This window comes from Solanum pennellii, chromosome 1, assembly GCF_001406875.1.
Source record: "Solanum pennellii chromosome 1, SPENNV200".
Classification (NCBI taxonomy): domain Eukaryota; kingdom Viridiplantae; phylum Streptophyta; class Magnoliopsida; order Solanales; family Solanaceae; genus Solanum; species Solanum pennellii.
Window position 1 is genome coordinate 24,782,333 of NC_028637.1, and position 72,089 is coordinate 24,854,421.

Consider the following 72,089-nt stretch of genomic DNA (forward strand, 5'->3'; position numbering starts at 1 on the left):
TTGTTATCATTCGACTGGATTTCTTTTGAGAAAAGAAGGTGGGCCGAGTCAGGAGATTATCTTGTTGGGCTAGTGGTATATTTTAATTGGGTTAAGAGTTTGCTTGAATAAGGTTTTAGAGAATTGAGCCTTGGTGAATGTAATGAATTGAATGGAATTTCTTTTTGGGGTAAAAATTTGGTTCCGATTTTGGGTCCTGCAAATGGTTGAAGAAATTGGCTACAATTGTCATAATAACCAATTGGATTCTAATAAGAGTTTAGACTGTGTATTTGATCAACACTTAAAACAAAAATGATTTTTATATATTAAATAAATCTTCTTAATCTTAACGAAATTAAATAATTAATTTAACAAACTAAAGATTTCGGGATAGCAAACCACTGATTTAGGCAAAATTAACTTAATAAAATGTATACGTAAAACTAAAATGTTTGAAATGATTTTCAAAATAATAATTAATAATAATTATTATAATAATAATAAAATCAATAATTATATGCGTAATTATATAAGAACATATAATATTTAAACATTATAAATAAGTTATAAATTATTTAAAATAACTTGCACAAATTTTTATATTTTTCTTGAAATTATTTAAATTGTTTGAATTTGAAGAAGCTCAAAACGATGCATTTATATCGTAGAGGTCCAAAATTGGGTGTCAACAATTGTCCTTAATTTTACTTGGATTGATGCAAGAAATTCGAGGAAAATGAAATTGACTAATCCAATTTTGACCAATCACAGCTTCATCTTTTCCGAAAAATGGATTTGATAAGGACATTAAGAATTACGGCCGAACCCCGGGAAATTCAAAACCACATCTCATCTCAGGCTATATGAGAAATCAGACCGTTTGTAATTCGATAAGCTTGATTCAATGCAGGAATTTGAAAGAATCCAAAGTCATCCTAATACCAAATTATGAAGGAACCGGAATGCTTGAGAATAAGATTTAAGATTAAATGTTGAACATATCCAAGTTTTCCTCATTGAACCCGCCTATATATCCTTATACTCAAGAAATAAAGTTTTTTATAGTTTGACTCTATTGGTTGAAAAGGAAATCTATTATGCTAGATAATTCTTGGGTTATGGACAAGTGAATAATTAAGTCGAGTATGAAAAAAAGACTTGTAATCTCTTAGGCATGAATGTGTCATGCTTCACACCCATAAGTAAGAACTTACACAAACATAATTTCCAAAGCTCTTGTTTATTATCACTAGGATTAGAAAACGGCTTCTGATGAAAAACAAAATTTCCGGATGCAAAAGTGAAACTGACATACCCAAAGAAAAACCACATGCCTTCTGATAGGGGTGTGGTTTAATCTTAGTGAAAGTCTCTCCTCTACTCGCGTCCAAAGAGTTTGACATTCCTCTTTGGACTATGTCCCTATTCGCTGCTAAGAAAAAGTCTCACGTTGTGCTGCATCCTTTTTTCATGTTGTCCGCACTTGTGGTTTTGTCTGGAGAATTCATCTTCTTTGATACTCTTGATAAATACTGAAATAAACTCATTATCATAAAATGTGATTCAAATAGGAGATAATGTCTTTTACTGTGTTGACACTTAATTGCTCTCCTTCAACATTTGACGTCAACTCCCTTGGGTTTGACGTAAACCAAATAAATCTATGTGTTATGTTTCAAATATAATCTTCAGTGAACTCTTATTTGATGTCAAAATGAATAAACTTTGATGCAGTGTGTATATATTTCTCTTGATGTCGTCTTCAATGATTCTCTTGGTGTTTACTTTTGCCAAATGAAAGGATGCAATTGATTTGATTCCTTATGATGGGTAAATATTTCTCTTGTGATGCACGATTTTCTTCTTTTTCCATGCATTATTTCTTACCCGCGATGCATGTATTCCTCTCCTGTTATGCATGGCTTTTATTGAGATGCATGAATTCCTTCTTTTGTGATGCATGATTTTTTTCGTGATGCATGAATTTCTTCTCTTGCAATACATGACTTTCCTGAGATGTATGAATTTCTTTTTCTTGTTATGCATGACTTCCTTTTCACGATGCATGAATCTCTTTCTCTGGCGATGCACGACTTCCTTTTTGTGATGCATGAATCTTTCTCTTGCAATGCATGGCTTCCTTCTGTGATATATGAATTTTTCTCTTTCTATCATGACTTCCTTTCCGCGATGCATGAATCTTTCTCTTTCAATGCATGACTTCATTTCATCCATGCATGAATCTATCTCTTTCTATGCATGAATTCGTTTGCATGATGCATGAATTACTTTTTATTGCTATGCATGACTTCCGTGATGCATGGATGGTTCTCTTGCTATGCATGACTTCCTTCTTGCGATGCATGAATTTTCTCTTGAAATGCTTCTTTTCTCTTGCAATGCTTGACTTATTTTCCGCAATGCATGAATTCCTTCCTCTTGATGCTATCCTTGGTATCAAATGAAGATAGTTCATCAATCAAGCAACATGGTGATCTTCTAGATAGTGATATCGTCATAATAAACAATAGGGTAAAATGACCCTCCAAGTAGTGTATCATCTAAATCGACAATATGAATGAAATGACCCTCTGGGTAGTCTAATATTTCAATCGACAATACAAATAAAATGAACCTTTGGGTAGTAATATTATCATATCTTATAATATGATGCAGATAATGTCCTTAACGAAAAATTGTAAAATGTCTTTCTTGAGATTTTCATTTGATTCATCTTTGAACATAGTTGGACATTCATTATAGACTTAATGTCATCGAGAATTGAATGGAATAATGTTATTCATGTTCTCAAGTCTTCGATATAAGCTGCATAAAATATTTCCTGCACCCACAGAATAATTGTAAATTTTGGGGAGATCTTCACCCTCTTGACTTCTTCATATTCATCTAACGGAGAATATACTTATTGTGAGGTGAATCTATAAATATACATCCAAAGAAAAATATTTTGTTTTAAAAATGAATTGATCTGTGTCGATCTCTTCGGTTGTCTACTGCTTGTCCTGCTATATTCGGCCGATTTCTCCAATCTTTCCCCTCTTGATAGGTAAGACAAAATATTGTATGCCAAAAATGAATAAAACGTAAAGGGAAAGTTTTAAGAAATATAGATTTTCAAAAAGTAGTATTTAGGAAAGGTCACTACGAAATATCATGTCACGTCAGGTCTAGCGAACTTCTTAGAGTATGATGTTTGGAGGTTGATTATTTTCTGGAAAGCACTCAAAGTTTCTCAGGACCGAAGATGAGATCATGTTGAAATTTTGGGTCATCCTTAAATCTTTTGTCCCAGTTAACCGTCTTGTCTTATCTTTAATTGTCAGTGAGTACATCACAGATTTATTGAGATCTTCTAAAAAAATTTATTCCAGTTACAACTTCTCAAAGTAACTTCAATCGGCTAGTTGAGGAAAATCATCTTCTCAAGAATTTTTTAGTCCCTATCAAAATCTTTGTCCCAGTTTTTTTAAAGCAACATAGAAATCTTACGCGAGTATGACCGAGATGTAGTGGCGCCTACGTATCCGGTTGAGGCAGGAAATCAAGTCAAACATAGTTCCCCCTCAAAGGTTAACAACAATAAGAAATTTACAAAGAAAAATGACTGAGGCCGACATTGGCCGCCTACATATCTCATTCTTGAGAATTCAGGTTGAACGTAGTTCAAACACAAAATGATACATCAAAAAGGGTAAATGGGTGACCGAGGCTGACATAGGCCGCATACATATCTCATTCTTTAGAATTGAGTTCTGACGTAGTTCATTACAAAGGGAATAAGGTTTTAAACAAAGCAAATACAAACAAAATAAATTACAAGGAAATGACAGGAATACAAACTGAAGCTTCACACATAATATCTCTAAACAACATCTGAGTTGATTGGTTTCGGTCATGCGGTGCCATCCACCTCCGACAAGACCAAAGCACCTCCAGATAATACCTTGCATACCATGTACGTCCTTCCCAATTCGGTGCAGATTTCACTTTGTACTCATCCTGATGAGGAAAAATGCGCTTCATGACCAACTGACCAAGTTCAAAAATTCTTGCTCTACTATCTTGTGAAAAGCACGAACCATTCTCTGTCGATATAGTTGAAAGTGAAAAACAAAAACCATTCTCTTTTCATCAATCAAGGTTAACTGATCAATCCGCTTATGGACCCACTCAACATTACTTAATTTAGCTTCTTGGATGATTATCAAGGAAGGTATCTCAACTTTAGCAGGTATGACTGCCTCTGTTTTATATACTAGTAAGGACAAAGTAGCTCCAATATATATTCTGACACTCGTTCGGTATCCTAACAAAGTAAGGCAACATCTCGTGCCCATCTCGGTGATTGTCAATCATTTTTCTCAAAATCTTCTTTATGTTCTTATTGGCTGCCTCTAAAACTCCATTTATGCGAGGATGATAAGCGGTTGAATTTCGGTGAAAATTTTATATTGCTAACATTTATTCCTCATCAATTGACTGTTGAGATTTTCACCATTATCAGTAATGATGGATTCTTGTACTCCAAACCTGCAGGTCAGATTATTGTGAACTAAATTAGCTACAATATTCTTGGTCCACGACTTGTATGAAGGTACTTCAACCCACTTGGTGAAGTATCCAGTGGCAACCAAAATGCAGTTGTGTATGTTAAAAGCGTACGACTCCATTGTACCAATGACATCCATGCCCCAAGCCATGAATGGCCAAGGTGAACTCATAGCATTGAGTCGTGAGGTGGCACTCGAATCAAATCACCATGCACTTGTTATTTCTGAAAGTTTTGCACAAACATGCAACAATCATGCTATGTCATCAAGAAATAACCGGATCGCAGGATCTCCCTTGCTAGAGTGAGTTCATTCATGTGCGTATTGCAGACTCCAACATATACTTGTTCTAGAATCTTTGCAGCTTCAGATGCATCCATATATCTGAGAAGACCTAAATCTTAAGTCCTCCTATAAAGGATTTCCCCACATAGAAAGAAGTTGAGGGTCATGTAGCGTATCGACTTATTCTGTTTGAACTTTGCATTCTAGGGATAAATTCCGATCTCTAAATACTTCTTTATATCAAAATACCATGGAAAACCGTCTGTTCTGCTTCAACATATGAACAATGGACTGAATGTACTTTCAGCTTTATATCTATAGGTTCAATATAATTAGTACCCAAATGTTTAATCATTGAAGTGATGGTGGCAAGAGCATCAACTAACTCATTCTGTGTTCTGGGAGTGTGTCTGAACTCAATATGACAGAATCGCTTGAACAATTTCTGTATATAATGAATGTATGGTGTAATCATTGGGTTCTTCAATGCCCATTCTCCTTGAGCCTGATGAACAAACAAATCTGACTCTCTAATAGCCAACAACTCATGGACATTAATGTCGATTGACATTTTCAACCCAAGAATAAATGCTTCATATTCTGTATTTTGTTCATGAAATTAAATAAGAGCTTGACCCCCATAGGATAGTGCTGACCAAATTCTGACACTAAAAACGATCCAATACCTCCTCCTTAGTGGGTTACCGCTCCGTTAAAGAATACTCTCAATTAGGATATGCTTCAGAAATATCTTTACCTGCAAGTGATACCTCTTCATCAGGAAAATAAGTCTTGAGTGGTTCGTACTCTTCATCAACATGATTTTCTACAAGGTGATCAGCCAAGGCTTGTGCTTTTATCGCATTCTGGGTCACAAACACAAAATCAAATTCACTCAAAAGCATTAGCGATTTACCCAACTTTCTGGTCGGCATTTCTTTCTGGAGATTATAATTCAACTGATCCATCCTAGAAATGCAGTATGTGGTATAAGAAGACAAATAATGTCTCAGCTTCTGAGCAATCCAAGTCTAAGCACAACATGTTCTCTCTAAAAGAGTATAACGAGCCTCTTATGGAGTGAATTTCTTGCTCAAATAACAAATAGCTCGCTCTTTCATCCCATTCTCATCGTGTTGACCAAGAACACACCCAAATATGTTATCTGATATAGACAAATATAGCAATAATGGACTCCGCAGAGGGACCAACACTACCGGATTAGACAAACAATTCTTGATGGCATCGAAAGCAGTCTGAAATTTTTCGTTGAACTTTGTCAAAGCATCCTTCTTCAGTAACTTGAAAATAGACCTACACACCACGGTGCTTTGAGTTATGAACCGACTAATGTAGTTCAACCTTCCAAAGAAACTTATCACTTCCTTGTTTGTACTTGGAGGCGGTAATTGCTTAATTGCCTTGATCTTGAAACGGACCAGTTCGATGCCTCTTCTGCTTACTATAAACCCCAGCAACTTTTCTGTTGGAATCCCAAAGCACATTTGGCGGGATTTAACTTCAAAATGTACCAACGCAGACGATCAAAGAACTTCCTTAAATGAGTCACGTGATTCGAACTCTCGCGGGACTTGATTATGACATCATCTATGTATACTTCAATCTCTTTGTGAATCATACCATAAAATATAGTCGTCATAGTCCTTATATAAGTAGCACCAACATTTTTTAGACTAAATTACATCACCCTATAACGATATACACCCTAAGGTGTAATAAAAGTTGCCTTTTCTACATCTTCTTCATCCATCTGGATTTTGTGATAACCCGCGTAACAATCCACAAATGACTGCATTTCATGCTTAGCATAGTTGTCAATTAGAATGTGAATGTTCGGCAACGGAAAATTATCCTTTTGGATTGCTTTGTTGAGGTCTCTATAATCGACACAAATTCAGATCTTCACATCTTTCTTGGCAATCAGAATAACATTGGCTAACTAGGTCGCATACTACATCACTTCCACAAATTGAGACTTGATTTTTTTGGTAATCTCTTCTTTAATCTTCAAACTCAACTCGGGCTTGAACTTCTTAGCCTTTTTATTTTACCGAACTGAAACCTATATTAATCGGCAATTTATAGGACACCACATTTATACTCAACCCTAGAATATCGTTGTAAACACATACAAATATATCAATGTATTCACAAAGCAAACGAGTCAGGTCCTTTGTTTGAGATTGTGTCAGATGGGCACTGATTTTGACCTCTTTAACACACTCCTCATCTCAAAAATTCACAGTTTCTTCGAAAATTGGCTTATGTTGACTCTCAAACTGCCAAAATTCCAGAGCGACATATTCTGGTACCTCATTTTCATCCTCATATTCTTCACCTTCGTCAGCACCTATCTCATTTTGTTCGTTTGGATCGTGACATAACATGACATTGGCAGGTTTTAAGTTAATAATACTGAAGTCATAAATAGACAGAGTTAGGAAAGTAAAATATAGTAAATAACCAAATAAACAAGTTTTCGATAAAAAAGACTTTTATTTAAATTAAAAGAAAATTCAAAAATTTGTCCATTCCAAAAGGACAGTTGGTTTTTTAAACATTACGAGGGAATTTCAAAATTCAAAAATTAAAGAAATTGTAAAATGGTGGGTCTCGGGTCTCTTCTAGACTACCATTGATTTTGAAAACAGGCATAAACAATGTCCTTTTTACCAAGATGTTTGGCGAATCAATATTGGTGTTGAGTTCCGGTTCTATAGTTGCTCCTTAGTCTCAGCATCATGGATACTAGATGTCTCAAGTTGTCCTCTATGACAACATCAATTTCTTAAAAAAGGCCCCAGAATCCTTCCCAAGGCCATCACGATATGTATGCTCTTGAACTGGAAATTACTCGTATTACAGAGGATTGGTCTGGACAATGCTTGATTACCACTCTTGTTCTTCATTTCCACTTTATCAATTCTAAAGACGTACCCCAAACTGAATCTTTCACCTTTAGCTAGAACATGAATAGGCTTGATAAATTTTTTGAAATTCCTTCCTAATCCATAACCTTGCTTGAATCCACTCTGGAGAATAACTGTAGTGAACATATTGTATATAGAGGGCATAGGGGGCTTTGGAGCCAAATCGTCACCAGTGAAATTTACCAGCTCCATCATGTAAAAATCTCAGCCTCGAGAGACTTTATCAATGATCGGCACATGCCCACTAGAGTGGCTTCTTTAACCGTGATTAACCAATTCTTGCTCCTTCCAGACAAAATTCAATAGCTGGTGAAGGGTAGAAGGCACACTCCCAACCGCGTGGATGAACGACATTCCCTATAGAAGGTTGTAGATTAGTGTTTATGTCCAACACTTGAAACTCCACATTGAACTCGGCAGGACCCATCTGAATAATCAAGTTCACGGCTCCCCAATGTGTGTCTTTACACCCCATCGAAGGCCTCACATTGAATTGGTTCGGTTGAAGCTTCCCCAAGTTAATTTTAGATGCCTTAGAGTGGATAGTGGGAAAATTTTGAGACTGGATCCATTATATACCAAGACACGGTTTATAACCCTTTCTCGACATACAAAGATGACATGCAAGGATTCGTTTTGCATCCTCCCTTTAAAGGGCAACTCTTCATCACAAAAGTTGATTCGATGCCCTCAAATAACTTGATGGATCATGGCCGCTACATTGTAAGTGCTTGTGCCTACAGGCACATACATGTCATCTAGAGCCTTCATAAGGGCTTGTATATCTAGCTGTGAACTCATTAGAGCCCACACAGAAATCTGAGTGGGGTTTTCTCCAAGATTCTTTAGCTTCGGTCTCACTTATCGGCCTCTTTGCTTGGTCTTTCTTTAGTCCCCCAATTACTAACTCTTCTGGCGTATAACATCTACCAGACCTAGCCATACCTTGATCAGAAGCGGTTTCAATCACTAACCTTGATCGGGTAGGAATTTCTACTGGCACGAAGGCAACATCATTCTCGAGTGACAGAATCACAAACTTCTTCTTCTCTTTGATGCTCAATGAGGCTACAACCTTTTCCAGTTTGTAATAGGTGATTAGAACTATCACGTTTGTCACGTACCAATCATCATCAGTCTCTATCATATCGATAGTGACGCCCGAATGATTCGGCAAAGGATTACTGTTGACATTGGGTGCGACCGAGTGGAGGGAGACCACCTTCTGTCGATCAAATCATGTATTTTATGCTAGAGGTTAATACAATCCTCAATATCATGTCTAATGTTGTTGGAGTGATATGCACACTTCTGATCAGGTTTGGAAAATCTGGTGCTAGTGCCCACCGTCTTGGGCCTGGATGGATATTTTCAGCTGCAATTAAATGCTCAAACAACTTTTTTTGGATTTCTATGAGTGGAATGAAAAATCTAGCCAAATTTTTCTAAAATATAGGACGAGGGGGATCATAGTATCCTTGCTGATGAGGAGTCAACTGATGATAATTTTTTATGTTAGAACGGAGAGCTTGATATCTAAGATAGGGATTAGTTTTGTAATTTGGTGATGGAGCTTAGTAGTTCGAGGGGGGTATTTTGGTAAACTGGAATTAGAGATAGATGTACTGGTGAGGCGCTCGACAACTTGAGTGCACATTGGCATAGTTAGGAGCGACACGTTGGTAATGATGAGATGGGGTTTGGTAAGTTGGAGAGGGATTTCTGTATATAGGGGTGGAGTTTGATAACTGGGTGGGGAGTATTTTGGGAAGTGTAAGGATGAGTATTTTGATAAATGTGGGGAGGGGTATTTTGGTAACTGGGAGAGGGACTATTTTGATAATAAACTTGTGCATAACAAGCGTGGTACAGACTCTGTGAAGGTCGACAACAACCTTGGTATGATGAGGATATTCTCGGGGTCTTCATCCACTCAATAGAGACAACTGAAACATCCTCTATTTTGTTTTTTAACAATCCCGAGGATCCGGGCAAAGCAGCAACATGGATAATCTTCCCGATTTTTAATACATCTTCGATAGTCTCCTACCTTTACTATCTCGGCATACTTTGCTCCAACGAGCAACATGATTATATTGTAATATTCGGGTTCCTGCACTCGCACGAACACTTCGACAATTTCCTTCTCAGACTTAGAAGGCCGAACTTAGCTTACTTCTATCGCCATCTGTACCAAAACTCTATGTAGCTTTCGTTGGATTTATGCTTCATTTTTTCTAAGGAATAACGATCAAGGACAATATCCACATTGTAAGTGAATCGTTCATTAAGGTCCTTACCTAGGGCATTCCAACTAAGTCGCTGCCTTTTCTCGTAGGATGTAAACAACTCCAGAGCCTCTCCGCTCAGACTTTTTCTAAAGAGTCGCATCAGTACAACCTCATCTCTCTCAACTCCCACGAGCTGGTAAAAATAGGCCCTTATATGTCCCAAACCCTATTCCTCCAAAAGTGTTGAATTTTGGCATCTTGAACCATTCAGGAGGTACATATTTGGATGAATTCATAGATCCTCATAGTTCAAAGTGCCGACCTCAAGAATATATTGCAACTCTTTCATCGCCTTCCGGATCTCCTATTTTATATCCACCTTCGCAGCCTCTTATTTTCACCTCCACTCTCTTTCCTGCTCTTCATAGTGGTTGATCTCTGATCCGTTCACGTTATGCTCATTTGGAAAGGAAATTTAGAAAGTGGCTTTTTTGGGTAAAAGTGGGGGCGACGGAGGGACTTGTGGCATTTTGGGTGGTTTGGTAGTTTTGAGGGAATATTTGGGTGTTAGTGTGTTGATTTTGGTGATGAAGTGATGTTTGGGAATTGAATGTTTTTGGGTTTTTTGGAGGTTGAGGGGATTGGTTATTGGCATTTTGAGGTGCAGGTGAATTTGAGGGTTGAGGTTTTGAGTAGGGGGTGGAGTCTTGTAGGATGCTGAGACGTACTGTGGATTTTGCATGGTTAAATCGATGACTGACGAAATTTCACCATGAATGGAAGGTGGGTTCTGAGTTTGTTCCATGTTTGATGAGCGAAAGTAGATCGAAGACCTTCAATCTACCGAAGCATTAACACAAAAACCCAGCGGAGGCAGATCTTGTCTCATCTGCATTTCAACCCTCATTTTTGCAATCTGCTACATCAATTGAATGATTAGTTCATTTTTATCTTCAATGGTAGGTTGAGCCACCACAACGTCGATCAGGCTGATTTCTTCATTGTTATCCCACATCGTTGCTTTTTCCTTGTCTGAACTTTGACCAGGAAATTAATTTGTGCGGCCTTTAGATCTTGTGAAGTAAGGATGATCAGTCAGCTTATCGACACACACCAGTTTCTAAGTACCTGTGGACGAAAAACAACTCAAAAGCAAATTTGCTAGTTTATGTTTAGAATACATAATCCAATATACCACAGAGAGAACAACTAAACACACAAAAGTTGTTTTGTTTGAGGACATGCTAACCCATTTTGACGAGGGATTCCATTCGTAGAGAAACCTAAGGAACCTTCCGATGTTGTGATTTGTAGCGTCATTATAACCACAAGGTTTCCAAATTTATACCCCCAACGGGATCGGGTGCTTCGTGATCATCTTGGGTAAAGGCTAAGACACCTTTCTAAACGAAATTCTTGATAGATTTCTAGCTAGCGTGAAATGGTCAATAAAACTGGGTGTTCTTAGTGACTAAATCGTTGGGATCCGACTAGTTATAGGTGAGGATGGTGTTCCAGCCCAACATGTGCCGAATTTTCCTAATGTCAATCAGATTGCATATTCTTGCCATAAGCTAGGCATATTCCTCTATAGTGTTCTCATTAGTTCGGATGGAAGGCACACATGTTTTTGGAGTTTTCATTCCCAAAGCCTAAAGTTATTCCCTCATGAGGCTTCAACATCTGTGAAGCCATAAAATGCTCGTACAAAAGAGCACATGGCAGACCCTTGCTCCCACGCTATGTGTCAGCTCATAAGCCGGGAGAGCGGTCCATTTGTCTCCTCCCTTTAAACGTCGTAGGAAATGTAGAAGATTTCCTCGTTGATATCTTCCTCAGTGAATCAAGATGAGTGTCTTTTGCACCACTGTTAGCTTCTTCACTGAAGACAGAGCATATCCGGCTAAAGTCTCGCAATTATGTCCTTGTTGAAAGCTCTACTTTCCCTCCGCATTGTCGATGCTTTTTCCCTCATGGAAGTAAATTCCGTCATCTCCTCCGCCAATTATTCGTCTAGTGTTGTACTTCTGGCTAGCACATTTGTAGTGGCTAAGTCTACTTCTGTTTCTTTCTTTCCTATTTCTTGCATCTTTTGTCAGAGCATCTCCAACTTCTCCCTCAAATCCTTCCCATATGTCTCGACTTTCTTCCTTTTCACCTTCTTAACTACCAAATCCTCATTTAGCATCCCAGTGTCGGCTTTGAATATTATCGTGGCAATTTTAACCTTGAGTCCTGTTTCTCTAAGTTCTCTAATTTCCAGCGTAATCTGTTGCATTTTCCTCTCCAATTTTTCTCTAGTAGGTTCCACCTCGGCGTTCTTACCCTTTTTCATAATTGTGATTTTAAAATTCTGAGATAAAAGAGTAATATTTAGGATTAGTATTATCAACATACTTTTTTGTTGAGAAACTCATGACTCAAAAAATTTGGTCAAACATCTTGTTATAGTAACTTGGATATATTTTTGGCAATTTTCGAAAAGGAGTGGGTTATAAACGACCTCATTCAAAGAAACATATCACAGAAATAGTTAAACCATACAAGTATATAGGAAATATCATGTCCTAAGAATGCTTGTCACCATTTTGTGCGAAGAGTAGGCCTAACGAATTGAACGATATATATGTCATTTTTAAACCAATTCAGTACCCCCGATAACATTAATATAAATCAAAATGTATGATAAACATAGTAACAGGGAAGTAGGTTCAGAAATAAATTACAAAACAAATTACAAATAGAGCGATCCCGCGGATGGGATAATGATAAACTTCAAGATTGCTCTAATCCTTTGCCAAGTCTGGTCCTTTTGGCGATCTGACATCTTCCCACATGGCATATCTGTTCGCCCATAGATGATCTCTTTTCAATCGAGCCCATCTTGATGTCTGAACCCCTTAATCGACTAAATCTACTATTCCGTGTTATCATCTAACTCTGACATGCATTTTCTGGCTATATGTATCTCTTTTTTTCAATTGAGATATGACTTTAACGTCCATAAAATGTCGGAGTTGATGCTCCAACTCATCCTTATCGAACCATTCTTGAAGTCGGTTAAGTTGAAGTTGATGTCTGGCACCAACATCTGCAATAATGTGAGGAACAGTCAGACTAGGCTCAGTAGTTCTCGTGACGGGTCTTCTTCAACCATTCCATGTAATCCTTAGAACATTCAGGGTGAAACCTATTCGGTACCGGCTCACCTTCTACTCTTTGAGACCTCCACAATTTGTATGTATCTTCCGCAAATGCGACTCCTCCATTTTCGTGATCTGTTTCAAATTTCTTCATGTCTACGATTTGGGGAAGCTCTTGCTTCCCTCCTAGTAGCCTTAGGACTCGACCGGGAGCAGTGCGGTCTAGTTCCTCTTAATCCAGCAAATACCAAGTAAGGAACCTTTTCCGTTAGAACCACCATATCCTTCGTCACCACTACACTGTCTATTGACCATTGTACATCCTCTTCTCTTAACCCCTGAAGTCTCATATACTTGAAGTCTTCTTCTCAGGTTCTGTTGCAATGGTTATGGTACATCCACCAGTCATGACCTTGAAGTTCATCTGACAGTCTTACGGGATGTGGTTCTTTCGGATTATTACTTTTGATCAGATGTTGCATCAGCCACCATTGAAGTATCAGATTGCATCCTTGAAATAAACGCTCTCCACTTTGATATTTATCAAAAATTCTCTAGATGTCGTCAAAGATCGTAGGCACCAAAGTGTAGTACTCGGTTGACGACTTATAGTCCACCACGTAGAAGATGGCATGAACAATCATTACTACACTTGGATGAATAGAGTAGTTTCCCTTGAGGAAACACCATTGTTCCAAGTAAGCGTATTGGAAAGGCAAGATGATGTGTCTCCTTCCATTTCTATTTCGAGACGAACTCTACTTTAAATTTCTCGCAGCCCTTGCACGTCCAAATCGATAATATAGCTTTCTAAAGGGATTGTTTTTGCCGAGAAGTTTGTCCATCCATTCAGCTTTAACAAGTTACAGTTTCTCTTTGATTTCGGTGAAATTCCATATTTTTTTATTTAGAAGATCTTTATCTGGTTGACGTTTCCTCTTGTTGCAATTGGCGATACTCTCATAGCTTATAAGGAATGCTTCAATAGTCGGCATCATTTCCACTTCCCCGAACAAGAATACCATGTTTTTACTGTTCCAAAACTCTACCATTATTCCAATAGGCTTGACAAAGCCTTCATTTCCAACAGCGACGGAGATAACCTGTGTTTTTGAACTGTCATTCTGAATGTATAGTTCATGAATCCGCACAACACTTTGAGATAAGTGTCGAGGACAATCACCATTCTTGTTCTTAGAGGCTCGCGTGTTGGATTAATACAACAATAAGAAAAACAAATATTACTTAAACCCCACCAACATAGACAATAAATTTAATAAAAACACATATACATCATTCAATTAACATGTACACATGATTGTCTATTTGTTAACAAATGGGCAAACTAGACACAGGGTGGGCTTCTAATGGGCCCAACACGCCATGGGTTTTGGGTCATCTTAGTTCAAATGCTCCTAAATTTTTCTCGGCTCTATGCTTGTTAACTAAGAGTGGCTTTGAAATACCTGGAATCCAAATGGACAACTTAGGTTGGAATTTACGACAACAATTGGACGAAGGACGGACCAATAAAATGTTCATCGTTCTGATAAATGGTTGACTATAAACAATTCCTCTTGCAGCTTCGCAAACCGTCCTTTAATATATTATACATATATATAGTAAAATGCCATGAAATTCAATGATAGTTATATAATTGAAAACATATTCAACACAGATATCATTTTTAACAATTAATAACAATTATTTAAACAATCAAATCTCATGGTTAGAAGTTAACTAAATCTCAAGTTGAGTCGCCATTTCTGTTTTACGAAAAAATATAATAAAAAGAAGAATGACTAAGTTCCAAAAAATCAATTAATCTTATGATTTAAGATAAATCAATTTTCCAAATTAACAGAGTCGTCACTTGATTTTTAGTAAAAAAATCAAGAAAAACTTATAATTATTTTTGAAAGATTTAAACAAATAAAATTAATTAAAAATGGTTCAAAGTTCAAATGTACATTCCGAGAAGGTGTTAGGCCCGCAGTATGCCCGCTAACTCGTGATTGACCAGCGATTTGACTAAAAGACTTTTCAAAAATTTTCTAAGTTAAGTAAATTCAAATTTTTATTTATTTACTCACTATCAATTCATTTTTAATTAATTATTTTTAAAGGTAAAGTAACTATATAAAGGGATAAACTTAAGTGTTGACAAAGACTGGGAAGTAAAATAAAGATCAAGTAAAATTTATATGCATACGTATATGTACATGAATTTCGAATATATAGAAAAATCAGAGGAATGAATATCATCGGGAATTAATTAAATAAAACCAAGGTCATATATATTGTTAGTTAAATATAATGATAAATAAATAAGAAGGAAAGGAAATATCAAATTTGGGCTTTTTGCCCACATTTTGCTGTTGTAAATTTTTAGGCCTTTGGGCCTGTTTTCCTTCCAAAATCCAGCATATACAGTGATCTTATACTTCCGTACATGGGGTGTATTTTAGTGATTTCCCCTGTATGTTGGATTGTATACTCTTTTTATACATCCTAATTTAGCTCCTCGAGCCCCTCGATCCCTTTCTTGAGACTTTGGAGGCTTGCATTAGCCTCTATTTCTCCCCCCGAATACCAAATCTTGACTCGATAAGACTCAAGGATATGCAAGAGTGGAGTCCAAGTGACTCTGATTGGTATCACATAAGAAAAAGAAAGTAAAAGAAAAGAAAGATTAGCAATCTATCTTGCAACAACTTAATCGATTGAAGAAATTGAGAATTTAAAATACAACACCCTAATTCTCCAAATGGTCAGTGCCTTTCTACACTTCGAGCACTGAAAATTACATTTTTTGATTTCAAACAGAAAAAAAGCAAAACTCTCAAGATAAACACATGGAACCCAACAGAGAAATATTAACCAATTATTTTAAGATGACAAATTCATATTATCTAGCAAGTCAAAACAGTAAAGTAAGGAACAATTTTTTTAGCGCAATCATAAAACACTCATATTAAAGGGATATAACTGTATTCAAGATAAAAACAATTTAGAGACAAGTCAATTATTTTTAGAAAGAACTTACTTGTAAAAAATATGAAGTGGGAACTTTCGTAATAAATAAAAAATCTAAGAATGACCAAAATAAAAACAATCGATAACAAACTACTGTGACAGTCACACTAAAACGGTACCTTAGAAAGAAAATGGGTGAATTTCACAATAAATTTGCAAGATCTTTATCTAATCACCATCATGGTCACATTTGATAAACAAACCAACAAAACTAATCTTGAATCTAGTAATATGGTCTATAGAATCTAAACTTAAAACTAAAGCAAAGGAGAACATACAACAACAAAAAAAAAAGAATTACAAACAGCTTGCTTATGAGACACAAACCATATTAGAAACTAGATTACGATTAGCAATAAACAACGTTGTCATAAGTTGAAACCGAGTTGCCAAAATGCATACAAATTCAAGTTACAATGACAGCTAAATGGTATATCAGTAACAAACAAGATAAATAATATTCATTTTTGGAGACCTATTGAGCACAAACATCAAAACTCGACCAACAAGCGATTCACAGCAAACATGACAGCCCAGCTTAAGGCTTAAGTGTAGATTTGAACAAATAATTTAGGCAAGATGTAGAAAACAGAATGATCAACCAAGAATTCCAAGACAAAAAAAATGGTAGCAAGCCATGACACTTCATATCCGTCTCAAGGTAGAATAAAGTCGAGAAAGAGACAACAGAGAAAACCTCATAACATGCTATTGTACGCTGAACTAAAAAGTAATTAAGGAGTAGATATTACCTTTTCTCTGGCATCTAACTGAAACCAACGAGCTATTAACGACTTGTGCACTGAAATGACGAATCCCAAAAAACTTGGAAGGACAAAACAAAGCGGACAAATGCTAAGACTGAGCTAATATCCAAATCTTTCTCTAATGTCTCATCTAATTGAAACAATTTTTTTTACAAAAATATTATCCAAACATCCCCTTCATTTTTTCTGTTTACAACTCTCTATGTCTATCACAAAAAATTTCTTTTCTCCCAAAGAAATTCCCCCGCTCACAGTGAAAAGATGAGGTAAATATGTGAAGATATTAGGGTTCAGAATTTGGGGAAAAGGAGAGAAATCGATAAGAACGAGGCCCACCCCCGAATCAAAACTCAAAATTCTTTCACCATTTTAGAGAAATAACCTTTTTTGAAAATTTAGCTCCATTCTAGAAGAGGAAAGAAAAATAGACGGATTTGATCGATCGATCGTCCTTGAAGGCTACGTGGATCCACACGAAAGCGCGAGGACCATTTCACATGTTCGAGATTAAAATCATTCTTTGTGATTGTTGTTGGGCGTTGTTTACGCGTTTGGGAAGATGGGGATGCATACCAGGTTGTTTAGAATTGTTGTTGACCTTGTCGCGTGTCATTAACTTGCGGCTTGATTTATTTTTAGAAAAGAAGGTGGGACGGGTTGGGAGATTATCTTGTTGGGCTATTGGTATATTTTAATTGGTTCTTGAGTTTGGTTGAATGAGAGAGAATTGGGCCTTGCTGAATGTACTGAATTGAATTTGTGTTTGGGCCAAAATTTTGGTCCCAATTTCGGGTCTTGCAAATGGTTGAAGAAATTGTCTAAACTTTCAATAATAAACAATTGGATTATGATAAAAATGTAGATGATGGATTTGATCAACACTTAAAAAAATGAATTTTTTATAAATGAATTAAAGATATTCTAAATCTTAATGAAATAAATTAATTAATTTAATAGACTGAAGATTTTGAGATAACAAACCACTAATTTAGGCAAAATTAACATAATAAAATGTTTAAGTAAAACTAAAATTTTTGAAATGATTTTCAAAATAATAATAATAATAACAATAAATAATAATAATAATAGATGTACTAATTATATACATAATTATGTAAAAACGTACATTATTTAAACATTATAATTAAGTTATAAACTATTTAAAATAACCTGCACAAAATTTTATATTTTTCCTTGAAATTATTTAAATTTAAAGATGCTCAAAACGATTAATTTATATCGTGGAAGTCCATAATTGGGTGTCAATAGTGGTTCTCTTTGATGATTGGCCACCTAATTGACTCAAACTTGGGCACATAGACCCCCTGACCCATAGTGAGTTGGAGATGGTCTTCCACCCAAAAACGTCTTGTCTTCCTTGGGCGGCCAACTTCATGTGTTTCTTCACCTTTTGATCCCGTTGCATACCACCCTTGCTAACATCTGAGATGTTATGATGCATTGTAGTGATTGAAGCGAGCTTAGTCTTCCTACTAAGTGCATCAGACACTATACCACCCCGTCTCGGCTTATACTCTTAGACGTAGTCAAACTCAGCTAGAAATTCTAGTCACCTAACTTACTTCAAGGTGATAATTTGTGACCGGGATAAGATAGTGGCCTCATTGTTGGTCTTAACCACGAAATTGGAGCCTAGTAAGTAGTGTCTCCACGTGCGTAGGCAATGTAAGATGACCTCTATCTCTTTCTCTTGCAACATATAGCGTCGTTCCATCTCATGCAATTTGCATCTTTCAAATGTTATTGGGTGTTTATCTTGAATCAATACTCCCCTGATGGAGAAATCTGACAATTCTTTATATACCTCGAAGTTCTTTCAGAAGTGGGAAAACGTCAAGACTAACTCTTATTACAAAAACCTTGAGGTTTTTCAGAACCATTTGCCACTCCTCGCTCAAAACCCATGACTTATTACTCTACAATGACTCATGAGCAGAACAACCTTAGAGGAGTAGCCACTTATGAATCTGTGATAATACTTCGCAAGTCCAAGTAAATATCTCTGACTTGATCACTTTTATGGTTTCCTCCCACTCATTGATCGCACATATCTTCGCTTCATCCATACGCAGTCCTTGGAAATTATTATCCCTAAGAAGTGTACCTCGTGCTGACCGAGCTCACATTACTCTTGCTTGATTTAGAGTTGGTTATCCAGTAATACTTGTAGAACCTTCTTCAAGTTATCCACGTGCTCCTCCAAGGTTTTCCAATATACGACGATATCATCTAAGTATAATACCATAAACTTATCCCATGTAGAGAATAAAGATTTTCTTCATCAGCTTAAAAAGGTGGTGGGTGCGTTGGTTAAGACGAAGGGCATCACCAACCACTCATATGCTCTAAATCTCATCATGTGCACCATATTTTTCTCATCCCCTTCCGCAATGCGAAGCTTGTAGTAACCTTTACGAAGATTCACCTTGGTAAAATACTTGGTATGTCCAAATCCATCTAATTAGCAATAAGCAGGATGTGGTACTTTTTTTTATCGTTACGTTGTTAAAAGATCGATAGTCTATGCATAGCCTCAATGACCCATCTTTATTTTTTTGAAACAAGATTGGTCACCATTAGGTGATTTGTGCGCGCGAATGTGACTGGCGTCAAGTAGTTGCTTCTCTAACTAGGGTGCATCCATGAGAGAGGGTGCATGTGTGGGTGGCTTGGTTCTAACCTCCAACTAGATCTTGTGATCTACATTTCACCCAGGAGGTAGCTTTTTTGGCAGCTCGTCCGACATCACATCTTTATTCTCTTTAAAAACCTTTAAATGGTGTCTATGAACGTCGGCTCTCCTTTTTTAGGTCCTTCATAATTCTCATAACCGACAATTGGTCATGTGCTTTCTTCTATGCCACATTGACTAGGGATACCATGCATGAACCTTCCCGCTCCATGACCATGAATCGTTGGATGTAGGGATCCATCATTGCATGACACTTTTGGAAGAATTCTTGCCCAAGAATGATATCAAATATATCTAAAGAAGATGTGGTAAATTTAGTCTTACCTTTCCACTTACCCAACATGAGGCTTACTCTTTGGGAAACTCCAAACATGGGAGTTGGGTGTGCATTTACCTTTCTTGATGCACATGTTGTTTGTATTGTAACTTATCCCCAACCTTGTTGTCGCGTTTTGTTCGTAATGTTCGCTTCGAAACCAAAGTCTATCATGGCATGATTTTGTAATCCATTGATGTAGATGTCTGCATATTGTGTGTTATAATTTTCAGACTTTTCCCTCTGCTTTGCAATATCCCCGCATAGCCCGACCATGGTTAGCTGCGATGTGCCCGCATCCTTCCATTTCTCTTATGAGTCCTTCTCTTTACGCTTGTAGGATTGAACCAAGGTTCTTTATTTTTGGGCACTTAGCATAACCACGCATTACACCACATATGTAGCAACCATCTTTTTTTGTAGTCTGCACCTTCCTATCCGTGTAGCTCTGGCGCCCAAACTGCTTGTTGTCCGACTAGAAAAAGTTGTGTTGTTTAGACTATGCAAGCTTCTCCTTACCTAGTCCATGATCTCCACCACCTTTAGCATGACTAGTCCTCACGTCATTCACCTTTTCCGTATCATGCATGTCATGCTTGAAGTTAGTCAAGGCTTCGGTTTTTATGATGGCCTCATCTATGGTCCCAACATACCGCCATTCCAACATCGTCTTAGCCCAATTTTCAATCTGCCAATGAAGTGGAACAAAATTTCTTCGTTCCTCAAGTGAGGAATTTGAACAGTGAGTGTAATGATCCCTTCACTTATGCGCGAATATTTCTTGTTTGCTTCAATTCTATGACTTTGTGTTTTGCCTCATAGATGACGTTGTTAGGGAGAAAGTCCTTCTATAGAACTTCTTGAAATTATGCCCAAGTGTTTATGGTGCACAACCCTTTCCTTATCTCTTTTTCCTTATGCCTCTACCATAACATGGCCATCTCAGAAAGATACAACACGACTGTGTTGATCTTGTTTTGTCGCTCTTTACCCGACTACACTTGATGTAATTACGGAAGGGACACAAGAAGTTCTCCACCTCTTGGGCATCACGGATGCCTTTGAATATGTATGACATGAGAGACTCGACGTTGACTTCTCTATCTCGGACATATAGCGTAGATCCTTCAGCTTTTATGCCCCACTTGATTGCTTTCTTCTCAACTCTCATGGCTTCAATCATACTTAACGCATCAATGAGTCGCCACTTCAAGAAAGTGATGGCATCCTTCAATGTTGGCAGCCCTCAAACCCCTTGTGGATTTATTTGTTTTCTTCATTGGTGAGGTCCTTTAGAGTCTTCAACTTACCATAAACATCATTCAAATGCATGCCTAAGATCTCCACGGTCTACCTCGCCATTTCAACCCTAAAGACTCATTCCTCTCTATTGGTGATGTCAACGACCTCCTTACCATGATCATTGCCACTTGCTTCAATAGTCGAAGGTTGCTGACATGTTAGCACCTCGCTTGGTGTAAGGTTGAGAAACATTTCCTTATGACTCTTGTGGTGATTCTTTCCCTTGCAGATATTCCTTCCACCATCTAGCCTCATGTTGGTAGTGCTAGCAACTTTTACATCTCCTTCACTAGTTATTCCCTTAGTGTAAACTTTATCTCTTATACCACAATGTGGGAGACTTAGAGTCTCAATAATGTTTCATGCAGCACCTGACAGCTAGTCACGAATATTTCATGATCTTGTAAGCTCAAGTAGGAATTTTCAAACTAAGACCACTAAGATATTGCAAGAGACTTAGAAAGACTTTGCAAGAAGGCTTTGTATTACTTTGTCGAATGATTTACACTTGGTTGGAAAATTTTTCCAATGAGAGGCCCTCTATTAATGTTACCTTCTAAGGGCCTAAGTGTAAATATTTTTTACTTTACAATACAATATTTACAATTAAGTCCTGTTCTAGAATTCTCTACAAGTTCTAGGAAATTCTAAAGCCTTCTTGAAAATATCTAGGGAGTTCGAGAGTGTTCTGTTAATATCTCCACAACACTAGATTTTCTCCCTTATTCTGATGACAAATTTGAACAGTGAAGTGGCAGGACATGACACTATGTATCACTATAGTCTAATCCAATCACACTTTGTATTAGGTATCTAGTCAATAATAACTCCTGCAACACACAAAGGTAAGAAGTTTCTTCATATGTCCTATATTTTTACATAAGTTATATCACTAAGGTCGAAGCCAGGTGCAACTTTCCATTTGGTATATGGACAATAATAACACCTAAACACCCACTATAACACCCAATTCTAAGTAATCCAATATCATATTAAGCAAAATTTAAGTGAATATTGAAGCTAGAAGTATATTGATAATACTAGTATAAAAGGTTTACATCATAAAGCATTATGTGAAAGTTATGAAAAAGGCATTTGCCAGAAAAAAAATTGATCTAAACAACAATTATGTGTCAATTCTAAGCTAGTTGAGGTCAATTATCTTGGTTTTTTGCCATGTCAAGAAGGAATGAATATATAGGTAACATGTATAAGTTATACTTCCAATCTCCTCATTATGGTAACCTAATAATCGGATTATGAAGACATAAAAAACTTCATAGATTGGAGGTGCACCAAAATTACCTAATACCTACCTAGAATTGTAGGGTTCATAGAACATAATAAAATGGAAATTCAATAATTATTCACTAGAGGAAAATTCCTTTTGCATCAGAAATATAATTTTTGTAGCATACAATAAAAACATTACCTGGTCGACAAGGAAGTGAGTTGAGAACCATGAAGTATTATGTACAATTTTCAATGGTGGAAAAATCTAGGTGATTTCTTCAGTGTATGCCCTGAAGGATAGACCTACCTAGTACTACGATCAAGCAAGCAAGATATATTGTTTAGAAATAGAAAAGAAGAGGGAGAGATACTTGATGTAACTCTAGATGCAAGAAATCAAGCAAATAAAATACACTATAGAAAATTGAAAGAAAGACGGAGAGATTTAAAAGGAAAAAAGGACGCTCTATCAACAAAAAGGAATTTAATTACTAGAGTAAAATATAAAGGTGAAAAAAATTGTATTCATTAAAGTGAATATTTAGCCAAATAATCAAGAGAGTTAAATCGAACAGATGTGAGGGTTTCCCCAAATTCACAGAGTAGCCTAAACATCATCCAAAAACCAACCCCTAAAACATACCCTAGTTTATGTTATTTAAAATAGTGGATAAACTACACTAAGCTAGCTACAATGATACCCTTGAGCTAAAATGAAGGAAAGTGTATCCTACTAATTATTTAATATGTATTCACCTCTTGCTTAAATTTTCATTTTTGTAAATTTTAAACCCTTCGTGCTTGTTTCATTAATCTTCAAAGATATCCAAATTACTTCAAATCGACTTGATGGTTTTTATATCCATGATGACTAATCCATATCACATCATGATATGCATAGCACACCACTACATAAATATAATTTATATATTTTATGTTTTAATCTCAAAACTATATATANATATATATTAACAATGTGTAATGATTATATGTGTGATTTGGAAAAAAGTAATTAACATCTTTTAGGTAAGAAATTGGAGAGTTTACTTTGATTCTCCCCATATATGAATTTTCCCTTTTAGCCATTTTTAAACTCAAAACAAATTTTAAAAATTCTAGAATAATTTTTCCAACAAAAATTATTTCACATTGATAAGTAACAAAGAGTTAGAGCAGTGATGAATAAAGAAAGGGAAAAGATAGGAGTTACGTTACCTTGGTTGAGTAACACAACTTGTAGGAAAGACAGATGAGAACATTGGAAAAGGGAGCTTGTATAGCCCACAATAGAATAAGGAATAGAGTAACATTCATCCATGAACAAGGAGGCAACATAGTAAGTGGAAATGAAGGTGAGCTCAAAAGGAAGTTGAAGTTTGCTTTTATAGATAGGGTTAATGAATGTGGTCTTTACTCTAATAACATTATGGTAATTTTTCATAAGAACTAAATTATGAAAAGTTTTCGTGGGAATCAAATTATGGAAATTCCATTGAAATCAAATCATGGTATTTTTTCATAAGAATTAAATTATGGAAATTTACCATTGGAATCAAATTATGGTAAGTTTTCATAACAATTAAACTATGAAAATTTTCCATAGGAATCAAATTATGGGGAATTAAATTATGAAAATTTTCCGTTGGAATCAAATTATGGTAAGTTTTCATAAGCATTAAATTATGGAAATTTTTTTTGGAGAATCAAATTATGCAAATTCCATAGAAACCGAATTACGGTAATTTTTCGAAAACTACATGAAAAAATATGCCCGAAGGAGAATAGACTCGCTTCATGAGAATTGAATTCCTTGCGTTCTATTCAAGTGAAAGCCAAAATTTGTGTCGACACCACAGGGTCTCTATCACCAAGTCGAGCTTGTGAACGCAATCCTTGCTAATTGAATTGGTGGTCATTTTTAGTTGATGACCCAAATGAAATTACCACATTGTGAAGAGATTTCATGCGATGAGTCTTCAAGATATTGAAACATTTCAAGCCGAAAATGAGTTGATAAACAACAGAAAGTCAAATGACCTCTTACAAATTAGAGAATATTGTCATGAAGACTCTGGTAAAGGTTGACCTCAACATATCGGTGTGGTCAATTTTCATGAAGATTTCAACTTTCGCCGTCAATATTTGACAAGCGTACACGTTGACAAGTCTAAAATAATATAACACATTCATGACTACTTCAAGTCTTGTCGTCAGACTTCGGCAAGCCTCTACATCGACAAGTCCCGATATAAGGGGCATTTGTGGGTAAATTGTATTGCATCAAATTCATACAAAATTTGAATTACATCCATGTTCATTTGGGCTAAATAATTAATTTGGACTTAACAAATAAATAAGTACATCTTATTAAATTTAAATCCAAGGTCCATTTCACCTTGAAGCCCAAACACATGTCATGTGTCATAGTGACTAGGCATCCAAGACAAACAAGGTCACTCCACGTGAAAAAATGAGGTGGTAGTCCCAGTCAAACGCAAGAACGAATTCAAAATGCACTAAGTGTCAAAATGACATCTTTTGGCCAATCACAAGAAACCTTGTCCACTCCCTACAACTATAAATAGGGGATAGACATACATTGAAAAGGGGATTCAGAAAACTCTTCAACAATCATTCAGCAATTTAGAGAAAGCTATTATATCAATATCAATAGTTCTTCGAAAGAGTGATCAACAGAGTTCTTTCCGAAGATTAACTTACAACGATGAAGCGCTTTCCGACGTCCAGGAGATCGAAAACATCTCAAGGAGGTTTACATCATCAAAGAATTCGGGAAATATGCTACTGAAGGTCATCGAATCACAAAGAAATATAGGAGACAGAATCAAGAGAACAACGGAATTGTACTCACAATGATTCATTAATAAAAATCACATTGTTTTCTTTTATTTATTTTCCTTGCATTTAATTTTCTGCGCTTAAAAAAATTTGTTGCAAACAACATTTTTTTTGAAATTTTATAAAGATCCAGTTGGAAAACAAGTTTAAACTAATTTTCCAAATTTGAAATTCAATCTCTGGGTTGGATTTGGAAATATTTATAATCAAAAACTAATTTTAAAATAAAGTAAGAACTGTTTCAGAGAACAAGAACAAGTGTCATGGCCAAACGAACTTTAGATTTGGTTGAAAACATATTAGAAAAACACACCAAAAAATAATTATAATTATTTTTGAAAAAAAAGGAGATCTCATGTGCTAATGAGCCCTAATTTCATTGTTTATTTGTCAAATTTGATTCGTCGGCAAGCGCCATCTTCTTTTGTCAAAGATAACACGAAAATGCTAAGTAAGACTTGCTTACTAAAAACGAATGAAGTTGGAATGTCATGGGAAGCAAAGATGGTGAGAAAAAATCCAAATTACTTCATATGTAAAAAAAGATTGGCCACAATTTGTGGTGGTGCATCACCAACTGGAGCCAACTAACATTTTTATCATCTCACTCATTAAAAAATCAGTGTTCCATGTACTTCCATACACACCAAAAAATTGTATAAACATTACTTGTAAGAGGCAACTTTCTTATGAAGGACTCAATAGCAGTACCTATGAAGAGGAGATTGGACCTTCAAAGAGAGCTAAGAAAATGGAACCAATAATGGTAGTATCGGATACTGAGGAAGAAAGTGTTGATATGTCATCATCTAATGATGAAGATGATCCCCCCTACTAACATCGTGTAACTTACTATAAAAATCCTAAGCAGGATAAACTGCATGTCATCAGTTAACATATCGTCTATCTATTTCTACATATGGTATACTTAGTTATAGTTAGAGTCTTAATTTGTATATCGACGTGAGTGTAACTTATGAGTAAGATCTTTAATATTCCCTAAAAGTAAATACTAACACCTCTTTTCTAGTCTGTGGTAAAATTTGAATACACACATTACATGTATAGTTTCTTTTAAAATGAAGATTGATTCACTATTGAAATTTGTGATTATAAAAAATGCATAATATTCAGATTGTCATATAATTTTCAAACTAATTATTGTCTTGAATATTTCATATTATATTTGTAGGAATCATGTTGTAATTAATAGTTGTTATACTGATATGCAATTTATTGTAGATCGGAAGGACGAAGAAGCTCATAGTGGAAGTGAAGAATATGGTCTAAAGAGGTATAGTCGATGCAATATGGTGACCTTCATTGGCCATGATGTCTATTATGGAATTGTTGTAGAAAAGTCGCACACAACTTTTATAGTAAGGCTAAATGATTCTTGACATTTTATTTTTCGTTAGCTAAATTTTCATGCCTTTACATACTATTATTTTTTAAAAAACCTAACAATCATGTTTGCTTGTGTCACGGTCCGAATCTACACCCTGGACGTGGCCAACACTTAAGAACCATTGTTGGTCCCCAAGCGAACCCTCATCCTATTTGACTAAAAGGGGAAGACTAACTTAACCATGCAAAAGCTTAAAATTGAAATAAAATTTAATAAACTAAACTTTAGAAAACTTTTAACTCAAATAAACAACTTTGAATGAAAATAATATATTAAACTCACCATAAAATAGGCAACTTAAGTTTTTAAAATATTTAATAAAATAAATGAATAATACAGACTTCTTAACTAAATTGACTATCTATGAAGCCTCTAACTGATAAAGATTGAAGCCGGAACAAGACCCATGACATCTTTACTGAACTGAAAAGTAACAAAAATCCTCCGAAAGCAAGAAGGTTCATCATAGCAAACTCGAACTCTTGGATGTATCAACGAAGCTCCTGTTGATGATCATGAATTCTTGTGTCTGCATAAAGAGAAGATGCAGGTCAATTGGCTTATACGTGGAATATACGAGCATATTAGGGGAAATCTAAATCATAAAACATAGGCTTGAACTTGATAAAAAGGAAAACACACTTACCTCTTTAAAAACTTACTCAACTCAAGGAATACTCAAGATACTCAACTTACTCAACTCAAAAGTATTCAAGGATAAGATACTCAACTACAAATTAGATTAGATACTCAACTCAAAGATATGATATTTGACTCTGGATGCTCAACTCAATCTAAATCAAGAATATGCAAGCAATATATAGAAAGCTTTATAAAACATTAAAATGTATTTAGTTCGTTAAAGAAAATGCAACAACAGACTCAACTTTCCTCATACTATAAAGTAACTTTGTTTCTGTGGGAGGTTCTCTAATCGACAACCATCACTTAGAGCCTAAGCAATGGTAAAACATCTTACTTAATGTTGCAAGAGGATCGTCCTATACCTTGCCGTCAGTAAAAAAACCTGAACTACTAAGTGGATCCACTAGTTTATGCTAAAAAGAACTAAGGAATCATCTAAAAAGTATGACCCTTCTTTTTTCCATGTTGGCTACATTTTTTTAGGGGCTTTTTAATATGAATTCGCGTCCCCATACACTACAACAAAAACAACTTTTAGCGGCATTAAATATTGACACTAATAAAGAGTGCTATCATTACCGGCATTAGTTAAGTGTCATGAGAACTAATGTCTCTAAAGGCTTTAGGGACATATACAAAGAGTGACAATTGCCGCTAAAAATACATATTTAGCAGAAATTAAAAATCAAATGACGCTAATGGTTATTTTTGTTATAGTGATATCGGTGCTCAATACTACTCCCAAAATACTTAGCTCATATGTTTTGAAAACAACTTCTTTTCTGGTTTGAGGTAATTGCTCAAACATACCTTTAAAAGCTCTCTTGGAAATCATAGTTTTCTCTTTACTAAAAACCAACCAACGGCTCTGTTGGAAGTCTAGCTTCCTTTCATGCTCAAAATATTAAAACATTTGTAACTCTTAGGGAATACTTAGTTCTCTATCCAATAACCTACTCATAGCCCTTCCAATAAAAATTCAAGAGATAATATATGTAAGATGTTTGATTTAAAAGAAGCCGCCTTTAGTCTTTCCCATCGTGGTGACTGATTAGACATCATACGAGAACAGACCTTATAAACCTACACCTTGCTAGCCTTTGTAAGTCGATATTTCTATCGAGTATTACCAGGACAATTGGTACATGCCTACAGTCGTTTTACAGAAGGTTAAAGCTTTGAGAGACATGGGAGAGGTATCCTTTTGCATATCTCGTATCCAAAACTCTTAGCAAACTCAATTGTTCCACTTTAAGATAATCTTTACTTAACTTAAAACTTTTTATCTTAAATCAACTCTTAGGGAATACTTAGTACCCTTATAATTCTTGAAGGAAAGACTTAAACTTAACTCTTTGCTTTAACTCAAAACTTGAGCGTTAAACCGAAGTTAAAACATTTAACTAAGACTCTTGAAAACTTAAAGAAACTTTACGTTGACTTGCTTCTTAACTTCTAGGCTTACCTCTTAACATTTTTGACTTTGATCTTAACTTTCTTTGAATTGGATTATGGATTCAAGGTTCAATACTTTTAACATTGTCTCTTGAATGTAAATTATGAATTCAAGAGTTTTGGTTAATGACATAGGGGATATAATGATGACAAGGTAAACTTATGAATACATTATCTTCGTTATCATGTGCTCACTTTCTCAAGTCTTGAAACAAGTTACTAGAAGTTGTAGAAAACTCCACAAAAGGACTAAAAAGACTTCCTTAGAATGTTGGAAAGAATTCTCAAACTTAACCCTCAACTCTACCTTGAATTTGAGTTATAAATTCAAGGTTATGATCATTTAAGAATGATTTTAGGTGTTTACAAGTAGCTTAGAGTAGTTAGAATCGAAAAAGAATGAAGGTGCACTTTAAATGAACTCAAACGGAGCAAGCGGAAGCACAATGGATGGGGCAGGCAACCTTGGGACTATGGGTAGCGCGGGGAGTCAGCCCCTGAAGTATAAGAAGGTTTTAGGGCGCTTTAGCAGGCGCGTTGCGCCAGGCTCCAACCCAGAAAATTTGCCAAACATCCTTGCTGGTTTTCTCACCCTAACTCGACTAAAATCGAACGGTTTCTTCCGCAACACTTGGATAAATTATTAAACTTAATAGTCTCTTATCTACTGAAAACAACACTAAAATAACTCAATTTCATCTCCATAAATCATCAAAACTCAAATACAATAAGATTTGGAATGAACTTCAAGAACTCATCAAAACTCAAACCTTTAAACTTTAAGAATGAAATCTCGCTGCAAATAACATGATTGGTGTTGACACTTAATTTTGTCCTAAAATTTTCAAAATTCGTGACTTTATATATCTAATAGTTTAGAATACTTTTTTTATAGTTTTGAATAAGTTTATTGATAATTATCCTTATTTATCAAAAAATTTATTACTTATTCTTACAATTACATTTTTACATGCCATATTTTAATATTCATTCTATTTGTTACATCAGTTAATATTCATTTTGATATTTTGCACTGTTTAAAAATTCATTCTAATACGAATATAATTTCCTTATACTAATATTTTATGAACCAATAATTTTTGGGTCACCATCTCGAGCGCATAACTTAGGTCATCTATAACAATTTTCTAAATCATATATATATATATATATATATATATATATATATAAAGAGAAACCTAGGCGGTCTATGTGGAGCCACCACAAACAAGGATTCTCCTTTAAATTTATCTATTACCAAAACTAGTCTTCCCTTTTCATGAAAAGTTGTGACATTTATGAAAAATTGTGACATAATGAAAACTTGAGACTTTTATGAAAAGTTGTGACTTTATGAAAAGTTGTGACTTTTATAAAAAGTTGCGACCTTTAGGAAGAGTTACAACTTTTATGAAGAGTTGCGACTTTTATTAAAAGTTGTGACTTTAAGATTTTCACCTTTCCGAAGGGTTGTGACTTTTTCAAAGAGTTTTGACCTACAGTTTGTTTAATATAAATAGAGAAATTTTCTGCCATTATTATTTGTACCTTTTTTTCGCTATAGGGTAGTCGAATTTAAATTCATTATAATGTTTCTTATGAAGTTTGTTTCATTCCTTACGGTTTTCTTCCTCCTACTTCATGGAGATTAATATTAACTATAAGTCATAGTTTTTCATGAAACTATGGAAAAAAAATTTACTATTTTGGTGAACTTTTTAAAATTCTGTGAAAAACATCAGCAAAAATGATTAAAAATCGTTCTTATTTTCTTGCCTTCCTACAGGTTTATTCTTATAAACAAAGAAACTGGTTTCATCGCAGTGTGACATTACTACTCTTGCACCTCTTAGTCCACAACTCAAAAAACTGCTGAATTGGTTCAATTCACTATTTGGTTCTTTATTAACAAAACATTTATTTATGTCGTTAATATTTGTAGACTATTTCGTTATTAGGGGAGTTGAATTTAAATACATTAATTAATCTTCTTATGAAGTATGTTTCATTTCTCAATGTTTTTTTCCTCCTATCTAATGAAGCTTAATCTTTTAGTGTAAGTTATAGTAATTCATTTATCTATTGCAATTTCTTTTTTAGATTTTGGTATGTTTTTTTTTAACTTGGTTAAAAATTCCAGTGAGGATGATTGAAAGTTTATCTTCCTTTTTTTTCTCTTTCTATAGTTTTCTTTTGGTATACTTTTTGGGAAAGTTTTTTGTGGTTTGTGTTATATTCGATAGCACAGAACAATAAATATGTGATAACTAATACGCAACCAATGCTGAAATTGGTTAAAAGAACCAAACAGATTGTTCTATTCTTTGCCATAGTAAGTATTGATTGCTCATTCTTGCGTACAAACATTTTATATGTCATTGCATCCTTCTTAGAATATTAGTATAGAGATAATTAGTTCACTTCTTTTATTGCAAGTTAACTAATTTGTCATATTTCTTTGTCTCTTCTTTTTAGGCATAATAAGAAATCAAGTTTTCTTGAAACAAATAAATGTCCAAAATACACTAAAAAAATAATTTTTTATCGACAATGGATACGCACAGCAAAGAACAGTGCTAGAATCTTCACCTACATTAATTAATTGTCAGTGCATTCAATATTGCTATGGACTTTTTCCATGGACATTCATAATTGTCTCTAAAGATCAATTTTGTCATATTGATAACTCTTTCTTCTGATCAAGTTTTGTTTTATGTTTTTTCATAAATAAGTAATAACATTTTCTTTTGGCTTCTTTAAATTAAATTTGTGGACTATAAACTTGGATAAAGTCTGATAGACTGTCTTTTTGAAAAATATGTTAAGCAATATGCGCTTTTCTTCTTGATTGTTAGGAAACTAAGGTTGTCTTTATTATTATTTGTGGAAATTTGTGAAATCAAACTCTCAGAAAATTATTCTTTGAGATTTTAATATGATATGTGTAAAAATTTTTGTTTAGAATACACAGTTATGAATGATATCGCCTACTGCTTGGTTGATAATTATATTATAACCGTAACAATAACTATGGTTCAATTCCAAAAAGTTGGGCTGGTCATATGAAACATAAGCAATAGTAGTGACTATTCTGAGACGATGAGGAAAAACATTTATGATACTAATAATTTTAGGATCATAAGAAAGGAGCCGAAGGTCCTCCATTTGAATTAGTGAATTATGTTCTTGTATGGACGTAATGTTCCACTTTACTTGGGAGTGTTGTTGCTTAAGGCTATTTGGTCTCTTCTTTAACGTGTGATGTTGTTCATTATAAGTTATTGGAATTTAGAATATTTCATTACTTCTGACCGACTATTTCCATGGAGATTTCTTATACTTCTTTCTTATACTTAAAATAACTCTATCACTCATAATTTTTGTATAACAAAACAAAAAATAAAAAAATATTGCACTTTTAAGATTTTGGATTCCCTTGACATAAAATGATTTTGACAATGTAGTGTCTATATCAAAAATTTGAATATTGCTGAATGATCAATGTGAGCTTAGTAACATAGTTTAGTAACATAGTTCAATTCTGTACGAAGCACGGATAATTATACCTAGTATAAAATAATTGGCTCACTAAGTCAAGATGGTGGTGAAATAATTTTCTGAATTGGAGAGACTTTCCAAATTAGTAAAATCTTAAAGAGTCTCTCCTTTCCTTCCCTTTTCGGGCGGCCACCACCCCAGAATTTTGCAAAACTCCGGCAACCAAAAACCCCAAGCCGTTTTTTTTTTCTTTTGACTGTTTCAAAAGATCCACTAGCTAGCAACTTATAAATGATATAAAATCCACACTAAATTTTCTGGCGAACCTTTCTCCATTGTTTTCGGAGAGCGTTAGCTCCAGCAAACTCTGAGCTTACAAACAACCCAGCCCCTTTCCTTCCCTGTTTTCAGCCACCGCCAGACCTCTCCCTCTTCTCCCAATACCCCACTGTCCAGCTCCTTCTCTGTCACTGTTGAACACCAGCGAACCCATCTCCGGTGAACCAAATCTCCACTAGAAAAGAGAACCCAAAACACCACCAGCCTCCACCCTTCCTTGTTTCCGACAGCAGTAAAAAAAACAACCCCAAAACCTGCCTAAAAACAGGAAAATAAACAACTCAGTGAGATCTTTATCTCAAGTGAACAACAATTTCTGAGCTCACGTGACGAACCGGCAAGAATAAAAGCTCCAAGGAGTTGGATAGTGTTGGAAAAAATTATACACGACGGAAACATATTAGGATATTTATTGCTTACATGAATAATAGTTAACCAATACCATTTACGCTAGAACACATTAACCATGTGAGAACACATAAACATATTAAAAGTTCAATTCTATAAATACCTCTTTATGCGTTAATAGATATCTTTAGGCGAATCCACATGCTATACAGGCCTTCAAGTGAATCTACAAGATAGTTATGGTCTTCTACCGTGATCCCAAGTCATATATGAACTCTCTCAATACTTGGTGGACAATTATCGAATAGAAAACTAATTCTTCGATTTTCTAGTTTAGTGAAAGAGATCTCTTCCTAATCTAAAAAGGACTAGAAAACCTTGTTCTTATAGAAGACTAGAAAAACTCATATTATTCTTTCTTTTTGCATAGAAATAGGATTTTGTGTTCTAATTAAATATGGGCACTATAGGGACCACAGAATTAATTACCGATCCTTCCTATTATGGAAATGATTTTAAATAATTAATTTGAATTGTTCATACCATAATAAATTATAAATCATTCCACTAAAACTTCGTAATTGCACTCCTCTTTATATTTCGTAATTTCCCATTAAACACTTATTTATTTTGCATATTAAGATTTCAGATATTAATCAATAAATTAAATAGCTGACGAATTTAACTTAATGATTAATTTACTTTAGAGTACTACTTAATTTATTTCATGTGTCAGATTCATAAATCCACTTTCAAGATTTGACACGATGAAAACTTATAAGTTTCTCGAAAGGGCATATCAATCAATCTCTATAATGAGACATGGATTCCATCAACTAACTTATTATTTCACCAAAATATATTATTATCACCCAACTTACCAGGCATATTGACTCATTTTAATAAATCAAAACAATAATTAATATATACAGATCATAATAGTTATATCAAGATTAAGAATATAAGTACATTTAATAATTTAGAAAATATATTTTTGTCGGTCAGTCTAAAAAAACTACCTCCACTCGATCTCATTCAATACATACAAAGTGTAGCACAGGAAGTCGGAACTCTACTGTTTCCATAATTAGGATTAATGACATATAATCTTGTGCTACAATCTTATACGGTGACATGTCCCTAGATTGTGAACAAAAAATCTTATACTTATAAGAATCGATTATTTAATCCTATGTGTATAAGCTAAAATTCTACACACTAAATAATCTACTACATAAGTAAATAGACACCATAAATGAATATATGATCTATTAAAATTGAGCAACTATTTATTCTCTAATAAATATTATTTCTTAACATATGGTTAATAGTATGTATCCCAATAATCTCCCACTTAGAATTTTAATCATCACAATTACTATAATATATTATATGTAAATGCATGGTTAATAGTATATATCCTAACAATCTCATACTTTGATATTTAATCTTGAAAATTATTAGAATACTATGTCTAGACAGATGATTTATAGTATATGCCCTAACATTCTCCCGCTTAGACTCCTAACTATACATTTACAACTTTCACAAGCATTCTTTTATATCTTATTAAAAGAAAATTTACCAAGCTATTTTCTCATGCAATTTTGTCTAGTAGTGCTTCGTCGTAACAAATCAATTTTGTACTAGGTATTGAGAGACCTTATCATGAAACCCTCCAAAAGTGTGTTTCTCTTATGGAGCTTTATCATAAAAGTTCTCTCAAACATAAAAAAACAAATCAATCTTCATTATGATTTTGCCACTACAACTAAGTACTACTATCATAATCACACTTTTATGTTATTGGGTTTTAATATTTTCTTCAAAATCTTTCGATATTGAAATATTAAAAACTTTTCATGAAGTGTTCTTTAATTTTGCTCAACATCACTCCCATTGAGATAGTAATTTTATGTTGTCTAGTAACGTTTCTCCCACTACTAAAATTAATTTCTTACTTGGTCGTTTTTATCAATCTACGAAATTTCATATCAATCAGAGTTTCTTTTTTTTTTTTTTGAATTCCAAAACTATGATCAATTTGGTTGAAAACGTTGTTTGACCAAAATAGAATTTAAGATTTTTCCTCTTAGTAATTCTTATCATATATCATCATTTTGTGAAATAGATACATGAATCAAGAATAAAGAATGAAATTCTAAAATTCCAAAAGAAAAGCATGTTTATGTATACATTGAATATTGAAAATCAAAACACACGTCATAGATATCAATGCATCTTAAACAACAATTTTTTGATGAAAAATGACTACTCATGCAACATACGTATGTGGTGTCAGATATTTCTTCAACAAATTCAAAACAAAATCTAACTCAAATGAAGAGTATATGTTAATTTAAGTAATGTGAATATTATTATCTCTAGATCCATTGATCTAACCAAATATTACTCTGTATAGGAGAGTCAATACAGATAATCAAGACTAGAGATTAAACGTTAATGATTGTATCAATTCATCCGATAGAGAGGAAGGTCTGAGCCAACACGTGAACTTAATACTTCACTAAAATTTTGTCATGAAGACCATAGAGAATAATCACTATCACCACTATATCTTAGTCGAGTAATTTTTTGGTAAAATTAATTTTTCAAGATACAAAAATTATCTAAAACATCATTTGAACGATCTCAAATTACAAAATCACTATATAACAATGAGTAATTTGATCACTTCTGATGAACCTGCAGAATTTTAGATCAATCCGAGTTCAAAATTAATATTTATCTCCAAAACTATGATCAAATTTAGATTCCAACAATTTGAGGAAAAATGGACAGATCACATCCTTATCATCTATCATTTTATGTTAAGTCAGCACGTGTAATCGTGTACCACATATAGCATAAATAAAATTGATATAAAGGACATCATTCATACTAAATCACATTCAATTTCAAAGAACAACTTTAAAATCAATTTACCGACCTCAAAAAAATTATAACCATATAGCAATTTGTACTATTTTTACTAGACCGTTATCAATGAACTTACCAAAATATAGATCAATTGGAGTCTATAAAAATATTTATTTCCAAATATATGACAAAATTCAAATTCAAATTCAAGTGATTTAAACATCTTTAGGAATTAGAACAATGTGACCCACATTCTTATCACATATCAATTCATTTCAAATAACCACGTGCAATCATGTTTCAAATTTAACATAAACATAACTAACATAAAGAATGATCTTATCATATTCAAATTAAATTTTAATCGACAAACAACCAAATCAATCTAAACGATTTTCGATGGATCCATCAAATTTCAAATCAATCAAAGATCAGAAAAATTTATCATCACCTAAACTATGACCAAATTTGAAAATAACCGTTTTAGGCATAGCTAAAGATTAAAATAACATGATTCAAAATTTCATTCTCTTTCAGTAATTATCTCATGATCATAAGGCATATTGTGTGCTTCCCGTTGACTAAGGCATACAACTAACCTTCTTTCAACACATTGTTCTCAATTAATATACTTGAAAATTTAAGATATTATGTTTTCTCCTTTTTATGCCGGTGAAAACGATTAATATCTCTTCTCATGAATTAATAGTCATACAACCATTTTAAGGTAAATCTCCATTCATACAAATTAATGCTTACTGCTATTCACTTTGGAGAATTCATACATGATGCATTGAAGATATTCTAATAACTCAAATAAATAGATTACTTTCTTGAATCCTGTTTATTAATTATAATTTTCAATTCATGTCTTCATATGTTTTACATGTATAAAACACTTAAGAATTTAATAATGATTTCAAATAAATAGACCTAATTAACAATATTATTTATTAATTACAAATTCTTTATCTTTTATCATTTATACCAGAAGAAACCAAAACAATGCTCGTATAATTAACCAACAAAAAGAAATTTAATAATGATGTACCAGTGGCTGTTGCCGCCACTTATATACAATATCATTTATTTTATTTTGTTTTAATTAAAAACTAATAATCACCATAAGAGAAACAAATTGTGTGATCCACCGCCCAATACCATTAATGATAGGTGTCACCAATAAAAATCCTTAAATTCTATTATGTTCAAACTAATTTAAAAAATGTGGATAGCTTCATTCAACACAGTGCAAAGCAGATTAACCCAACTCATAATAGTTATAAAAAGGATTAATTAGTTGAGTGAATCCTTTTTTAAAAATAATTATATATTTAGGATATATATTTTATTTATTATCATTTATAGCAATATAAATAATATTATGAATTATTATTAGATTCTTTTTTCTCTCGCTCTTTCTCTTTTGTCTCTATGATTTTTTTAATTTTTCTCTCTTTTCTTTTTGTTGTTCTTCCTCTCTTACTTTTTTTATTGTTTTTTTTTCTGTTTTTTTTTTTGTCGTGCACTCCCTCTCTTTATATTACCTTTTTTTTCTTTTGTTTCTCTCTTTACTTTATTTTGTAAAATAGTCAATAATTCATAGAATGACTAAAATTTATATTATCAATTAATTAAGTATGTAAATAATGTAATCGTAACAAATGAAGAGACATAATAAATTAAAAAATGAATTAAAAATGTATTACACACATATTAAAGTTGAATTAAAAATGTATTACACACAATGTATTTGTATTAATAATGAATTCAACAAGTAATCCAATAGTAGAAATTAAATCAAAAATTTGCAAAATAAGTTAAATTGCTTTAAAATTGTATTACACAATATTAAAGTTGAATTAGAAGAGAATTTAGAATTATTGAAAAACGTAACTAACAAAAGACAAGACAACAATCTATAAACTGAATTAAACTCATATTATCCATGAATAAAACTTATATCGTATGTATCTCATAGATTATCTTTGCTTTTATCACTAAGATAACCAAATAATTAGACAAGTAATCTAATTGTAACAAATGAAGAAAAATAATAAATTGTCAAATGAATTAAACTTGAATTAAAAAAAATTACACATATATTAAAGTTGAATTAGAAGTGAATTAAACATGGATGCATAATGTAGCAAATGAAAGAGCATTATGTGATTTGTAAATTGAACAAAACTTGTGTCAATAATGAATTAAAGACGTAATTCAATCATTACAAATCGACCAATAAAATGAAAATTGAATTAACTTGTATTAAAATTCCTTACACAAATATTCAATTAAGTTGAATTAAGCATAGATAAAAATTGTAACCAGTGAAATACAAGACATTGATCTATAGAGTGAATTAAACGTATATCAATAATGAATAAAATAAGTAATCTAACAATAACAAATAATAAACTACAAAATGAATTAAATTTGCATTAAAAGTATATTACACAATATTAAAGTTAAATTAGAAGAGAAAATAATAATAAATGAAAACATAACTAACAAAAGACAACACAATAATCTATAGATTGAACTAAACTTGTATAATTCATCAATAAATTATAAACTTAACCAAAATCAATTATAAACTTAACTAAACCCTCTTAAAATTGAGATATAAACTCCAAACGACATTTGCAGGAACAACTTATCCAAACTAATCACAAATTCGTAAAATTGAATCTTTATAATGATTATCGATGATGAACTCTTGTTTCTATAGTTTTAATATTCGGAATTTCCTATTTGAGATTAAATTATAGAATTTAATGTTTATTCTATTCCTTTCTTATCATGTTTTTGAATAAAAACAGTGAAATACGGAAAAAACTGATTTAAAAATTATTGTTAAAATGAAAATTTCAAATAAAAAAGAATAAAAAAAGAGAGGAGGAAGAGAGATTGATAGAGAAAGAAAAAAAAGACGAGGAAGAGAAAAAGGGAAGAGAAAGAGCGAAGAAAGATTAACTGTATAATTTTTTAATTATTAAAAATTGTTATGTTGTAGTAAAATTATATTGACATAAATGGTAAATATTTTTAAATATGGTACATTTATGTAATTTACCCTTATAAAAACATAGACATTGAAGAGAAATAACCCACTTTGAAACAAACCAATAATTTTGAGAAAATTGTAACTAATAAATCAAATTAAATTAAAATAACCACACTTTGATATAATTGTGCCCTGTAGCAAACTGTTTGTCAGTCATCTCTCTCTCAAACTCTCGCTCGTCATTCTCCCTCTCTCGCTCCATTTCTCGCTCGCTCCCTCTGACTTTTATACAAACATAAGTGTATAATATGTGTTTTTGTTTGTATAAAGCGAGAAGCAATTGTATATCCATATATTTTTGTTCCCCTCTCCCAAATGTTGCTCGCCACCCTCGCCTCTATCGCTTATACAAATAGAAACGAAATGTGCAAATTGTGTTTCTATTTGTATAAAACGAGAGAATATTGTATACACTTGAAAATGCATATATCTTTGTCCCATACACTTATAACTATACAATACAAATATTGCTCTATCCAAATTTTTTCTGTCTTTCTTTCTTTTGTGTTTTATACATACACAAATTATACAATTGATTTGTATACAACTGCTCTCTTTGGTATATGTATAGCGAATTATACAATTGGTTTCTTTGTATATGCGTATAGAATTATACATATTTATGTTTGCTATAGAGGGCCATTATGCAAACTTTGCTACAATATACAAATATGAGTTTTGTGTTTTCTATATGTGAAAGTTGCTCATAATTTTTAGCCACAATCTCGACCCCCTAATTTAGGCCCATTTTTAACAATTTCCTATATAAAAAATAATTGACTCACTAGGTCAAGATGATGGTAAAATACTTTTAAAAATTGGAGGGTTTCCAAATTAGTAAAATCTTAAAAAAGAGTCTCTCCTTTCCTTTCCTTTCCTTTCCTTTTCCGGCGACCACCTCCCTGGAATCCGGCGAAGCTTCGGCAACCAAGAACCCCAAGACATTTTATTTTTCTTTTCACTATTTCAAAATATCCACCAGCCAGCAGCTTAGAAATGATATCAGAGCCACACTGAATTTTTCGGTGAACCTTTTTCCATTGTTTTCGGAGAGCATAAGCTCCAGCAAATTCCGAGCTTACAAACAACACAGCCGCTTTCCTTCTCTGTTTTCAATCACCGCCAGACCTCTCCTCTTCTCCCCAATACTCCACTGTCCAGCTTATTCTCTGTCACTATCCAAAGACGAATAGCCCATCTCCGACGAACCAAATCTCCACTAGCAAACAGAACCCAAAACACCACCAGCCTCCACGCTTCCTCGTCTCCTGCAGCAGTCACAAAAACAACCCCAAAACAATGCATTATTACCAAGTTAAAGTCTTTTCGGTAATTATTTTTATATTATTATCTTTTATTTTGTTTATTTTCTTAGCCTTATTATTGAATGGATTGATTTTTCTCTTTTCTTTATTGCATTTTTTAAATTAAAGTGATCTTTTAGATGTAGTTTTACAAATTTTTGGCAGAAACAAAATTTTCTCAATGAGAAATCTCTTGGTTGGATTTGGAGACCTCTACATTTTAAAAGACGAAAATTTAGTTTAAGTTTATATTTTTACATGTTAAATTGGCTTATGAAGAAATTATGGTCGATTTCTAAGGACCTCCATGTTTATAAGACGGATTTTTATTTTGAAGATATTATTTAAGTTATTCATTTTTATTCATAATTAATTTGATACTTATACTTTTACCAAGTGTCTCTATAGGTACCCTGCAGTCGCTTCCCATTGAAGCTATTCGAACAAAGTTCGAATTTGTTCGAATAATGTTTCATCTATTATTGTATACTATCCACGATATGTAAATTTAGGTTTTCTCTTATTTTCTTATTTTACTTTATTACTTGTGTACATTGTATGTTTGTTTTACTTGTATCTTGTTTTTATCTCTTTCTTAATTTAAAAAAAATGAATTCAATCGGGACTCACATTTGTGAATTTCGAATGATGCCTAACACCTTCCATTCGAAATAACATGAACCCTTACCTAGAATCTAATGGTTTCCTAGATCACTTTATTGGTTTTCTACTTTTCCCTAAAATTAGGTGGAGACTTCTGTAAAATTCGTTTATTCTTTAACTTCCTTAAAATTGAGTTAATTGATAATTTTTCAAGTAACAATGACGTTTTTCCTTATTTGAATATATTAGGGATGTGAACAAGCGCACGGGTGAACTAATCCATCACTATGGAAGATTACATACCTCTTAGGGATTAAATCGATGGCGACGAACGCGTTCATCCGTTCCTTTTTTCTCCTCTTTTCTCTTCTTTTCTATTGTTGTCTCTTCTTTAACTCTCTACTAAAGCCATAGGCGTATATTAGGATTATGAAACTTAAACTAAAAGGACTATAACCATAAAATATTACTACAAATAAATTAAATCTTATTCGGTAAGGAAAGGACCAAAATACCCCTCACTATTTTCAGCTAACTTTCCTTAACTGGACAACCTAACTTAAAAAAATCATATCTCACTCATCCAAACTCAAAAATTAACAAACTCGGCGGCGTTGGAAAGATAATTTCCTATGGTATCATTTAGCACACCTAACTCATCTTGTACTATGTGTTGTGGTCATTTGAAGTTGACCCAAAACTCATACTTAACTTAACTTGAAAAATTTCATATTTTGCAATATCCAATTTAATTCTCTTTGGAACTCAAGGTGCTAAATCTAGTGAACTGGCCTTAATACTTGAGAAAAATGTATTTTCTTAGTAAGATCCCACTCACTATGATGAACGGTTCGAGTCATAATTCGAAAAAATTCCTAGAGTGTTACAACTTTCTTGATGAATATTGTTATTAGACTATTCCAATGGGATTCGCTAGAAGGACAGGCTTAATTAATATGAAGAAAATGAGACTAATTAATGAAAAAGGAAAAAAAATATTGGGAAGCAGAAATAATGTATACTAGGCCAAGGGTTATCATAAAAAATGGATGGGCTGAATTTTGAACTCATAACACGATAACTAATGGTGAGATTTGCCGCTTCAAATTGATTCAGGGTCATGCTATTGCCTGTGTTTTTCAAGTTCAGAAGATCCCAACACCTCATTCCTTGCAATACTTTTAGCTACAGTTCTTCGACTTGTATTTGACTATAATTATTTGTGTAAGAAAGTTTATTAGTAAGGACTTCATTTTATAAACATTATGAAACATAAATATATATATATATATATANTATATATATATATATATATTAATTGTTCCATGATACATTATTGTAAATTATTCTCTCTGTTCCATTTTATGTGAGGTAATTTGACTCAACACGAAGTATAAGAAAGAAATGAATACTTTTAAAACTTGTCGTCCAAAATGAATGATAGAAATTTGTGTGGATGTAAATTTTTTCATTAAGGATAAAATAGATATTTTATAGCTTAACTTTTACTTAATATAAAAATGAATCATTCTTATTGGACTAATTAAAAAGGAAAGTAAGTCACATATATTGAGATAGAGAGAGTATATGAAAATGGAACTTAAACAAAATGTAGATAACAACGTAACTGTATAGTGTACAATATTTCTCTATCTCAGTTTGTGAAATTGTAGATCAGAATTTTTTTACCACTTTTTCTATAATGGTTTTGCTGTGAAACAATTGCAATTAATGCTAAAATACAAACAAACATTATACTAATTCCATCTATCAAACGTTATAGCTAGACTTAATACAAAATAAAAATATTATATTAATTCTAGCTATCAACCTATAAGTAATTCGCACTGCATAGTCTCATACGGAGAAAGTTCCCCCAATCAAAGATTTTTTTCATACACAGGCTCTAAGTCGAGACGCTAATTAAGAGAGAAACAATCTCATCCGCTGATTGAATGTTGTTATACTCAATTTACTATATGGATGGATGTTGTTGTACTCAAATTATCGTCTCCATCTCTTTTGGCAGCTCATATATTTCGTATTTGCTTGGAATTATTTTCGGGATAGGTGTGGTGATTTAGTGCTTCGTGATGCTAGTAGAAGATCTTGGTTTGTTAAATATGACATGGGGATATCATAAGGAAGAATTCGCTTAACTTGGAAGTCATTGGTGCTGGACAATAGGTTAAAAATTGGTGATGTCAGTGTATTTGAATTGATAAGGGCACTCAGCCCTTTTTAGATGTCACTATATATTTCGTGCACCTGAGAGGAAACCAAGGCATAAAATAGTTCGATGTTCTCAACCCAAAATAGTCCACACAAGGAAACTATATCTTGAAAAGAAGCAGAAAGGACATTCTGATGGTTTCAACAATATAAGAATTTAAGGTGAGTTAATAGATAATTATAAAGTAGTGTATACTAAAAATGATAGCCTTAGCTTTTTAGAATGCATTAAAGGTACTATTTTATTTTTAAAATATTTATTAAGAATAATATAGAGTCGTCACATAATTTTTATAGAAAAATTAAGAAAAAACGGGTTTCAATAGATTAAAGTAGGGAATCAATTGAAAATATTTGAGGGGATTCAGGGTTCTAATAAATATTTTAGGAAGGTTTTAAAGGCACCTAAATTATCCACTAATGTGGTTATCCGATAATTAATTTGTTTGTTTAAAAAGAATAACTTGTCTTGAATAGAAAATTTGAACTATTTTTTATATAGTTAGAATCATTTCAAAAAGGAAAATGGAAATATTGCCCTACTAAACGAGATATTTTCTTGAAAAAATAATTTTATTTTTTAATTCATGTGAAGTTGACCAATTTTAGTTAAATTATTTAACGAAATGGACGTCCATCGAGGATTTGAAATTTTCGACCTTAAGGCTTATGACAAATATTGACAAGTAATTAAATGCGGTGATGTAAAGAGGAAGAGAGAGTTGAGCCCAAAATTTATCTCTTTGGGCCTTAGGACCATCTTCCACTTTTCCTAAAATTCTAACATGGTATTGATAATAGCAAAAGACAAGGGCTTAGACCCCAAAATAACAAAAATACAAATTTGACAATATTTTCAATTCTTATCCCATTCTTTTATGCATCGACTTTTGGGGACCTGTTCCTCGTTTCCATTGACCGGCTGACGCAAGAGATAACATTAATAGGCTTCTGTGGCCAAATCTAGATGCAAATGAAGAAGTATTTGAGTCCGAATAGGATTCCACCACCGATCACGTACATTTCACAACAAACAATTGTGCGTCAATATTAAATTCAACTGAAGTACATGTTAACTAAATGAACCTATGCATCAACTTTTGGGGACCTGTTCCGTGTTTCCATTGACCGACTGACTCAAGAGATAACACTATTGGGATTTTGTGACCCAATCTAGATGCAAATGAAGAAGTATTTGAGTCCGAATAGAATTCCACCAACGATCACATGCATTTCACAACAAACAATTGTGAGTCAACATTAAATTCAATTGAAGTACATGTTGTTTAACTAAACAAAAACAAAGCAGAGGCATAATAAGCAAGGGTGAGGGTCATTCACAAAGTTGAATTTAAGATCATAATCACCTAAATATAGAAGATGTACCACAAACTAGCCTAGTTTATAATTAACAATTACGCTCATAGAAAATGTAAGAGAATAACTTCAAATTAATCGAGTGCCGGACAGATTAATTTAACCAAAACCAAACAACAAAACTGATAAACATAAAATTTTGTAAGTGAGAAAAAATCATGGAAAAGGAGAATGCATTATGACCATTTTTAGAATAAATAACATGCTAGGAATATCCTTCCAAATAGCTCAACCAACAATCAAAATGAGAACAAATAACAACAATATGTTTTCTTAACAGAACATTCAGATTTCAGAAGCATTTCAAAGTAATCTTACATGAAAAAAATAAGAACAAATCATTATGCTATCGCACATATTAAATTGATTAGAACTCGAAAAACTAAGGCTCAAGACATGCTGGACATCATATTACACTATGGCGAACATAAGGAAAGGCGGAGACTCATAAAAAAATCAATCTACGAGCTTAAACATATAATCAACTAAAAGAACCCTCATACAATAGCTCTAACAATATTAAGCCTAAGCTAAATCAATAATAATACAGATCTGAAATGAAAGGTTCTGATACTAAATGAAGAAGAGATCATAATCGACTCCATGAAACTAAATTAGGCTTAAACAACTTCCCCCATGTTCATAGCAAAATATTGTACAAGCTATGATGAAATAAACAAATCATTATAACATCCAAATACCAAACACTTCAGAAATCTAACAAGAACAAGTCATAAAGCAACACAAAGGCAGTCAATAAGCTAATTTAATACTGAAACTAAAACACCATCAAAGACCCTTCAATATAAACATAGAACAGCAAAAAACTAGTTAAACTGAAATCAAGAAGAGCAGTCACCTCTTTCCGGGAAGCGAAGTGGAGATAGTGACGAGCTAGGATGAACAACAACTTTTACAAACAAATGGAAACTCGAACACATACGATCAACCAGAATTCTGTGCAAAACCTCATACACGGAGGAACTTGAGAGAAACAGATTCAAAACGAAATAGAAAGTGTGATACCCCGACCAAAACTAAGTTTTCCGCTTTGAACGTCTCACTATATTTTCCTTTGATTAGTTTTATCTTGAAGTATCTATCCATATTTCTCTAAAATTTTCGACTAAAAAAAGTCCCCCCCTTTAGATGAAAAGAAAAGACGTTTATATAGTGGGAATCTGAGGTTTTACCTTTTGGGGGAAAAGGTATATTTTGGGTGACAACAAGGGCAGAATTGAAACCCTAGAATCAAGTCTCAATTCAAATTTTCCAAGGATGAAGGAACAGCTGGATTGTACGAGAATTCAAACCAAACACGCAGAAAATTCAGACAACAGGGGCAGCGTGGAGGGCTTGGATCGATCGATTGTCCTTGAGTGCTATGTGGCTTTATCTCCAAGCGAGCAAGGACGAACAGACACAGCTGGAAGATTGAAAAGCAAACTGATCTACTATATAAGTCTACTGGTGAGGAACCCATCTTCTTTTTCGTGTATTTTGACGGAAAAGGCGTCGTTTGGAGATATTGTTGCTGCCCTCGTGCATTCACCATCGCATGAGGCTCGTCCAGATGCCGGTGGTGTTGCTCACGCACGTTGTCTCTTCTTCTCGACATGGCTTGTTTTTTGTTGAAGAAGAAATGTTGGGTCGGGTTCTTAGGTATGGGCTGGGACCTAAGGAAAAGGAATTGAATTTTGGTCTATCAACACTTTCTGAATGCAAATGGGCCAGTTAGGGAATTAAAAATGTGGGCTAGGAAATTATTTGTGTTGAATGCCGGGCCCAAAAATGTGTGTAAGGTTAGGTAATAGAATGACAACTAGGAAATATCATTACAAGTTGCAAATTGGGCCAAGCTAATTAAAGACTTAGCCAAATTTGGATGTAATTTGTGAAGAAATTAAATAGGACGAAGTAATATTAATTAATGAATAAATTTTTTAATCTTAACGAAATAAAATAATAAAATTTTATTATAAAATGATTAAAGCATCAACTTACATCATAACTATAATCAAGACTAAACTAAATTAATGAAAATTTTAACTTAAAAGTGTAAAATCTTTTCGTGACGACTTCAACTATTTATGGAACATACTAATTGATTATATGTACTGTATAAAACACATTAATCATTTAGAATATTACACAAATAAGTAAAATCATTTTAAAAGCTTAAAAAATATTTCAGATTTTCCGTAAAACCAATTATTTCGAATTGTTTGATTAAGGAGCTCAAAAATTAATTTCTATCGTGGTGAGTCAAAATTGGTTGTCAATAATTGTCCCACATTTTACTTGATTTGATGCAAGAAATTCAAGGAAAATGAAATTGACAAATCTAATTTTGACCAACCATATCTTCATCTTAGAAAAGGTATTTGGTACGGACATTAGGAATTATGGTCGAACCCCGCAAATGGATTTCCTACATATCTCAGTCTATATGAGAATTCAGGCTACTTATAGTTCAATACGCTTGAGTTAACGCACGATTTTGAAAGAATTCAAAAGAAATCCTGATATCAACTTATGAGGAGATTGGAATGCTCGAGAATAATATTAAAGAGAGAATGTTGGGATATAGCCGATTTTTCAACACAGATTTTGCGTACATATCATAGGGAATCAGGCTGCGTGTAGCTCGACTCAATCGGTTGAAATTGAAATCTATTGTGCAAGATAACCTTTTGATTCTGGAAAAGCGACAAAGTAAGTTGAGTATGAAAAAAAGGCATGCGACCTCTTAGCCATGAATGTGGCGCGCTTGACACCCATAATTAAGAACTTGCACGGACATGATTTCTAAAGCTCTTGGTGTATCGTCAATCGGATTGGAAAGATGCTTTCGGTAAAAACAAGAATTTATAGACGCAATACTAAAACCAAGAGACCTAAAGAAGAACCCACATGCCTTCTGATAGGGGTGTGGTTTGATTGTGGTGGAAGTCACTTCTCTGCTCGCGTCGTAAGATTTTGAAACTCCTCTTTGGACTATGTCTAGTTCGCTACTAATAAAAGGTTACATGTTGTGTTGCATCCTTTTTGATGTCATCAACACCTGTGGTTTCTTTTGGAGAATTCATCCTTCCGGGTGATCTCGATGGAGCCTGAGATAAAACTCATTAGCATAAAAATGAAATTCAAATAGGAGATAATGTATTTTACCGTGTTGACACTTAATTGCTCTCCTTGGACATCTGACATCAACTCAATTGATTTTGACGTAAAACAAATAAAGCTTGTGTCTCATATTTGCATTATAATTTTCAATGTACTCTTTCTTTAATGTCAAAGTAATAAAAGACTGATGCAATGTGTTGATAGTTTTCTCAATGTCGTTGCTGGTGATTCTTTTGATGTCGTCTTTCCATATAAAAAATGCAATTGATGTTGATTCTCTTGCAACACATGGTCTCCTTCTTTGAAATATATTGGCATACAATTTTGTTATCTTGCAATGCATGTCTTCTTCCTCTTCATATGCATGATTTTCTTCTCTTTTGATGCATGACTTCTTCCTCCTCCTATGCATGACTTCCTTCTCTTGCGATGGATGACTCTTTCTCTTTCTATTAACAATTTTCTTCTCTTGCAATGCATGACATCTTTCTCTTGCAATGCATGTCTTCCTTTTTTTTTATGCACTATTTTCCGCGATGCATGACTTCCTTCTCTTTCAATGCATGCCTCATTTCTCTTCATATGCACAATTTCCTTCTCTTGCAATGCATGACTTCTTTTCCACAATGCATGATTTCCTTCACTTACAATGCATGACATCTTTCTCTTGCTATGCATGAGTCCTTCCTCTCGCGATGCGTGATTCCTTCCTCTCGCGATGCATGATTCATTCTCTTACAATGCATGATTATATCTCTTCCAATTCATAAATCTATTTCCCGCGATGCACGATATTTTCTCGCAATGAATAAATCTCATCTTATGATGTATGAACCTCTTTCCTCACAATGCCTGATTTTATTCTCTTTAAGCGATGCATGACATTTTCTCTTGATATACATGGCTTCCTTCTCTTACTATGCATGGTTTTATTTCTCTTGATGTGATCCCTAGTACCAAACAGAGATAGTGCTTCATCGAGAAACATAGTTATCTTATGGATACCTTCTGGACGGTGATATCGTCTTAATTGAAAATAGAGTAAAAAAGACCCTCCGCGTAGTGATATTATCATGTATTATAATATGGTGCAGGTGATGTCCTCCAAATATCTTTAATTGATGAAAACCAGCTGAATGTCTCTCCTCAGGGTATTCTCATTTGTTCCGTCTCAAAACATAGTTGCGCATTCATTATGGACTTCGTGTTGTTGGGAATTGAATAAAATAATGTTATTAATATTTCCAAATCTTTGATATAAGAAGCATAAAATATTTTCTGCACCCATGGAAAAAGTTGTCAATTTTGGGGATCTCTTCGCCCTTTTGACTTCTTCATATTCATCGAATGGAGAAATATACTGATTTTGATATAAACCTATAAACCAACATCCACAGAAAAATTGTTAGTTTTAAAATAAACTGATATGTGTCGATATCTTTGCTTGTGTGCTCCTTGTCTTGCTATCTCCGGTTGATTTCTCCAATCTCCCGCCTATGGATAGATAATAAAACATATTTTATGCCAAAAATAAATGAAACATAAAGTAAAAGCTTTTTAGAAAATGGATTTTTGAAAAAGTAGTATTTGGAAAAGGTCACCAACAAGCTTCATGTAACGTCAAGCTTAGCGAACTTCTTTGAGACTGATGTTGGGAGCTCTATCCTGATTATTTGCTGGAAAGTATTCAAAGGTTCTCTAGAATGCTGATGAACTCATATTGAAATTTTAAGGCTACTCTCAAAATTTGTGTCCTAGTTAATTGTCTTAGCTTATCTTTAACTGTCGGTGAGCAAGTCACGAAATGTTGGAGACTTTTTCAAAAATTCTGTCCCAGTCGTGAATCTCAAGGTAATTTCAGTTTTGACTTACTGAAGAAAAATCTTCGTCTTGAAAATTTTTGAGTCCCTCTTGTAAAATTCTGTCCCATTTTCTATTGGAAAAAGAAGTAGAAATCTTATGGGAGATATGACCAAAATGTTGTGGCGCTTACGTATCTCGTTGAGGTAGGAAACATGTCAAATGTAGTTCCACCTCAAAGGTTAACAATAGTAAGAAATTTACAAAGAAACCGACCTAAGTAGACATAGGCCACTTACGTATCTCATTCTTGAGAATTTAGGTCGAACATAGTTCAAGTACAAAGAAATATTAAAAGATGATAAATTGGGTAACCGAAGCAGACATAGACTGTCTATGTATCTCATTCTTGAGAATTCAGGTCATACGGAGTTCATTACAAGACGAATCGAATTTTAAACAAAGATATTACAAGAAAATAGAATGATTACAAAGAGATGACACGAATACAACATGAAGCTTCACATATAATATCTCTTGACAGCGTCTGAGTTGATCAGTTTAGGCCATTCGGTGCCATCCATCTCCAACAAGACCAAAGCACCTCCAGATAATACCTTCCGAACCATGTAGGGTCCTTGCCTATTTGATGCAAATTTTCCTTTGTAATCATCCTGATTCAGAAATATGCATTTGAGGACCAACTGACAACCTTCAAAAAATTTGGCTCTTACTCTCTAGTGGAAAGCGCGGATCATTATCTGTCGATACAGTTGATGATGGAAAACATCAAACATTCTCTTCTCGTTAATCAATGTTAACTGATCAATCCGCTTGCGAACCCATTCGACATTACTTAACTCAACTTCTTGGATGATTCTCAAGGAAGGTATCTCAACTTCAGCAGGTATTACTGCTTCTATTCCATATACTGATAAGTATGGAGTAACTCCAATCGACATCATAACAGGCGTTATACAACCCAACAAAGCATATGGAAACATATTATGCCAACCTCAATGATTTTAATCATTTTCCTCAAAATCTTCTTAATGTTCTTATTGTCAGCCTCTACAACTCCATTCATTTGAGGACAATAAGTGATTGAGTTTCGGTGACTAATCTTAAACTTCTCAACATATATCTCTCAACAAAAGACTATTGAGATTTGCACCATTATCAGTGATGATAAATCCTGGCACTCCAAAGCTACATATCAAATTATTGCGAACAAAATCAGCTAAAACTTTCTTGGTCACCGACTCTTACGAAGCTACTTCTACGCACTCGGTAAAGTAGTCGATGGGAAGTAAAAAAAATATTTGTCCGTTGGAGGCGGACGACTCTATTGGGCCAACGGCATCCATGTGCCCCAATCTACAAATGGCCAAGGAGAACTCATAGCATTGAGTTCGTGAGACGCACTCGAATCAGATCCCTATGCACTTGACATTAATGAGATTTCTCCACGATGTTGTAACAATCGTACTCCACATTCATCCAACAATAACTGGCTCGAAGGATCTTCCTAGCTAGAGTAAATCCATTCATGTGTGTACCGCAAACTCTGGCATGTATTTGTTAAAGAAGTTTCACAGCTTCAGCAGCACCAGCGCATCTTATAAGACCTAAATCTTGATTTCTCCTATAAAGGATTTCCCCACTTAGAAAGAAGTTGAGGGTAATACGACATATAGTCTTTTTCTAATTGAGTGTTATATTCTCAGGATAAACCCCGGTCTCTAAATACTTCTTGATGTCAAAATGCCATGGCAGACCGTCTAATTATGCTTCAACATGTGAACAATAGAATGGCTGCTCCTTTACCTCTATATCTAGAGGATCAATATAACTCGTATTTGGATGCTTAATCATTGAGGCAATGGTGGTAAGAGCACCAACGAACTCATTCTGTGTCCTAGGAATATGTCTGAATTCAATCTTACAAAACACTCCTACACAACTTATGTATATACTGCACATACGGTGTGATCTTTGGGTTCTTCACAGCCTATTCTCCTTGAACCTGATGAATCAACAAATTTGAATCTTCAATAACCAACAACTCGTGGACATTTATGTCAATGACCATCTTCAACCCTAGAATGCAAGTTTCATATTTAGCCATGTTGTTCGTGTAATGAAATTGGAGTTTAGTCGTCATAGGATAGTGTTGACCAAATACTGACACTAAAATTGTTGTGATACCTTTTCCTTGGTGATTTGCCACTCCATCAAAGAAGAATCTCCAACCAGGGTATGCTTTAGAAATACCTTCACCCACAAATACTACCTCTTCGCGTGGAAATAAGTCTTGAGCGTTTCACACTCCTCATCGACTGGATTTTCCGCAAGATAATCAGCCAAGGCTTGTCCTTTTATCGCCTTCTGGATCATATACACAATCTCAAATTCACTCAAAAGCATTTGCCATTTAGTAAACTTTCCATTCGGCATTGCTTTTTGAAAAATGTACTTCAATGGGTCTATCCTGGAAATAAGATATATGGTATACAAAGACAAATAATGTCTCAACTTCTGAGCGATCCAAGTCAAATCACAACATGTTCTCTCCAAGAGAGTGTAGAGAGCCTCATATAGAGTGAATTTCTTGCTTAAGTATTAAATGGTTCGCTCCTTGTTCAATATATCGTCATGTTCACCAAGAACGCATGCAAATACTTCATTCAAGACAAACAAATATAGCAACAATGGACTCTCTTCTCGCGAGAAACCAACACTGGTGGTTAGAAAAATAAATCTTGATGGAATCAAAAGCAGTTTGACATTCTTCAGTCTATTTTATCAAAGCATCTCTTTTGAATAATTTGAATATAGGCTCACACACCACAGTGGATTGAGCTATGAACCGACTAATGTAGTTTAACCTTCCCAAGAAACTCATCACTTCTTTCTTCGTCTTCGGCAGAGGTAACTCTTGAATTGTGTTAATATAGGAAGGGTCAAGCTTAATGCCCCTTCTGCTGACTATAAATCCCAACAGCTTGCCAGCTAGTATCCTAAAAGCACATTTGGCGGGATTTTACTTCAACTTGTATCGATGTAGACGATCAAAGAACTCTCTTAAATGAGTCAAGTGGTGAGAACTCTCGCCGGACTTGATTATGATGTTATCTAAATACACCTCAATATCTTGTTAATCATGTCATGAAAGATGGTCGTCATAGCTCTCATATAAGTAGTACTGGCATTTTTGATACCAAATGACATCACCCTATAATTATATACACCCGAAGGTGTAATGAAAGTTATGTTCTCTTTATTTTCTTCATCCATCAGAATCTTGTGATATTATCGTGTAACAATCCACAAACGACTACATTTCATGCATGACATAGTTATTAGTTAGAATGTGGTTATTTGCAACTGAAAATTATTGTTTGGTCTTGCTTTGTTGAGACCTTTGTAGTCAACACAAATTCTGATCTTCCCATCTTTCTTGGTAACCGGGAAAACATTGGCCAACAAAGTCGGATATTGTGTCACTTCCGCTATTTGAGACTCGGTCTCTTTCGTAATATCTTCTTCGATCTTTAAACTTAACTCAGGCTTGAACTTCTGAGTCTTTTATATTACTGGATGAATCCTTGATTAATCGGCACTTTGTGGGACACCACACTTGTACTTAGCCCTAGCATATCTTCGTAAGTCCAGACAAATACATCAATGTATTCTGTAAGAAAATGAAACAGGTCCCTTTTTTAGCTTCGTACAGATAAACACTTATTAGTATTCTTTGGTACACTTCCCGTCTCCAAGATTCACGTTCACAGTTTCTTCCAAATTCGGCTGTTGTTGGTTCTCAAACTGCCAAAACTCTTAAGCAACATGTTCTGGTACTTCATATTCTTTATCTACATCATTACCTGTCTCATTTTTTTTTCTTTTAGCTCATGAAATCCCATGAAATTGGCGAGTTTTGAATTAATATTACTGAAATCATAAACAGAAAAAGTTAGAAAAGTAAATATAGAAAATAAGCGAATTTTCAATAAAAGAGGCTTTTTGTTAAATTGAAAAACAAGCACAAACTTTTGACATGGAAAAGGACATTTTGCCTTTTTAATAATCACAAGGGAATTTTAGAACTCAAAAAATTTAAATTTACATAAGTGGTGGATCTCGGGCCTTCTGCGGACTACCACCGATTTCCAAAACAAGCATAGATATATATCGTTTGTACCAAGATGTACGGGGGATCAAAAGTGACTTGGAGGTCCAATTCTGCAATTTCTCCCCTGGCTTGGCATCGCAGATTCTGGAAATCTCGACCTCATCCTCCATGACCGCATCAATTTCTTCAAAAAGGGCCCAAAATCTTTTCCTAGGGCCATCATCGCCGGTGTATTCTCGAACTGGGAATGATTGGTACAGATGAAGAATCGACTATCCAATGCTTTATGGACATTCTTGCTATTCATTTTTGCTTCATCATCTGTGGGAACATACCCCAATCCAAACATTGCTCCGTTGGCGGGAACTTGGATATGCTCGACAATTCCTTTGAAATTTTTCCCAATCCAAAACCTGGTTCGAACTTGCTCTGAAGAATCACATTAGTAATCATTTTTTATACATAATGCATAGGGGGTTGTGAATCCAAATCATCATCAATGGCATTTACCAGCTTCACCATGTAGAAATCACATCCTCGAGAAACTTCATCAAGGATCGGGTGATACCCATTAGAATGACTTCCCTCACCATGAATGCACATCTCATGCTCCTTCGAAACAAATTTCATTAGTTGGTGAAGGGTAGAAGGCACAACCCCAGGCATGTGGATGAACATCCTTCCCAAAAGGAGTTTGCAGCTGGTGTCCAACACCTAGAACTCTACGTTGAACTCTGCAGGACCCATCTGAATAGTCAGGTAAATTTCCCTCAATGTGCCCTTTGCACTTCATCGAAGGCCCTCACACAGTCTTGGTTCTGAAACTTTTTCAAGTCAAATTTTAGCTGCCTCAGAGTTGATAGTGGGAAAATATTGAGGCCGAATCCATCATCGACCAAGACGCGGTTGATAACCTTGTCTCGGCTTGCAATGGGGATATGTAAAGCTTTGTTGTGCATCTTCACTTCAAAGGGCATCTCTTCATCACAGAAATTGATTCAGTGTCCTCAGATGACCTGTTTTATCATAGCTATTACATGGTCACTATTGGTTCCCACTAGCACATACGTGTTATCCAAAGCCTTCATCGGGGTTTTTCTATGGAGGCTGCGAACGCGTCAACAAAGCCTATACGAAAATCTGAGTTGGAGTTTTCTCTAGATGATTCACAATCGAATAATATTTTAGCCGTATTTTTCTCCAAAATTCCTCAATTTCGGCCTCACATATCGGTCTCTTAATTTGTTCCTTCATTTTCCCCTTTGAGCCAACTCTTCTGGTGTGTAACATATACCACATCTAGTCATACCTTGATCAGAAACAGATTTAATCACAAACTTTGGTCGGGCAAGAGTTTCTTTAAGAAGCAAGGCAACAACCTTATCGGGTGTCATAATCACAAATTATTTCCTCTCTAATTCTCAATGAAGCTACATCCCTTTCCCGTTATTCATGGGCGATTGGAATAACTTCTTTAGCCATGCACCAATGGTCATCTGTCTCTATCATATTGATAGTGACTCCCCCATGATATGATACAGGAATACTATTGACATTAGGCACGACTGTCGTGAGAGAGACCACTTTTTGGTCAATCAGATAAAGGATCTTATGCTTAAGGTTAATACAGTCTTTGGTATCACGTCCAAAACTATTAAAGTGATACACATACCTCTGATCAGGTTTGTAAAACTTTGAGCTAGTATCAACCGGCTTGGGCCCCACTAGATGAATATATCTTGTTGTAGTTAATTTCTCAAACAATTTTGTTCAGCTTTCAACAAAAGAAGTGAAAATTTTAGCGGGAATTTTGTCAAATCTAGGACGGGGGGGAGGGGGCGATTGTAGTTTCCTTGCTAAGGGGGAGGGCATCTAACGATAATTTGGAGCGTTAGGACGGGGGCTTGATATCTTGGATATGAGTTGGTTTTGTAATTTAGCGTTGGAGCTTGGTAGTTTAGGGGGGTATTTTGCTAATGTGGAGCTGGGGTTTGATACATTAGGGGAGGCATTTTCTAATTTGAATGCACATTGGAACAGTTGGGAGAGGCATGTCGATAGTGATGGGGTGGAGTTTGGTAAAGTGGAGCGAAGTTTTGTAGATGGGAAAGGGAGCTTGATAACTTAGAGGGGGAGTATTTTGGTAAGCAGGAGTTGTATTTTGATAATTGGGGGATAGGTATTTTGGAAATCATCTTATGCATAACAAGACATTTATGAACTCTGTGAAGGTCGAAAATGACCTTGGTGTGACGAGGATAACCTTGGGGTTTTCTTCCCCTCATAAAAGATAGTTGACATATCTTCTCTTTTCTTCTTCAACAAACCCGAGGATCCGGGTGAGGCAGCAAACAGGGCAATCTTCCCGGTTCTCAATCCTTCTTTGATAGTCTCACCTACTTTGACTATCTCAACAAACTTTTCTCCAACGAGCAACATGATTCGATCATAATATTTGGGTAATTGAACCCGCACGAATACTTCGACGATTTACTTCTCAGACATAGGATGCCGAAGTCTAGTTTCCTTCTTTCGCCATATATTTGCAAACTCTGTGTAGCTTTCATTTGATTTATACTTCATTTTTTTGAGGAATAATGGTCAGGAACGATCTCCAATTATAAGAAAATTGTTACATAAAATCCTTAACTAGTTAATTCTAGCTAGGCCACTGTGTTGTTTCATGAGATGTAAACCACTCTAGACCCTCTCCACTCAGACTTCGGCTAAAAATCCGCATCAATAAAGCTTCATCTTTCTCAACTCCCATAAGTTGGTCACAATAGGTCCTTAGGTTCTCTAAGGGGTTCCCTATTCCTCCAAAAACTTCGAATTTTGGCACCTTGAAACCTTCCAGGAGATCCAAATTCGAGTGAATGCACAAGGGCTCATAGCTCAAACTGGCGACCTCAGAAATACACTGCAACTCTTTCATTGCCTTCTGAATCTCTTCCTTTATATCTATCTTTGCAGCCTCGTTCTTTGACCTCCACTCCCTTTTTATTTTTATCATAGTGGTCGAGCTCGGATCCATTTACATCATGCTCATTGGGGACGGGGATTCGGATAATGGTTTTTCGACGTAGGGGTGGAGTGACTGAGAAAACTTTAGGAATTCAGGATAGTTTGGTAATTTTGGGGGAAAGTTTGGGGGTTAGTATGTTTTTTTTGGTAATGGAGGGAACATTGGGGTTTTAGGTGTTTTGGTTTAAAGGGGTTGTACTGGTTTGGTGGTTGGCCTTTTGTGGGGGGGGGGTTGACGCTTGAGGATTGATATTTTGAGGAGGGGTGGGGCTTGATTGCAGGCGGAGGTGTATTGAGGATTCTGGGTGGTTAGGTCGATGATTGAGGGAATATGAGCATGAGTAGAAGGTGAGTTCTGAGCTTGTTCCACGATGAACAAGGAAAGTGAGACAGAGGCCTTCCGTCTATTGGAGCATGGACACTAAAATAAGAGGAGGGAAATCTTGCTTTCTCTGCATCTCAACCCTCATTTTGGCAATTTTTTGAGTCAGCTACATGATTAGTTCATTTTGATCGACGATAGCGGGTTGAGTGACCACAACGTCAGTAAGAGTTATTGCTTCGTTGTTATCACCTGTTGCTGCTTTTCTCTTAGCTGAACCTTGACTGGTAAAGGAATCTGTAGGACACTTAGATCTTGTTAAATATGGATGATCAGCCAGTTTATCGACATAGACAAGTTTTGATTACCTGTTGAAAAAAACAACTTAAAGGCAAATTCGTTAATTTAAGTTCAGTATAAATAATGCTAAATATCATATAGAGATCATGTAAACACATAAGAGTTTCTTTGTTTGAGGACATGCTATCCCACGAGTAATAGAAACCCATTTTGGACAAGCAGGAATTTTCTCCTTTTTAAAAATTTAAGATTATCTCGGAAAGGTTAAACTGTATTGAGCAAAGGTCTTCTTGTTGCGTCTCTCCTGTCTGTTAATCTGAACTCAACATTTCCCTTGTAGAATGAAAGGGAAAAGAAAATTTCAAAGGATAGGGGTTGGGCCTTAAAAGGCTGCCTACGTATCTCGCAAGGAGAATTCACGCCCTATGTAATTCTAATACAAAAAAAAATTCTCATTTTTTTCATTCGTTCATCTTCAGCGGTTACAAGGAAAGTGAAATACAGACAATAAAGATTCTAAAATATAAAATGTGACTATATCCTAGCCATTCTTCTTCTCACTTCTGCATAAGCCATGGGGAACAAACTCAATTTGAATTTTTCCCATGTTGACAAGGGATTTCACGTCGTAGAGAAACCAGAGGAATCTTCAAATGTTTTGATCCATGGCATCATGGTTGGGACATGGCTTCTAGATTTCTATCCCTACAAGATCGATCGCTCCATCATCCTTTCGGATAGAGGCCAAGACCCTTTCGGAACCAAATCACTATAAATGTACAACAATGTTTTCTTGAATGGCATAAACTAGTGATAATTAAACAGGGGGTGCTTGGTTACTGGCACATTGAATCCGACTAGTCATAGGTAAGGATAGTGTTCTCACCCCCACATACGCGGGATCTTTCCAATGTTGATTAGGTTGCAAATTGCTTGCTTAAGCTCTGAACATTCCTCTATTGTGTATCCTCTTCGAATCGGGTTGAAGGCATACGTCTTATTCTGAGAGTTCTCATGCCCAAACCCAAAAAAGATTCCTTTACAAGGCTTCAACACGTGTGAAGCCCTAAAATGTTCGTAAATGAGAGTATACGGCATGACCCTTGCCCCCACGCTATGGGTACGGTCGGAAGAATGGTCCATTTCTGTCATCCTTTCATATGTCCCAGGAAGGGAGACATGTAGATGATTTACTTGTCGTACAATATCTTCTTCAGTAGCTCCAGGGTGAGTGTCTTTAGGACCAAAATTTTCTCATTCAAAGCAAGAATATCACATAAGTAATTAAAACGATAAGCGACTAACGCGCATCCTAAGCAAGTTAGGGGACCCTTTTGTGCCAAGAGTAGGCCTAGCGCATTTGAAAGATGTATACGTGGAATTGAACCATTTTGTTACCCCAAGAAAATTATGCATAAGAGATAATGTTGAAAAGGGGGAAAACAAGTAGGAAAAATAGAGAACAAACAAAAAAAATTAAGAAAGGAAAGGCCCACGCAAGGGTCATTTGAAAAGTGTACCGAATACAAGAAAGGCAAGCCCATGCAAGACCTAATAAAGACAGAATTACATATAGAAAAACCCACACATGGGAAAAATCCACTACGTCGTCCCTGATGGCCCTAATTTTATGTCTCTTTTCTGTGTCTTGTGCTGTTGAAGTGTGCACCGAAGCATCAGTAGGTACCCCTCGCTCCGTCGTCTTTTTTCTTCCCAATCTTCGGACTGCATCATGTCTATCTTATCTTTGACCCATGAGTCGAGATTCCCAAGATCGTTCCTCAATCTTTCCAGTTCCCGAGTTTCACTCTCAAGAGTGCATTGACTTTGGAGAAATTTATTGTGCATTTCTTGAGCTTCCCGTTTTACTTCTCTTAGCTCGACCACAACTTTGGACTCTTTGTCCTCCATATTGCAGTAATTTATTGGGACCGGAAAGGAGATATCTCGTATATTGTTTTTCAATCCTTATAAGTATATCATACCCGGTGTCAAACCAATCTGAAGAAATAGTGGCTTTCTTCATTCACAGTGCTCTTTTCCATTCCCTCAGCATCTCGGAAGTGTAGTCCACTTTATCATCCCCAATGTCAAACACGTAGATACGCTGGTATGCATCTGGAGGCGTGGTTTGTCTTCTCCCGAACAGTCTTAGGACATGGAAGGGTGCGTAAGGAAGGATTCCCCGAATACCTGGCAATGGAAGCACGAGTTGTCTGTTGTACCTCACAACAACATCTTTTGAGATAAAGCGATCGAGCATCCATTGGATATCTTCTTCCGTTAGCTCAGAAAAAATCTGATCTCCCCCTAGTCCTCCCGTTCTCCACATTTTCCCAAAACAACATATCATTCAAATGTGTCATTTTCGTCCCGAATTTCCTCAACTATTGGGATAATTTTCATGGTTCCGAATAGGAATACCATCATTTCATTGTTCCAATAACCGGGGAGTTCTTCAATCAATTCAGGCCACTGAACCATCGGACAAGTTCAGTCAGGGGCCTTACATATTAGTTAAGGGTTCTTCTGTGATCCCCATTGAGGTCGTTATACCATAACTTGAGCAAAATCTTATCTATCACTACCATGTCGAATTTGAGAAATGGATCCATACCTAAAAACTAGAACCCGGTTAAGATTCCCCACCCCAAATTAGGTTTCCACACATACATCTTTTAAATGTCAAATAACATGATATGTCGTTAGGACGGGGACCTTGGACATGATTTTGGCGGTTTTACTAATGGATTTAATACACCTTGGGTATTAATCCATCTTAGGCTAATTCTTAGACTTGGATGTTGTTTCACTCTACTCTAGGTTGACAAGAATTGGTTTAGAGATGACGGTTACCTGAGTCGAACAAAAAACGGGGTGAAGATCAATAAACGACGTTGGATGACCACAAGACAACTATTCGTTTATCACTTCCAAAATGTTGGCTTATATGTTTTTTGAAGGACAATCGTGGTAAGTCACATAACTACCTTTGTTCTAATGCTATCTATTTGCTGTTTGGCGGAGTTGATGTCATGAGATGCAACAGTTTGTAATACAACAAATAAAACAAATAAATAATTGAACACATATATCCAAACAAGTTAATTTTAAGGTTAGAACCATTTAAGTCCCCAACAGAGTCGTCATTCTGTTTTATTTTAAAAATATATTAGAGTCTCCACTTAATTTTTATAGAAAAATTGGTTTTCAATAAATTAAAACGGGGAATCAATTGAAAATATTTGAGGGGGTTGTGGGTTCTTATAAATATTTTAGGAAAGTTTTAAAGTCACCTAAAAAATCCACTAATGTTGTTATCCGATAATTAATTTGTTTGGTTAAAATGAATTAACTTGTCTTGAATAGAAAACTAGATCTACTTTTTGTATAGTTAGAATCGTTTTAAAAAGGAATATGGAAATATTGCCCTATTAAGCGAGATATTAGCTTGCAAAATAAATTTTTTTAGTTCATTTGAAGTTGACCGATTTTATTTGAATTACTTAAGGAAATGGATGTCCTTGGGGGATTTGAACTTTTCCACATTAAGGCTTACGACAAATATTGACAAGTAATTTAATGCAGTAAAGTAAAGAGGAAAAGAGAGTTAGGCCTAGGTCTGTTTTAAGTCCGCTTGGGTCAGTACTTGGGCCTCTTTTTATTTTGGGCCGAAGGCCTAATTCTTGCCACCTTTGTACATGTCCTAAGCTAAATTTTGAAATTTATCTCTTTGGGTCTTAGAGGCTCATCTTTCACCTGTCCTAAAATTCTAACATGGTAATGATAATAGCAAAAGACAAGGGCTTAGGCCCAAAAAATAACAAAAATACAAATTTGAATAAAAGAGTGGGCCTTTGACCCGATCATTCTGATTCTCCTCCGACTCTTCATTTTACAACTCCAACACCTATGGATCGACTTTTGGGACCTGTTCCTCGTTTCAATTAACCGGCTAAGTCAAGAGATAATTGGGCCTAGGTGGCCCAATATAGATGCAAATAAAGAAGTATTTGAGTCTGAATAAGACTCCACCATCGATCACATGCATTTCACAACAAACAATTGTGCGTCAAAATTAAATTCAACTAAAGTACATGTTGTTTAACTAAACGAAAACAAAGCAGAGGCGTGATAAGAAAGGGTGAGGTCCATTCACATAGTTGAATTAAAGATCATAATCACCTAAATATAGAAGATGTACCACAAACTAGCCTAGTTTATAACTAACAATTACGCTCATTAAACCTGTAAGAGACTACCTTCAAATAAATTGAGTGCCAAACAAATTAATTTAACCAAAACCAACAACAAAATAGAGAAACTTAACATTTTGTATGTGAGAAAAGATCATGGCAGAGGAGAATGCATTATGACCATTTTTAAGAATAAATAACATTGCTAGGAATATCCTTCCAGATAGCTCAACCAACAATCAAAATAAGAGCAAATTACAACAATATGTTCTTTTAACAGAAAATTCATATTTCAGAAGCATTTCAAAGAAATCTTACATGAACAAAATAACAGATCATTACGCTATCATACATATCAAATTGATGAGAACTCAAACAGCTAAGGCTCAAAACATGTTGGACATCATATTATACTATGGCGAGCATAATGAAACACAGAGACTCATAAAAATCGACCCACGAGCTTAAACATATAATCAACTAAAAGAACTCTCATACAATATCCCTAACAAGATTGAGCCTAAGATATATCAATAACAATATAGATCCGAAATCGAAGGTTAAGACGCTAAATGAAAACAAGATCATAATCGACTCTATGAAACTAAATTAGGCTTAAACAGCATCCCCATGTTCATAGCCAAAAAGTGTACAAGCAATGATGAAATAAACAAAGCATGATAACATCTAAATATCAAACACTTCAGAAATCTGATAAGAATAAGTCATAAAGCAACATAGAGGCAGTCATTAAGCTGATTTAAATGCTGAAAACTAAAACACCATCAAAGACACTTAAATATAAACATAGAATTCACTACAAAAAAACTTCAAATTGCCAACATATTTTAGTAACAACTTAAGTTGGTTAATATTCTACTAACAAATTAACAACATATATCTAAGCGAATAATATTTTTAAAACTTAACAACAAAATTCTAACAGATTAGCAACATAAATCCTACTAACTAAGTATTTAAGTTGGTAAATACGGTGGGAAAAAATTGCGTCAAATTTAGCAACCTTCTATCAATGGATTACCAACATAAATATTACTAACACACACGTTTTGTTGGTAATATTACCAACGAAGTATATATCGGTTGGTAAATATGACAAAAAAAATTATATAATTTATTACCATATTACCAATGAATTATTAACCAAACATTTACCAACGACAAGATTTTGTTTCTAAATTTACCAATCAAATATAAATGTGTTGGTAAATTAGTAACGAAATGTAATTTGTTGGTAAACTTGTCAATTAATATCAAATTAGTTGGAAATTTTATCGACGAATAAAGATTGTAGTTAGTAAATTACTAACATCATTAAAATAGTTGTAATATACCAACCAATCACTAATCCATTGGTAAATTTACAAACATATTAATTATTAGTTTGTAATATTACATATGAATGTTTAGTTGAATAATAAGTATTACCAACTCTAATAAAATTTATTGATAAATAATTAATTACTAACTTATATTTTAATAGTTGGTAAATTTACCAATTGAAGTTAAATTTTTTGGTAAATCAGTGTCTAGTGTTGAGACTTTCATATTTAGTTTGTGTCATTAGGCATTTTAACTATTAAATTTTAACCAAAACTTGACTTTGTTCAATATTTTTGGTAAACGTGCTCAGAGTCCACCAATGTCATTTTTTCATGTTTAGAGGCTTTCATTTTTTTGTTTGTGAAGTTAGGTGTTTTAAATTTTATTTTTAGGCCAACATTTGACTTTGGTTGATATTTTTGTAAACGTGCTCAGATGAGAATTTCGTTATCGTAATTAACTCCAAAGGTCATTTTTTATCTAGTAGGATGGTTGGATTTAGATTTTAAGTCTTTCATTTCTACTATATGATGTTAGGTGTTTTAACATATAAGTTTAGGCAAATATTAAACTTTGGTAATTTGATAACGTGCCCATATAAGAAATTTGTCAATGCAGTTAGATGCGAAAAGTCATTTTTTGATGTAGTAAGATAGAGGATTTGGTTTTTAAGGCTTTCGTTTTTAGTTCATATCTTAGGTATTGTACCTTTTGACTTTTGGCCAAAATTTTACTTTAGCCAATATTTTTGGTAATGGTGCTCGAACTGAAATTTTGTTACCGCAATTAGCCATATAAATACAGTTTTGAGCTCATAGGATGGTTGGTTCGAGATTTGAGAATTTTATTTTCGCTTTGTGTCGCTAAACTTTAAAACTTTTAACTTTTTACTAAAATTTGAATTAGGTCAATTTTTTTGGAAAACATGCTAAAATTTGAATTTCGTCAGCACGATTAGCTATGGAAGGTCATGTTTTCACTTTATAGGATGGTTGGTTTGGATTTTTATGTTTTCATATTTAGTTTGTACTGTTAGGCAATTTAACTTTTAACTTTTAGCAAAAATTTAATTTTGCTTAGTATTTTTTGACGTGCTCTGATGAAAATTCAGTCGGCTCGATTAGCTTGAAAAAGTCATTTTTATACCTAACAAGATGGTTGTTTCAGGTTCTGAGACTTCCATTTTCAGTTTGTGTTTTTAGGCATTTTAACTTTTGGCCAAAATTTAGATTTGATTAATATTTTTGGTAAACGTGCTCAAATTAAATTTTTTGATATAATGATATGTGTCATATTGAGATTAATTTAACTTGTTATTATCGATTTTAGATTGTTTCATTTAAATATAATATATAAAATTTATTAATATTTTTGAATTTATATTCATGTTCTTAGATTCTTAAATGCAATAAATTAATAAATATTTTATTATCGAATAATCATTTAGTTGATAATTTTGAACATATTGTCAATTAATTACTAACCTAACATTGAACTTGAACTATATAATATCAATAAACTAACAATCAATTAGTAAATTTATTAGAAAAAATAAATAATTATACTAACATATTAAAAATTATCACAAACAAGGGTTGTGGTGTAGTGGTAAGTACTCTTGCATCCTTAACCAAGAGGTCTCAATTTCGATTCCTGTTGGGTACAAACATAATCATCTTTATAAGGAAGTGCCTTACCACCTATGTGGGACTTTTCAGCATGAATCCATATTTAGTTGAGCTCCAATATAGTTACCGAACACCGGATGGAAAACCAAAAAAAATTAAAAAAGTATTTAAAATTTATTGGCAAATTACCAACACAATTTTTTTTTACTAAAATTACCAGCCAATTACCAATATATGAATCAAAAAATGAAGAAAATAATTTATCAACTCCTTTCAATTTAGTAGTAAAGGTACTAACGATATACTAACCAAAAATTAGTTGGTAAATTTACCAACGGAAATTTCAGGGCCATATTTCAAAAGTTTGTATCATCTTCGGGTGTTTACCAACTGATTTTTGGTTGGTAAGTTTACCAACAAATTAAAATCAGTTGGTAATATTTACTGACGAGCTTTTTAGCAATAAATTAATATAAGTTGGTATTTGGTTTGTAACTCGATTTGCCAACCGATTTGATCAATTTACCAAGAAGAGCAATCACCTCTTACCGGGAAGCGGAGTGGAGACACTGACGAGCTAGGATGAACAGCGACTTTTACCAACAAACGGAAACTCAAAAACGAACGATCAACAAGAACTCTGCAGAATCTCAGACTCGGATGAACTTGAGAGAAACCAACTCAAAATGAAATAGAAAGTGTGATACTCCGACCAAAACTAAGTTTTCTGCCTTGAACGTCTCACTATATTTTTCTTTGGTTAGTCTTTTCTTGATGTAGCTCTCAATATTTTAACTAAAATTTTGGACTAAAAAATGTCTTTCCTTTAGATGAAAAGAAAAGACGTTTAGATAGAGGGGAATCTGAGGTTTTTACCTTTTTGGGGGAAAGGGGTATATTTCGGGTGAGAAAAAGGGCAGAATTGGAATCCCAGAATCAAGTCTCAATTCAAATTTTCCAAGCATGAAGGAACAAATATTTGTACGAGAATTCAAACCAAATCCGCACGAAATCCAGGCGACAGGGCAGCTTGGATGGCTTTGATCGATCAATCGTCCTTCAGTGCTACGTGGCTTCATTTCTAGGCGAGCAAGGATGAGTAGACACAGCTGGAAGGAATGAAAAGGAAACTGTAAAAGCATACTGGTGAGGAAGACGACAACACATAAAAGAGAAATTGGTCTGCTTTTCCTTGTATTTTGACAGAAAAGGCGTCATTTGGAGTTGTTGTTGCTGATCTCGTGAACTCGCCCTTGTGTGAGGCGCGTCCAAGAGTCACTGCTGTCACTGCTTCTCGACACTGTACAATTGTTGCTAGGTTTCTTTTTGTTGAAGGAATTAAATAAGATGAATTAATATTAATTAATTAACGAGCTTCTTAATCTTAACGAAATAAAATAATCAACTTTAATTGTAAAATGATTAAATCATCAACTTACATCATAACTATAATTAAGACTAAACTAAATTAATGAAAATTTTAACTTAATAGTACAAAATAATTTCGTGACGACTCCAACTATTTATGAAACATACTAATCGAATATATGTACCTATATAAAACACATTAAATATTTAGAATATTACACAAATAAGTAAAATCATTTTAAAAGCTTCAAAACAAAGATTTTAGATTTTCCATAAAACCAATTATTTCAAACTGCTTGGAAATTAAGGAGCTCAAAAGTTAATTTCTATCATGGCGGGTAAAAATGGGTGTCAACAGGTACTTTCTTGATCATTTCAATATATAACTTAGTCGTGTTGGCTTGAATTTTGCAGAAGAACTTAGTGAAGGCAAAATGAGGCATGTCCAACAAGCTAAATCTTCTTGTATAGGAAGAGTGGTAGCCAAAGAAATGGTTTCTTTAGTTTTATGCAATCATCATATGTGTCTCCATCCAGAGGCCCGATGCAATTGGTAAGATAGATATTCGTGGATATTTTAGTTATCTATAACTAATCCCTGACTTATTATTACATGATGATGAATCTTTTGTTCCATATGATAATGCATCCTTCAAACTGACAAAGCATAACATTGTCAGTAGCTACAAATTTTTTTCCACTAGACAGAGTAACATTGTATTTCAAGTTTCAAACAATAGACAATGGACTGTAAAATGAACTTTTGGAATAGCAAACGCGAAGTTCCGTACTGGTTGGAAGGACTTTGTGTTGTACAACAACCTAAAAGTTGGCGATGTTTGCGTATTTGAATGGACTCAAACTTCTGTTCAATGTCATGATATTTCCTTCTGCTAAATGTATTTAAGATTGCTTTATCACTTGTTTAGTTTCCTACTTTAAACTGCTATCGATATTTTGTTTAGCTACTATGTGTTATTTTTGTTCCTTTTGAGATAATGTATATCTGGATCTCTATGCCTCTCTTTCTTATGTTAGTTGATGAAATGTCTGATTTACTGTGCAAGACTAAAGGTGCATTCAGCTCATAAATATCATTCAAAATAGTTCTATCTATTTTACTGTTCACTCAATTTACTCACCTAAAATGAAGAAGAGGGAATGTTGTACTACTGGATTGATAATTCCATATTTCTTTTAGTAAGTGTTTTAATTTTATTGTTTTAAACCTTTTTTCACTATCATTGCAATTGAAATTTGATATGATAATTGTATTAGTTATAATGCTTTATCTTGGGATGCCTACAAGATTAATGAAACAAAAGTAATCTCTCAGCCTTAGGACGTGAGAGTTGAAAGGTATATCCATTACATATTTTTTCTTAATTAGTCTCTTTTTCGTTTGGGACGAAACTAGGCAAAACAAAAACCTACTCACAAGGGCCAAGCTAGTTAGGGCCATACCTTATGCATTTTCTTATTGGTGTGGTGGTGCTTTCCTTCCTTTGTGGCGAGAAGACTTAAAAAGACTCACACCATTGTGACAATAGGGGGATTACCCTATTTTAGTATTTCAGAATACATTTGCTTCTTTTTTTTGAAAAAATATAATAAATTTTTTTATTTTTCATTGGATTAATTTTAAAAATTTAAGTTTAGCAGACTATCTTTGGATTGGAGTAGCAAACTTGGATTAGTAATGTTTTGATGTGAAAATGCTCATACAATACATATGCCTTTTACATATTTCACATTTATGAATTAACTCAAAAACGTATATTGCTCAAAATTTATTTCAATATCCTAAAAAAGATGATATTATAAATTTAAATATGCTTCTACAATTGCCTCACATTTCACTAATTAGTTTAAATAAAACGCACAATATTTGTGTGAGTGTAAATAAGTGGTAATAGGATTAGGTGAATGAGTCTTTAATAGAAGTCAAAAGAAAGAAAAAGAAAGAAACAATCTTTATTTGACAAAGCAATAGTAGTCACATTCACGTGAGTGTATGTCTGCTTTCCTCGTGAGACAAGCATTGCATTGTTCTCGTGAATCACACCCCTATATATAGTAAACAAGTTCTTCAACATTTTCCCATCCTACCATCGATCATGGCAAACAAGTTCTATGGCTCTTCCTTATGGAACTTTTCTCCCAACAATCCTAAGTTCATCCAAACCATTACTTTATCATATTAATTACGTCGTCTTGTAAGTAATTAATTGTAATTTTATTCCTTGTAATTGTTGATTTAGTCCACACTAATTATGTTGTATGAAACTAAATTTATCATTTCTTTTGAACACAGAGGATTCCAGTAGGATTTGCTGAAAGACATTGCAAGAACATGTTAAACCACTGTTTCTTGAGGCTCCCAATGAAAAAGCATGGGAGGTTGAAGTGGAAAATTCTCAAGGACAAATTGGGATAGCCAAATGATGGAATGATTTATGTGGCTATTACTCAATAAGCGTCATGATCTCATTGGTCTTCACATATAACCCGCGTTCTCACTTTGTTGTCGCTATATATGATTAGAGTTCAAAAAGAAATTGAATATCCAATAGATCAAGAGAACGAATCAGATGAAGAAGAGGAAGATATTCCAGAACTCAAAGCTAATGTTAATGTAATCATATAAGAAGAAGATATTCCATGTAACCTTCAAGCTAATGCTAATGTAATCGAGGAAGAAGAGGAAGATATTCCAATTGACCTTCAAGATAATGCTAATGTAATCGATGAAAGATATTCCAGTCAGCATTATCTTCATCAATTACATTAGCATTATCTTGAAGGTCAATTGGAATATCTTCCTCTTCTTCCTCGATTATATTAGCATTAGCTTGAAGGTTAATTGGAGTATCTTCTTTCTTCTATGATTACATTAACATTAGCTTGGATGTCTGGAATATCTTCCTCTTCTTCATCTGATTCATTCTCTTGATCTATTACATATTCAATTTCTGTTGAACTCTGATCATATATAGCGACAATAAAGTGAGAACAGGGGTTATATGTGAACATTGGTACCTGTAAACTAACTACGGATTATATCAATTCCACTTTTTATATGAGGAGAGTGATACCAAGATTTTGGTATAGAAATAACACTGATCTTAGATAATACTTTCAATCAAATACGAGATACGTTTGACCTTAAAATCTATAATAGGATAGCCCAATTAATCCTTTGAACCAAATGATCCGCATAAAGAATTCCTTTTTATATCTTACTCTAATGAATTGCAACCATCTTTATGATTTTTTTGTTAATCCACCATGAAATATATTTTCGATTGTAGCCTTCAAGTAATTAATGTGTGGTAAATTTTTCATTTCCTTACCAACAACATGCTTGGTCCTGTTAGAATTGTTAAAATATCAATCTCATCCAGACAAACTACAAAATTCATGCTTCAGGAGCAGAATTTTTCTCAAATTCTTGCGTTTCCACTACAGCTAATCAATTTTGTTCTACCTAATCCCTCTTTCATGATCACATATTTTCAAGCTTACAATGCCGGAAATCTTTGTTGAATGCAACTAATTTGATGATTTATAGGAGTATTATTATGTTATAGGCAAAACAATCAAGCAAGAAGAGCACTGAGGCGGAGGTGATCCCAAATAGAAACGTAGAAGCAGCAGCCGCGATCGAAACTGTTGACACATATACTGATATCTCTTCTGAGGAAACGATTGATGAGTCCAAAAATATGTGATCACATGGTTAAATCATATATGCAATAGTTTCTGGGCTATTTCTTAATAATTATGGTTTCCAAAGATATTTCGAGTTATTAATGAAGTGTTCTATTAAATATATGAACAGTATAACGTTGTTGCTTTTTCAGATCATCTAAGAAGTGTTGAACAAGGTTCTTCCCTTTATGTTGAATTAATGTATGTGTGACTGCTACTGAGGCATTGGTTGCTTTATCAATTGAAGATATATGTATGTTTTGTTATTCTGAATGAATCCAATTGTCACACTTCTAGCATAGTGTTGGAATATTGACCCTCAGATTTGTCTAAGGAACAAGTATATTCTATCTGTTCCTTTTGCAGCTTATAGTAGTACGTAATATAAAGCAAATAAAGTAATGATACAATATTTTATCGCGGAAAACCCCAGCTCATAAAGGGTTAAAATCCACGACCTACACCTCCATAGGATTTAAATCCACTTCATTAAACTCTGAGCCTCAACAAAGGATTACAAATCTATGCAACCTAACAAATTATAAACTCTAATTTTTAGACGACGACAACCAACTAGATCATCGATCCCACTTAAAGTTAAGAATTCAAATTACAACTCTTACAATCCTAGGAACTAACTTTAATTCCTAAACACCAACACAAACCCCCCAAGGTTTATGTTCACAAGTCTTTAAGTCACCCCAATTTGAAGACTCTATTCCTACTCCAATTTATACATTACTAGATCTAGAAAAGAATTTAAGATACAACTCAACACAAGCAAACTTGACTTAAGAACCGTAAAACATAAGCCTATAAATTAGTTCTTCAATTGTTGTTTCCTGGCGTTCACTGCACTTCGTAATCAGAAACCACTCAAATATAAAATCCCTCTATTTGATTGTATTCTGCTTGTAACTCTCTGTTTAAGTGCTCAAGTTTCTCCAAAGAAAATATTACCCTATTTATAGACTTTGAACTCTTCAAAACCTTTTTCAACTTGAACTTGATTTACATATTTGATCATGCTTCCTACTCTGTTCCGGATTTGAATGTTATTTACGTCGTTATACCTCCTAAGCTGTTGATGCTTCCTACTTCGTTTATGCTTCCTACATAGCTTAGGATTTCTTTATGAAAGGAAACTTTTTGCACTAGATTCTTGTCGAAAAAGCAACCATTCCACCGCTTTATAACTTTTAACTCGCGTGGTTGACGTTCTCCTTATCCCAATGGGATTTGATCTGAAAGGAGCATGTCAACACAACCGGTTCCTTTTCCCTTTTTTTCTTTATTTGTCAATTATCAAAATCTTTCTCTATCTAACACATAGGGTGATGAGATAGTAATTTCATGGCAGATCATTTCTTATTATCAAAGTATAAGATTGTTGAAGTAGACAGGGGCGGAGGTGCACTATGCCCAGGGTGTTCAATTGAACACCCTTCATCGGAAAATTACATCGTATATATAAGTAAAATTATATTGTAAGATGTTAATAACATATTTTGGACACCTTTAAGTACACTAAAGATTCTTAGAACAATGGTATCTTTGTCAAACGCCAAGTGTTGCAAGTGTGCACGCGCACGGGTTTGAATCCCAGTTGCTGCATTTGTTTTTACATTTTTAAAAAGCTCCTAATTAAATTCTAATTGTAGTTAATAAATCAGTTATGTTTTTTATAATTCAAAATTAATATTATCTATTAAAAAATCTTAATTAGAGACCTAATAATAGTTACTAAATATTTTATTTTTTCAACAATTCAAAAATCACATTATCTATTAATAACAAAAAAAAAGCATGGTAAACAATAATTTTTTAATCATTTTTTTCACTAAAATTTTGAATAAATTTTGTAAGTAATTATTTAATTGAAATTTAATAATCAAATTCTATTTTTTTTTCCTATAAAGATACTAAAAGTGAAAAAGGCTCTACATAGAATTTCTTTTAAAAAAATTGTTTGATTTTACTCTTCAATTTTCATATCGTGTTGTTAAGTCACCAATGTTTGGTGAGATCTTGAAGTATAAAAGTGATTTTATTATAAACTGTATTTTATCTTTCTCTTTTTTCTTTTTCATTCACGTCATATTAAATAAATATGAAATTCAAGCTAAATTTTACGTGGATTGATTTTTAAAAAATTAATATATTTTTTAATTAAAAAATAATTGTTAATGTTAAGTAGTTTGATTTCAAAATTTTAGTGCACCCATCGTCAAATTATATTTTTTTACCAATGCAAATCTTGGACATCCTTCGTGAAATTTATAGCTACGCCACTGGAAGTAGAGCTGGGGTGGGGTGGGGTGGACTACTTAGAGATTTACATATGGAGTTAATAAATTGTGAATTGTTTATATAATTTTTTTAGATGTATAATTTTATTTTATCTTGTGCAGATGTAAAAACTATCTCTTTCAACAGAATATTTTTAATTTCGGGCAAGATTTATAGAATAAAATATGACAAAATCTCATTATGAGTTTGGGTGATCCATTCATCTTGTTAATGGTGGCTATATTTTTTATAAAGAATTTTTATTGAGAACAACTAAAAAATTGGTGAGGTACTGAAAAAA

General features: G+C 34.0%; 2 long non-coding RNA genes across 2 annotated transcripts; both read right to left on the reverse strand.

The window, feature by feature from the left end:
• Nucleotides 1-15,424: 15,424 nt before the first annotated feature.
• Nucleotides 15,425-17,836, reverse strand: LOC114074675. The gene is made up of 2 exons (XR_003575005.1): nt 16,952-17,836; nt 15,425-15,810 (listed from the first exon to the last, which is right to left on the reverse strand). It is a non-coding gene; the product is annotated as an uncharacterized LOC114074675 (long non-coding RNA).
• Nucleotides 17,837-43,890: 26,054 nt separating this feature from the next.
• On the reverse strand, nt 43,891-46,205 carry LOC107013486. Its single transcript, XR_001456135.2, has 2 exons — nt 45,405-46,205; nt 43,891-44,341 (listed from the first exon to the last, which is right to left on the reverse strand). It is a non-coding gene; the product is annotated as an uncharacterized LOC107013486 (long non-coding RNA).
• Between the last annotated feature and the right edge of the window lie 25,884 nt (nt 46,206-72,089).